The following is a 72,089-nucleotide window of genomic DNA, read 5'->3' as shown; positions in this document are numbered from 1 at the left end:
AGGAGTGCCAAAAACACTCTTTGGTCCATGATTTTGGAGTTCACAGTCCAAGATCATCTTGGGCCGTGAACTCCCAAATTTGGGTGGTTCTTTGATGTTTTCTTGTCCCTAATACACCCCTATACAAGTCCAAGGCAGTAGTATATCTCGGGGGAAAGGCTAGGCATTGTTTTCAGGAGTTTACTGCCCAAGAATACCTTGGGGAGTAAACTCCTAAATCTAGTGATTTAGCTATGTAATCTATGTTATGAACACATTTAAAGCTATATAACACTACTAGAGAGGGGTACTCACGATTTGGGATAAAAACCAGAAGATCCGTGAGAGAGAAAATGGCTTTTCTCTAGTTGGAAATGCGAATAATGAATGAATTTGGTTCAGAATTCTATTTATAGTCCTGAGATATTTTTGCCAGAAAATATTTTTATTCCTGAAATGATCTCTAATATAATAGAGTGTTGGAATAACAGTTTTGCACAAAACCCTAGTGCACCCACTCTCCTGATATTTCCTGAAGTGTAAACCCTGAATTACTCAAACTTACACGAAAAAGCCTGAAAATTAACTGTGACTGCTATAACTTCTATTGAAGTGATATAGTTTGTACAGAATGGAAATTTCGGGTTGTCACACAAGTTATCTCTTAATATAGTCATAATTTTCACACTTGTTGCTATACTCTTCCTGAAGTTTCCTAAAGTCCTTGGTTTTGCTTCTAATTCAGCCTTTAGGGGTTTTTCTCCTTTCCTGACTTGATATCCTTCATATCTCAGGTCCTCAACTTCTCTTTTAAATAAATCAATTTGTTCCTGAAGAAATTTAATCGTATCTTCACTAGATAGTGTACATGAAACTTCATATGATTGAGAACCTGAAACTTCATTGACCAAGATGTTTGCAGAACTCATTGTATTTCCACACTTCAAAGCGTTAAGCTCTTCAGTTACATCAGCAATACTAAGACGATTGAGATCTTTTGTCTTCTTGATGATAGCCACGTTCATATCCCACGATTTTGGAAGTGAATTCAATAGCTTTTTGTTTATCTCAGATTTGGACAAGAAGATCCCAGCTATATTCATCTCAGTAGTGAGTGTGGTAAATCGCTCCAACTGAGTTTCGAGGGTTTCTCCAGGGATATAATCAAAAATATTGAAATTTTGTGTTAACATATCCTGACGACTCTCTTTCATGTTTTCAACTCCCTCGTAGACCTTAAAATCGATTAAAAAACACAACTAGAAGCTAAAATAAAACTTAAAAGTCAAATTTAAAAAAATCAAACTCAAAAATCAAACATGAAAAAGTCAACCTTGAAAAAGTCAAACTTGAAAAAATCAAACTTGAAAGTCAAACCAAAAAGTTAAATTTGAAAATTTAAAAAATTAAACGAAAAGTCAAAGTTTAAAGTCAAAGGTCAAACTTGAAAGTCAAAGTCAAAATTTGAAATAAAAAGTCAAAAATAAAAACAATTTATTATTAATATTATTATTTTTTTTATTATTTTTATTATTATTAGTATTATTATTATTATTATTTTATTTTGGATGAAAATAGAATTTAAAACAAAAAAAGTGAATTTTGGGTTAAAAGTGTCAAAAATGCAAAATTAGAACCGCGAAAGAAGCTTTATGAATTAAATTCGGAATGGAAGTAACAAAGGGACTTCTAGCCGAGTTGGTAAGCCGCGAGGTTTAGTTGGCAAGAGACCTGGGTTCTATCCTCGGCGCCTCCGAAATTCCGATTTTTTTATCTGTGCGAAGCGAGGCTGGTTCTTGCGAGGCTGCTGCTTGCGAGGCCAAGGTGCGAGGCCGAGAACTCAGAAGCCGGAAACGTGTGAGACCGAGCCGCAAACTACTGAGCCGTATACTCCGAGCCGAGGCCGCAAACCTCGTGCCATGAACTCCTCGGAAACCCTAGCTGTTGGCCGCCACCCCCTCGCAGGTTACGACCAAAAACAGTGATTTTTGCCCTTTTTTGCTCCAAAACTCGATCAAAAACCTTTTTTTATGAAAAACACTAAGAACAAACCCCCCTTATTTTTCAGATATCTATCCAAAAACGCAAGTATATTTCGAAAATAAGATCAAATAATGCTCCAAATCTAAAAAAATTGACTAATACAACCAGGCTCTGATACCAATTGTAAGTCCCTAAATCTGTCTGTGTATCAATCAAATCCGTTTGATGGTGCGGAATCCCAATCAAACGGATGATGTCAGATCAAATAGAAGAGAATGAGAAGAATAATAATATGAATCTCTATATGAATTGATTAGAATTAAAGTTCCAGATACAAAAGATTCACACACAAAATGCTCTCTAGTTTCTCTCTTCACTCTGGCCGTAAACTCTCTTCGTGTTCATCAATCTATTCCTCACACCCTAATACCTATATTTATACTAGGGGAACATGGGCCGGAAACAAATGGGCCGTAAATGAGTTTACGGCCGTAAACTCAGCCGTAAACTAGACCATAAATTCATAAATATTACAGAAAAATACAATTGCCCAGAAAAGTAAAGTATAAACCATATTTTGACCCAACACTTTTCCCTCCTTGCAATTCCATCTTTAAGTGTCTCAAACACTCTTACTCTTTTCTTATTCCATATAATACTCATAGGTATTTTAAATTATTTTTCTTTTAAACTTTCTCCAATAACTCAGTAGTCATTTATCTCTATCATAATAGTAACCGAATTAAGTCATACCTCAACTTATCATGTCGATTACTCTGTACTCCTACAGTAGTCTCTGAAACTCTCACCATGTGTTGGAATGCATAATATTTACTTGTATCTCAAACATTTATAAATCACTAAACTTTGGTCATTAAACACCATTCTACAATTAAAATTAATATTGATTGTTAAAGTAATTGTTTATATCTCAAAGACAAATCTTAAAAGTAATTAACACTATACTATAGTTAAATTAGCTAACACATAATTCCAACAACTCTTATAATCAACTAATGTATATGTGGGTTTTGCATTATATTTTATATTATCATCAGGCATTCTCCATGTATTTTCTCTATCTGACTCTAACAATCCTTACTGATAGTATTTTACTTACTACCAATCACAACTTTTAACTCTTTTCAACTGGTAGTATTCCTTTTACTGGTATTCGTAATCGACTACAACATTTGGTTATTCTCAACAAAAAGTATTTCTCTTACTGTTAGTCATAACTTCAAGCTATGAAGACTCACTCCTATTAACTCATCATCTAATTCTCAGTAAATACATAATTCAAACTTTTACTTTAAAAGGACTCAATACAATCTTTCTTTATAATGCTCATAATAACCACAGAAGATATTAATCAAATAAACTCTCAACTTTGTATATACAAGGAATAACGTATTATATGATAATCGAGTAATTTTTCGATTCTTAATAATGATATCAATCCTACGATGATATCATAGAAATAGGGGATGGTCTATCATTTTTTCATTTCTTTAATTTTTTATCAGAAAATTAATTTTCTATTTTTCATTTGATTTAGTCATTTTTATGTTCCAAAAAGATTCTAATTTTTTTATATATTTTTTGATTTCTTACTTTAATGCTTTTATTTCATCATTTTGTTTTATTCTAATTGTATCTACATAGCCGTTATGAAATGTGAAATTCTTGAGTAGTCTACTTCCCCTCGAATGATGAATCTCGTAATGCTTAATGAAAGAGAGTGCCTTAGAATTCAGAAGGAATTTACTTGTCTATTGTACTGGTCCATTTGATCTTTTAGGTCCCGACTTCACCTCGACGGTTAGGCCATGATGCCCTTAAAATCTATATGTGATAGACAGGCTCTTGTAACCATGACATCTTTTCTATTTGCTTACTTAAACATAATATTCTCAACAATTAAATCACACAAGTTTTAACTTCTTTTTATTTATACTCAACCAAAAACTCGTCTTCTTCTTGTATCCATGGATCTCTCTTTAGACTTATTTTCTCTTGTCATTTTACCCCTTATATTTATACTCTACTTGTATTACTCACACTCTATCCTAATTACTCTATTTTAAAAATTCCTCATGTCTCCTTTCAGTTCAAACAACTCAAATATTTTTCCTATGTTTAGACACCTCTTGTGTCTTAATTTACTATTCCTTTAATATAACTTTTTGATAGTGATTGACTTTAATTTCTAGGGAAAATGGTCATGGAAATTACAAATCGATACTTTTCTTCTAGTGCTTCATCGCATCGCATCTTTGCTCATTCAATAACTCTAACTCTAACTTAAATATATCAATTTCTTCTTTTGGTAGCTTTAACTCCAACAATCAGAATTTCTCATCTTACCCCCAATTAAGCACATTTAATTTATGTTATTCAACCCTATTAAACACCATAAATTTATTAGTTATTGTTAGGTGCATTTCATTTACCCATTTTGTAGCTTTATTTCATAAAAGTACATTGCATATAGGCTTAAACTCATGCTTTTTGCATGTTTTTCGGGATTTTTCATGAGGCAATTTCATTCACATAATTTTGTGATATTTCAGGGACTTTTGGAGGTAGGATATTGTTGGAGGAGGTAAATAAGAGTTGCGGACAAAATTTCGGGACTTGCGGAGCACCGAGGAGCAAGATATCAAAGAAATGACATTTTGGCTTTACAGAGATTTACACGGCCGTGTAAATGCAAGCCTTGCGTTTATGCGGGCCGTGTAAATGTAGATTTATGTGCAGTATATTTTGCGTTTACGCGGTCCGTGTAAATGACAATGTTAATTTACGCGGGCCGTGTAAACGTAAATGCGGGTTTTAAAGCAGTTTTTCACCATTCTTAAAGGGGGGAACCGACTTTTTACTTAGGGGGTCGACTTTTGGAGTGGAGAAGGCGAATTTCTTGAGGATTTTGAAGTTGATTAACACTTGGGAACATTTGATTTCATTTTGTAAAAACTTTAATTTCATTTTCTAGATTTGTAATCTTGTTCTAGTCATGAGTGGCTAGAACCCTAGATTCTCCAACTTTATGTCTTGACTTCTAGTTGTGATTTCAATCATATAACTTGATGTTTTCTTTCAATTTTCTATCTAGTGAATTTGATTTTGTTTGATTCTAATTATGATTCTTATTGGCCATTTGAATTAGGGTTAGATCATTCAAGTTATCTAATTGCAAAATCCATAATTTTTTTGTAAATTGGACTAGGTAACAAGCACTAAATTGATTTCTATTGAATGAATTTAGTGTAAATCTTATTCACACATTCTTATGCTCCCGAGCTTATGAGGAGTATTGAGTGTTGTTGGGAACACTCACACAAAGTTTAATGCAATCTTTCAACCTAATTCTAAGAGCTTGTTTAGATTAGATTGGTAAGGTTAGGATTAATCAATCATCTTATTTTGGTTAATCAATGTAGTGAATGGGAGGTGCTAGATCTTTTTAGCATTTCCATGTACCAATTTAGATAGAATTGCACAAATATCATTTCATCCTTGGAATCACATTGCTAATTTGTCTTGCATGGAGTTGGAGTCCTTAAAAATATTGAATCTACTTCATTAAATCAATCATTTACTTATTCCTTTATTCTATAGTTTAAATCATTGCTTATAAATCCCCCCCCCCATTTTGTGACCATTTTTGTACCTTACGCAAAAAGGTATAAACACTTGTCCCATGTCTCTGTGGATCGACCCTACTTACCTTGTACTACATTATTAGTGCATAGTAATAGTGTTTAAGGAGTCATTTGTACCCTTTATTTGTTGGGTTTGACACGCTAAACAAATTGGCGCCGTTGCCAGGGACACGGTGTTACTAATTGTTTATGCCAAGCATTTTGTGAGCAGGTGCTTTAAAAAAAAAAGAAAAAAAAGTTATGTAGAAGATAAGTTTTCAATTGAAGGAAGTGGCGAGAAGGTTAATGTGTTGTAAAGGCCCACCTACTTAGAACAAAGCACATTCAGGGGCCAAGTCGAGCCAACGACTTTAAACAAGGGCGGATAACCGGGAGGCAACCCGGGGGTATTTTTGTCCTTTCTTTAAATGTTTTTAGTCTTTGGTAAATTTCCATTTTTTTATGTCCCAAATGGTGTTAACTTATTTTTTATGCCTAGAAAATGAATCCCCGGCTTGAAAAATACTTCACAGATAGCTTAGGGAGGATGAAGAGGAGGTTCATACCACAATTGCGAGGCTCCAAGAACGATTCGGTAAATTCTTTCCATATCTTTAAGCGTTCATATTTTACTTAAAATTCAATGAGTGTGCATTTGTGACTATTTTGGACTATTCCCAACCCAGCTACCATCCTCCACCATCCGACTCTTAATTGGCCGACTATGCCTCTCTCCAAGCATCAAGGATGATGCTATATTTTAAGCTTGGGGAGGGGCATCCATCCATGCATAAATCTCGTTGCATGTAGTTTTGTACATATTGCATAATGTTTTTTTTCTTTTTTTATTTTTCTGCATATAAAATTTTTCAAAAACCAAAAAGATTTTCTTTCTATTCTATTTTTATTATTTTTTGAATTTTGCATCTAAATTTTTGCATTACATTCATTAAAAAAAAATCGATCCAATCCCAAGCAGCCGAATCTTCTCAAAACAGTTGAGCTGGTAAGTGAATCATATGTCGTGAGATTGGCTTGCTCTTTTTATTGAAAAATCTAAAAGCAAGTTAATCGCACACGAACACACCTCCCGAAGCTACTTGTGCAAAACAGAAAGTGAGAAGATTGTCAACATTGGAGCATAACAGCATGTATGAGTCAATTCTTTGGAACGTATGACTGGTCTTATGAGTAGTAAATGCTCAATTGTACTCAAAATGCCAAATTCAAAAATTCATAAAAAGAATACAAAATTTCAATGTCCCGAGCCTTCCAGCGCTCTAAAAAATCCATTCTACACATTCCCTTTTATATACCCTGCTTGGGGACATAATTTCCGATTATACTTACGGGTCTTTGCATGTTAGCTTTAGTCCCCCGAAAAATGTCTAGAAGCCCCTCATGGCAATAAACCATGAGATGTCCCACCATAGAAAAAGTCGAGGACGAAAATATAAAGAAATAGGCCAAATAAATAAGTTAACTAGAGTGTTATGTGTTATCTTAGTTAGTGAATATGTCTTAATTAAAATAAAAATAATAATAATAATTGGTATTAAGTTAATCTGTGACCTTTGGAACTCGAACAAGTAAACTCTGAGGGGTGTTCTACACCTAATCACCTAAAACTAAATTGTTTAGGACTGATTGGGTTAAAAGTTCGCTACATGGGTTCCATAGAAAGTCATGAACTTAATAACAAATAAAGCTAAACTGTGGCCTTTGAGGTTCGGGCAAGTAAACCCGAGGGATCCTTTTAAATCTAGCACACTAAGGTCATTTGATATGGATGCGTTGGTTGGAAGCCCGATACACAGATTCCAAAGAAAGCCATGAACTTTATTTGTAGGCAATTGTAATTAGGAAGTTTGTATATATTTGTGTTTATATCTTTATTGAATAATATGTTTAGGAAAAATATTTGGCTGCCAAAAGATTCCCTTGGATTTGGATTTGAACTTATGACATTGGGACTGAATGTTAATTACTTTTACTGGAGTAAGTGGTTTGAAACTTGTATCCAATTTGGGTAAATATTAGGGAATTTTTAGAAAAGATTTTTTAGAAAAAGATTGTTGTTGATCAACAAATAGCTGGGGTCGATCATTGTTATAATTTGTGAAACAAAGATGATTGAGCATGTTTTGTCACATACAATTTCACGAGAGTAAGACCATAATTTGATCTATTAATTGACTTGCTGATATTGAGAGGGAACAAGTGTGGTGATCTTTGATTCTGTTGAGTTGTATTAGGGATTGGCTAAGGTCTTATTTCTATTGTTATATAATATTTTGAGACTAAAGCCAAGTTGATTCAAGGCACGACAGGTATATTCTCAACTATGGTACAAAACAGGGTTAATTAGGTTGGATACATTTTTTCATGTTTGTTTTGATTTCTTGCATCAAGTTTCAAAAAAAAAAGTTTAATTTTGATTTTCTTTTCTTATCTTTTATTTCATTTTCTCCGGTTTAAATTTTCTTGTTCTTTCTTGAGGACAAGAAAAGTTTAAGCTTGGGGAGATTTGTTAGGTGCATTTCATGTACCCATTTTGTAGCTTTATTTCATAAAAGTACATTGCATATAGGCTTAAACTCATGCATTTTGCATGTTTTTCGGGATTTTTCATGAGGCAATTTCATTCACATACTTTTGTGATATTTCAGAGACTTTTGGAGGTAGGATATTGTTGGAGGAGGTAAATAAGAGTTGCGGACAAAATTTCGGGACTTGCGGAGCACCAAGGAGCAAGATATCAAAGAAATGAACATTTTGGCTTTACAGAGATTTACACGCCCGTGTAAATGCAAGCCTTGCGTTTACACGGGCCGTGTAAACGTAGATTTCTGTGCGGTATATTTTTGCGTTTACGCAGGCCGTGTAAATGACAGTGTTAATTTACGCGGGCCGTGTAAACGTAAATACGGGTTTTAAAGCAGTTTTTCACCATTCTTAAATGGGGGAACCGACTTTTTACTTAGGGGGTCTACTTTTGGAGTGGAGAAGGCGAATTTCTTGAGGATTTTGAAGTTGATTAACACTTGGGAACATTTGATTTCATTTCGTAAGAACTTTAATTTCATTTTCTAGATTTGTGATCTTGTTCTAGTCATGAGTGGCTAGAACCCTAGATTCTCCAACTTTATGTCTTGACTTCTAGTTGTGATTTTAATCATATGACTTGATGTTCTCTTTCAATTTTCTATCTAGTGAATTTGATTTTGTTTCAATCGAATGTTTGATTCTAATTGTGATTCTTATTGGCCGTTTGAATTAGGGTTAGATCATTCAAGTTATCTAATTGCAAAATCCATAATTGTTTTGCAAATTGGACTAAGTAACAAGCACTAAATTGATTTCTATTGAATGAATTTAGTGTAAATCTTATTCACACATTCTTATGCTCCCGAGCTTATGAGGAGTATTGAGTGTTGTTGGGAACATTCACATAAATTTTAATGCAATCTTTCAACCTAATTCTAAGAGCTTGTTTAGATAAGATTGGTAAGCTTAGGATTAATCAAAGAGATTATTTTGGTTAATCAATGTGGTGAATGGGAGGTGTTAGATCTTGTTAGCATTTCCATGTACCAATTTAGATAGAATTGAACAAATATCATTTCATCCTTGGAATCACATTGCTAATTTTTCTTGCATGGAGTTGGAGTCCTTAAAAATCTTGAATCTACTTCATTAAATCAATCATTTACTTATTGCTTTATTCTATAGTTTAAATCATTACTTATAAATTCCCCCTATTTTGTGACCATTTTTGTACCTTACGCAAAAAGGTATAAACACTTGTCTTGTGTCTCTATGGATCGACCCTACTTATCTTGTACTACATTATTAGTGCATAGTAGTAGTATTTAAGTAGTAATTTGTACCCTTTATTTGTTGGGTTTGACATGCTTAACAGTTATACTGATCATAAATAAGTTTTCTCACATATAATTCAAATATACTGTAGTTACACAACACGTAGGAAATTTTGAAATGATAAGTCATTTCATTTACTCACACATACAAAAGTGTCATAAGCCAACTCTATTTACGCCACACTATATCAAAGTACATCGTTACTTTTAACTTTAATATTACAATTGTACTCCTTACAATTTAAATCTCGTTATTCAAGCAATTTCAAATATCTATAACATATTCTCACTAATGCTAATTTTAAAAGATATAAAAAATTACTCACATATTCACGGAAATGGCTATATCACAATTGTAGTCAAATAAATTTCTCAATGTATCTAAAACATAGATTTCACATATTATAGAAAACAACTCTATGAAGCCAAAAATTCCTTTATAATGATAATAGCTTTGCAGCTACTCAAGCGACAAATTTTTTAAACAATTCTCAAAAATGGATTTACAGCCACTCGTGCTACCATTATAATTTTCATAAGATACTCATTATGTGACCTCAGTTATCTCAGAACTCAATATCACAAGAAACTCAACATGTGATATATTTTATATAATTACTCTACACAACTATACATAATCTCGAATCTCTATTTTATATATATATATATATATATATATATATATATATATATATATATATATATAAGAGCTATACTCAAATCTTTACATTATATAGCTATAATATAGTTATGTCACACGTATTCAAAATATTTTTGCCACAAAATATTCATTATGTGATTTACTGTACTTATTCTCTCTACTTGTTGGATATTGTCACAAAAAGCTTGTCTTGTTACTCACCATACTCTATGATAAAAAATAGCTAAAACTCTTACTCTTATTACTCCACTCTTACATTCAATAAAATTTACTGTATAAAAGCCACAACATTCACTAGCTACATATAATAGTTAAATAAATTATACTCATATAGTTAAGTTAACTTATACTCCTCTTTTCTACTCTTTAGTTTAAGTTTAGGAAACTAACACTAGATACCTAACTCACACAAATCACAACTCTAATACCAATGTGTAACACCCGACTTTTTTAAACAAGGTACACCCAAAAAAGTTTACTTTTTATTTAATAAAACACATTCGTGTATGTTTACATTAAAATCCAGTACAAGTAGTTATCAACATGATCGGTTTCTGAAAACACCACATGTTCGTCTCCTTGCGATACGTGTCTCACCTGACTGTCATGTATCTCGGTCACTCTACTTACTACCACGTCATGGCATGTACACCACCATATCGTGGTGACCTATAATTCGACTGTTTGACTTTGCCTTTTGTTTACTTTCTCAAAATAGCAACATACTTTCATCTTAACATCAAACGGACATAACTTTCTCTTACGGACTTTGTTTCTGACAAACTTTATATCCACGAAAATGCCTCAAAGTGAATTATCAATTTCTTTTACAATTTTCAATTTTAACTCTACTTTTTCTGATACAACATGATAAGTACAAGAAAATATGTATTGCATCACCGAATTATCATCAGTTCACTGTTTTATGTTCATCCCAAATCATAGTTATACCAAATACATAATTTAACTCACCGTATGAAGTTTTTAGGTCATTACATGTCTTGCAATACTTCATGTCATGAAAACAAGTACCACAATCTGCTCAAGATTTGGATGTTAGAATTCTTGCTTAGGATGGATGCCTTTTTATACATGTTATATATTATTGGGCGCCTTAACAGCTTATACTTAAAATCATAGAGTATGGGTATCTATTTTGTTATCATTTCAGTTAGTAATTGTAAGAAAGTGACTTAGGAGTTTTGAGATGATCCTTGGGGCAGGTACTGATAGAAGTGGAAGCTAGTATGAGTCTGTACTACCGGTAGCACAGGATCAATTGTTGAATCGGGGATAATTACGGGAATTCTAAGGAGATTTTAGGGAAATAATAGTGTGGGAATACATTATGTTTATGCATTGACCATGTTGAATGTATTTGTAGTATGGTGATGACTCATCATGGTGATGGTTTTGGATCTGGTTTAGGCTTTGGTTCTGGATCAAGGGATGTTGAGATTTGCAATTTGGTTGCCATGGAGGTTTCAATGGTCATCTTGGAGGATTTGCAGGGTATGTTTGGCACGATCAAGGATGAGCTAGTAGTTATGATCGATGAGCGACTGAGAACCTTCCAAGCTGAGGTGGGCGTTGGTCATCCCAAGACTCGTGAGATCTCTTTTTGGGAGTTTCGTGTTTATGGGGCTACTGAGTTCTTTGGGAAGAAGGAGTCCATTATGAGTATGCATTGGATTGAGGACAAGGAGAGCATGTTCTTGGCGAGTTCTTGCCCTGATTTGGCAAAACTTAGGTTTACAACATGCATTTTGTGAGATGGGGCATGAGAATGATGGGGTGGAGTGGTCTAGGCTCTTGGACTAGAGGTGATTGAGACCATGACTTAGGCAGATTTCATTACCATCTTCAAGGCAGAGTATGTACTAGCAATCAAGATACAACAATTTGCTCAAGAGTTTCAAGCTCTTACACAAACAATGGAGAATATGACGGAGATCACCTCCAAGTTCAATAAGAGGGTACTACTGGTTCCACAATATGTTGTTGACGGGGAGATAAAGATAATGAGGTATCATGTTATGTTGAGGACTAAAATTAGAGAGTTTGTCAGTATGACGACCTGTAAGATACTTGATAAGATGATTGATTCTACCTAAAAACAGGAGCTTAAGTTTGAGCTTTGGTAAAAGAGGAAGGCTCCTCAAGTTAAGACTGCAATGATGTGAGCTAAGAAGTCCAATACCTCTAATTCATGTTTTGGGGTCATCACAGCTAGAGCCAATGTAAGAAGTGTAGTAGGTCACATGAGGGATCTTGTTATGTGACTAGATCGGGCCGCTTTAAGTGCGGCCAGAAGGGGCACTTTAGCAAGGAATGTAAGCAGTGGAAACAATTTGTTTCCACTATAGCCAAATCGGACATAAGAAAATCGATTATCCAAGTTTGTCTGATGGATAGGCGAGGGTACCTAGTCCATCCACCCTGAGGACCATTGATGGCTGTTTGGTCAAGACGGAGGCTCTTATAATGAAGATCCAAGCGTTATAGTTGAAAGTAAAGGAGGCTAGAGCAGCACCGGATGTTGTTATCGGTATGTATTTATCGCTTTATTTCATGGTTCTTTCCTTATTTATGCTTATTATTATGTTTGTGATTAGTTATGTTCCTAGTCAATGTTATGCATGCTTTTGTTCTATTTTTGTCGGACGCTACTAGATCATTTGTGTTGCTAGCAGTCTGTAAGAGTTTAGTTATCATTGTAGGAGTATTGGACCACCCTTTAGTGATGGATATTGAAGATGATCATACTGTTAGTGCATCAAGGGTTTATCGAAATTATGACTTAGAGATGTTCGGAATGAACTTTTTGATTGACCGTTTTCCTATTCCTCTTAGAGAAGCATGTGTTATTGTGGGTGTGGATTCTTTGAACCGGTTTAGGGATATGATTAACAACGATCATCACCTGGTGCGGGTTAGAACCCCAAGTGAGGGAGAATTGGTTATTCATGGCAAGGCGGCATGACCATCTGTTTAGCTGTGAGAGATAGGAGATACTTGCAGGATGGGTGTTTAGGATTTCTGGCTTATATTATGGATACTCGGGTTAAGGGAAAGAATACCATCATTGATGTACCTATAGTCTGACATTTTCTAGATATTTTTCCAGAGGATTTACCATGAGTGCCTCCTGGTAGGAAGGTTAAGTTCAAAACTGATCTAGTTCCAGGTGCGGATCTGATAGCCAAGGAACCTTATCGGCTAGCACCTCCCAATATACAATACATGTCCACATAGCTTTAGTAGCAGTTGGACAAGGATTTCATCTGACTAAGAAGTTCACCGTGGGGAGCACCTATCTTGTTCATAAAAAAGAATGATGTCTCGCACCAGAAGTGCATCGACTATAAAGAGATGAAGAAGCTCATAGTGAAGAACTATTATCTGCTTCTGACTGATGATATTTTGGTCTATTCTGAGACTAAGGATTAGCATGAGGTACATTAGTGGGAGGTTCTTGAGACTCCAAGGAGGGAGCGGCTTATGCCATATTCTCCAAGTGTGAGTTTTGGTTGTGCGATGTCCTGTTCTTGGGGCACCTTCTCAGCCAAAACAGTATGTTAGTCTATCAAGCTAAGATTGAGGAAGTGATGTGGCAAGGTTCTGAGGTGTCCATATGAGATTCCAAATTTCCTTGGGTTGGTTGGTTACTAGGAGGTTTATCCAAGATTTTTGAAGATTGTGATACCTTTGACCCCAATTGACAATAAAGAATGTGACTTTTCAGTAGGGGCCTGAACAGCAAAAACATTTGAGATCTTGAGGCAAAAATTATGTGAGGCATCGATTTTGACCATTCCCTAGAGTGTTGAGGATTTTGTAGTCTATTATGTTGCATCAATCATAGGACTGGGAGTTCTACACATGTAGCTAAGATTGAGGAAGTGATGTGGCAAGGTTCTGAGGTGTCCATCTGAGATTCCAAATTTCCTTGGGTTTGTTGGTTACTATAGGAGGTTTATCCAAGATTTTTGAAGATTATGATACCTTTGACCCTAATTGACAATGAAGAATGTGACTTTTCAGTAGGGGCCTGAACAGCAGAAACATTTGAGATCTTGAGGCAGAAATTATGTGAGGCATCGATTTTGACCATTCCCTGGAGTGTTGAGGATTTTGTAGTCTATTGTGTTGCATCAATCATAGGACTGGGAGTTCTACCCATGTAGTGGGGTCGATTTATTGCATATTCTTTGAGGTAGTTGAAGTCTCCCGAGGTTAACTATTCAACTCATGATTAGTAGTTGGGGGTAGTGTTTTTTAGCCTTAAAATTTGGTGACACTATGTTTATGAGGTTTAGTTTACCATTTACACGAACCACACGAGTTTGAGATACTTGATGGATCAACAAAATTTGAATATGAGGCAACGTATGTGGTTCGATGTAGTTAAGGGCTACAATTATGAGATATTATATCATCCAAGTAAGGCCAAGGAGGTGGTCGATGCCTTGATCTGCAGGGTGAATAGTGCTCCTATAAGAGATGTATGTTTGAGGACGACTATTGTTACCCCAATCATGGAGATGATCAGAGGAGCACATGTCGATGCAATGAAGGAGAACTATATTGTAAGAGTGAGTGAGTTGTTGGTCATGTTTAAGCTTTTGATATCAACATTCGTGGTCTGTTGATCATTCATGGAAGGGTTTGGGTTCTTTATTCGGTTGGGGATCGATAGACTTTGATGGAAGAGGCACATAAATCTAAGTTATCGATTCATCTAGGGGCGATGAAGATGTATAGGTATTTGAGGCACAGCTACTAGTGGCCCTGTATGAACTAGAATGTGGCTTCGTAGATCAAGAGATATTTGATGTGTATGAAGGTCAAGGTTGAGAATCAGATGATTCACAAAAAGATGTGACCTTTGGATATCCCTCTTTGGATGTGGCAACATATTACCATGGATTTTATTACTAAGCTACCTAAAATTGCTCGTGGTTTTGATACTAATTAGGTTATCATTGATCGATTGACTAAGAGTGCTCATCTCATTTACATCCATGAGATCTCTTCAACGGTGAAGCTAGATGACATCTATGTTCGTGAGATCATTTCTCACCGTGGCATGTCAACTTCTGTAGTTTTTGATTGAGATGTGAGGTTTACTTTCAGGTTTCGGAAGCGGATTCATGAGGATCTGGGTACATAACTTCACTTCAATATAAAATATCACCCTCAGATCTACAAACAGAGCATGAAGACCATTCTGACACTCGAGGATATGTTAATGGCTTATATCATAGACTTTGATAGGAGCTAGGACTCTTATCTTCCTTTCGCGGAGTTTTCTTTCAACAACATATATCATTCTCGTATTGGTGTACCTCCCTTCGAGCTTCTTTATGAGAGGAAGTGTCTAACCCTATATACTAGGAGAGGTTGGCTAAAGATTCATGGGGAGCATGGAGGTGGTGCTCAAGACTATAGAGCTCATTCAGCAGGTGAAGCAGACATGTCAAACCACAAGGTAACTATAAATATACCCTTTAGCTGCCAAAATAACTTAAATTTCCAAAAGCATAAAGCGGATAAGAGAAAATATGAAGTAAACTTTTTAAAGTCTAATGTTTAGATAATAAATTGAATTAGAATGTTATAATAAGCTTGGCATTATTTCTTCCATCAAGTTGCCATATATTTTGTAGTGCAAAACTTTCCTACATCTATGTTTTTATTAAAAAAATTATTACAACACACATCATTCGACAAAGTGAAAGAGATCGAGTTTTTATAAAGATCAACCATCAAGAATTTTGTTGCCTTTTGTCTAACCAACCTTGTTAAATGTGACTTGAGCATTTCGAGCATTCTCATTGTGAAATCGGAACTTAATGGAGCACTTGGGGTTCATGGAGCGTGTAACAAAGGAACATATCATCATAGAAGGGAATGGATCGTTTGATAAAGGAACAGATCAAGTACCTAAATAATTGATCTTATACAAGGGGGTATGGAGGACTTGGAAGAAGTATGGAGCACCTGGGAGTGAGATCGAGCACCTTAGTGCATATATGCGTCATTTGTGTCCTTTATGAGCCATGGTATCCCTTGATGACATATGGTATCCCTTGATGACACATGGTATCCCTTGATGAGCCATGATGCTATGAAGTTTTCTATGATGCTCAAGATTGTTCATGGATGCTCACTAGTTGAAGATACTCAAGGAATAGACCATGATGTGCCACCATGATGGATGATATGCCACATATGCATCGTAATGCTCCATTATGGCTCAAGGTGCTCCATCATGTGCGTTACTCATGCTCATGTGTTGCATGACATGGACAAATGTTCTAGAAGCTATTTCTTGGCAGATTGTGATTGTTTGGCACCACTAATGGGCCAATGGGCTTGGCGCATTAGGGTTTTAGGTCTAATCCCTTCATTATAAATAGGCTAAGTGCATCCTTCACAAAGTTTAAACACTCAACACATAATAGAAGTTTAGCGTGTCCAACTCCCAATGAGCAGAAAAAGGCTTATGGCACTCCTAATAGAAGCTTAGTGCTAGATGCACCCCACAAGGCTGAATATGCCCTATATGAAGTTAGGATGCCTCCCACAATACGACACATTGCATCCCCAGGAGAGAAAAACACAATTAATCAAGGGAAGATGCCGACCAAGCAGGTCAATAGCAAAGACACATAGTTATGCATATACAAACAAAGGAATGCAGGCATTCAATAATATGTCAAATAAAATACAAAAAGATAAAGTAATATCCATTTAGACATTGGGGATACACCCAACTAACTATTACATCTAAGACCACACATGGTACAAGTACCTCAAACTCCACCAACTGTTGGATTAATGTCTAAGTCCATAACTATATTTGGTATGTACTTGACCCGACCTGGCATGGTCCATTTGGGTTGCACTTCACCGACACAATTAATATGGATAGTCTTTTGAGAATAGTATATTTATGATTAATATTAATATACTATAAGTTCTAATATATTAATATGGAATCATATTATTTAATTAGTATTGATCAAGAATTAATTTATAATTAATTAAGTGATCAAAATGAACTAATTAAATATGGACTCTTATATATATGGAATGGGCCAAGTTCATTTAGGTTGGGCTAAGCTTTCATGGATAGTCCATGGAGCGTTTAACCCATGGATCATATGAAATGAAAGGTCATGGGTTTAACCCTAGTATCCATTCTATATAAAGATGTCCTTGGTTGGTGAAATTGGCACTAGTGTGGTACACTAAGAAGGGCTAGCCGATTTCACTAGAGAGAACCAAGTATTCATATTCTCTAAAGTCTTCCAAGGTGTTTTGGTGATTTGTGATTCCACTTGAGGCTTCCACACTATTGGGGCTAAGCTCTTAAAGCTTGAAGACATCAAGCTACATCAAAAGGTATGTCATCTAACTAGTACTTTGTAGTATAAGAACCTCATAATATGCTAGTTAGGATTAAAGCCTTGGAAAGTTCTTATTTGCATGTATAATAGAGAAAACATAGATCCAAGGTTTATAGGATTGCATGTACACCATAGGAGTGTTAGAATGCTCAAAACCCAACAGTGGTATCAGAGACTAGGCTTGTTTTCTTGTTATACTTGCAATAGAAGCTGAAAAATCGAGTTTTGTTGTTGTCTGCCCAGCAGACTCGCCGAGTCCAAGGCAAAATGCATCCAACTCGCCGAGTTGGTTCGTGCACTCGACGTGTTGGACCCCCAGACAGCATAAATTTGACTTTTTTGGTTGGAATTGGACTAGGAACATTACCCTAAGATGTTTTTGGACTTATAAACTTGTTCTTGATGTGGTAATGTTCATGCTAATCCAATTTCAAAGAGATAATTGTCAATAGATTCATGTTTTGTATTAGTTTAAGGTTTAGACTAATTACATGAAAAAGTTTGATTTGAATTATCTTGTTCTTATGAGTTGCTTAGATTAATAGAAAAGTTGAGTGAAATAGTTGTTTTCAATCCAAATTAATCTAAGAGTTGATTCTAAAATGTGTTTTTGTAACTTGTCCTCAAGTTATATGAAAAGTCACATTTAAGTTTCATAAAACTCATAAAAGTTGGCAAAGGTTACAAAATGAAGAGTCTAGTTCTAATTAAATGGTTTTATGACTCCATAACTTGTACTCAAGTTATGGAGAACCAAGAGTCTCTTCATTAAATAATAAATAAATAAAAAGTGTAACCTTAATTAATTCCATAAGTTATAAAATAAAGAAAGTTAACTCTTTTATTAGTTTACAGTCTTCCATAACTTGTCCTCAAGTTATGGAACTTGAAGAGTTTTTGGATTAAAACTACTTTAAACACATAAGTTATGAAATTAATTAGTTTTGAATAGTTTCAAAACTTGCCCTCAAGTTTTGGAATTTGAAAAGTTTTCACTTATGAATACTTTAATTCCAAGTTATCCCTTAGAATTTTAAAAGTTAAAATTCAACCCTTATACTTTATAATATTATAAGTTAATAATATATATATGTATAAGAGTAAAGTCAGTCTTACTGCTAGTATGCCTCATTCACGAAGCCGGTCTATAAGGTGTGTATAAGGTTGTTGCCTATAAAATGGCAACTTAATGGGTGTCCACTCTCACCCACCGCTTGCTTGACTGGTGGAGGGTCGTTAGCCGAACGGGTTTGACAGGACTATAATTCTCCCTTCATTAAAAGTATTAATGATAAATACTAAGTAACTAAACTCTTAATAATACCCAATCTTAGTTACTTAGGAAAATGTGAATAAGGTGCTAATCCATGAGATTACACTTTGCACTTTGTTTAAGTCGGTTAGTGGAGCGTGTGTGGTTAACCGACACACTAACTCGTATTAACAAGGTAGGCAAAGGGTAACTTAATGTTTATCATAGTATTGATGGAGCGTGTGTGGTTAACCGGCACATTGATTGAGGGCTAAACACTTAAGGGTACCAAGTAATTTGCATCGTTACTTCACACCTTGTTTTGTGATCCTCGGCATCCCAGTCACAAAACCTGAAGGGCACACTCGAGCTTGAAACATGCCATTGAACAGTTCAATGAATCTCAAAGATCTAGGAATTTCAAATCCAATTAAAACCTAATTAATTATTTCGTTTTTCATGGTGGAAATTGGTGAATCGTCATTCACCTACCTTCAAATATTTTATAGCTTGGATTACGGCATCCCTCTTCTAAGTTATAAAATAGTTTGTTGGATCCTAGCCTTAATATTTCATATTGGGTATCATATTAAGGACTTTAAATCAACTATCTTGAATATCTCCCAAAAGATGTCTGATTTAGACATTTATGATCTTCCCAAATCTCTTGAAACAAGCTTTCCTAATGAAGATGATGTCCCATGGATATCATACTTCTTTCACCTCTTCAAATTATTCTCCCCAACCCACAAGTTCTTGAAAAGTTTAAGGTCACTCAAGCCCTATTGGCAAGGCAAGGTCTAGGTGTGGTCACATCTTGGAGATGTAGTCACATATTGACAAGCCGGGAGAGTTGGGTGTCAAAGTCTTGAAAAAATTAGTGGTTCAATCACTTTCTAAGTCACATAGTGAGTTCCTTTGGGACACCTATGAAACAGACTATGACAAGACCCTTAATGATCTTATCTATTTGTTAAGATCAAATTCCTTAAAACTTGATGGACATTGACAATAGTGACACAGGAAATCAAGAAAAACATTCTATTCCCAATGGAAAGGGATCGGCCATTGTCAACTCGGTTAACCATATGGTAAAGAGAAAAGCTAAGTCTGTGATAGTCCCGTGTACCATTATCAAAGGGTCCATATGTTTATATTGCCAAAGGAAGGGGCAATGGTTGCGAAGCTGCCAAATTTACCTAAGGATGTTAAAGTCAATAAGTTTGACTCTACTTCAGGTAAAGTCCACTGTCTAACTCTGTTAAGTTTCTATTCTGAGATTCTTGATAAATGATGTGACTAGGTCACATGGTGATGTTTTAAGAATCAAAGAAAAGTGAAGAAACTTATAGAAACAATATGCTGAATCTGACCGCATAGATGGATTTCTATCGCGTAGTTTGAAGATCGGATTCTTGAGCTACTTCTTAGGAGTTATGAGATATTGCTTAGGAATAGATAACAACAAGTTTTCATATGGATTGTAAGGATAAGTTTTTCCGCAAAGTTTTAAAATAAAAGAAATTTTTGATTTTATTTATTTTAAAATATCCTTACAATGACATTTGAGGAAAAATTGTTGCTTATAAAGATTCCATTAATAGCAAGATTGGAAATATGAAATTGATTCTTTCATTTCTGGTAATGTCTAAATTTACCAAATAAGGAAAGATTCTCATCACCCAAGTTTCAATTGGACCGGAACTTGGAATCATGCAAGTTGTATAGCATGATGAATGAGAACTTTCAAGTATTGGAAAATTAAGACGAATTGCTTTTCACATGGATGTGTGAGTCATGTGAAGGACTAAGGGATCGAGTACACATTTTTGTGCACTGGTCAAGTCCACCACAAAAGATTGATAAGATTATTCGTCATAATTTACTAAAGCTTAGTAAATATGGTTATACTTACAGGCTAAAGTATAATTCTGAAACATTGGAAAATTTTCAATGTAAGGTAGAGCGAATAAGAAGAATTAAATTTGGCAGAAGGATAAAAGTTTCTCAAATCTGAAAAGATGGGAGAGTACTTTAGTATCAGTTTTGTGATCATCTTAATGATTAAGAAACCATAGCACAATTAGTTCTCTAAGGAAATCTTAGTGCATTCTTATGACTAAGAAGAGGGATCTTGAACTGTTAAAATGGTTAAATCAAGAAGATGAGTCATACTTCGTTCCAATACAAGTCTTAGAGTCATACTCCAAGATTGTAACTTGGGTGACATGTCTTAAAGAAGGTTTAAAACACTTGTCAAATGTAAGAGTAAAAGTTTTCTACTCTTGTACATTTGAAATTGATAAGTTGTGATGCTTTGGATAAAACAAAGACCAACTAAGGCTAATTATGTTAAGTGTTTGTATTGATTAGAATCCACACACTATCTCCTGAATATTTGGCAAGAAAGTCTTATAGGTCAAGGAAACAGTGGGAGTCTAAAAGATCCTGAAAGGGTTCAAGAAGTAATCAAGAACAAAAACCTCTATTTCATCACTAGCACACAACTTGAGGTTTATAACCTATCATGTTGACATATTCTGTGCCCATTCCAGTTAAAGTTGGCTTTGCATATGAGTTCTTAGAGTTCTCAATTTGTTGCACAACAACTTGGAAGTAATGGCAGGCCCTTGAGCTGCCAGGTGGCAAGAAATTAAGATTGAGTTCAATCCATATGAGTTTGGATTTATCATTATCCTTGTCTTGTGACTATGGTTACGACAATTCACATGGATAAGAACACATACACCATTAAATCTAAGTGTCATAAGGTTTCTCTCCGATTCATGAAAATAATGGTGAGGAAACACTTTCACCAAGTAGATTTTAGCTAAGATAGCAATTGTGATATTTGCATTCTCAAAGTTGTTAGTGAACCGTGTGTGGTTAACCGGCACACTAACCTGGACTTGTGAGAAGTGGCAAAAAGGTCTAACCATTATGATTACGGCATCCCTCTTCATAATTGTTTAGACACACCTATGAGCTATCTAAGGGAAGGTGTATGATTTTGACAAAGTTTTATCAAAACAATCTAGTATTAAAAATCTGAACTTTGGTAAGAAAGTCAGCTGATTTCTGAGTACATGTCAAAGCTAGTGGGAGCATAATTGTTATGCTAATAATCATCATGTTAGTGGGAGCATGATAATTATGATAAGTATTGCAAGTTAGCAATGTTAATTATAGAAAACAAAAGTTTCAATTGGGGAAGAGTTGTTTAGCTATAATTAAGGGAGAGGAAATTATACTTCATCTCAAATCTAAAAGCTTAGATTGAGGTTTTAATCGTATTTAGTCAAGAATATATATACGAATCTCATGTTGGAATGGCTCAACATAAGGAAATTCTATATATGGGTTCATTATTTGCGTTCTAAAATTCAATTATGATTACGGCATCCCTTTTCATAATTTGAATTATGAGAACTTGGAAAATAGAAATGGAAATGTTATAGCAAAAGACTGGTTTAGTCTTTATGTGAGACATCATGAATCGTGTCCCATATGCTTCGGATATAGGATCGATTACATGTGCTATATTCATCCTATCTAAAATTTTCCAAATGCTTGGGGCATTAAGAAGGGAAAAGGTTTAGAACTGGATATGACTAAAAGGATTAAGCAATTGTCGAGGAATCTAAGGTTTACCAAAGATTGGTTTCTCAAGGACAGTTGGAAGTATAGTGATAATTCTAGAAGGACCATATTGACATAATCTGTAAGGAAGCAACTCTTGTTCAGAAGTGATAGTCAAAATGGAATCTGGAAATGTTTCAAAGTTAGAAATTATTTAATCTATGTAAGATTAGGAAACATAATGTAAGAAGGATGTTTCTAAGGAGCTTATCTCCTTTGGAATGCTCTTAATGGTTGTTGTCAAGTCTTTCTGACTTCGTGCATAATCATTACAAGATTATCAATGCATTTAAGTTTAGAATCTAACAGATTTCAGTAAATCGCATGAATTTGGAATTCTTGCATTTGCAGTAAGGATTTGGGTCTGTGAAAAGAGAATCATTGAAGTTATGTTCAATTGATCTAGTTCACAAAGTAAAGATCATAGACAAACATAGTATGCATACTTGGTGTGTGGCATGACTAGTGTTTAGAAAACATAGTGTACATGCTTGGAGCATGGAATAACTATTGTTTTAAATTCAAGAATAAAGTTGATAGCTGAAACAGTATACAATGAATAATGTGTAATCATATGGTGATAAATAAAAGGTGTTTTATTTATATTCATAAGTTCTGAGACCATATTGGATTCAATTATTATTGTGTTTCACTTTGCATGTTTTGACTTCCCGAATAAACTAGGTTATTCTTCCGGAATGACTAAGTTATTCAAACCATCCACAGTCGGTCATATGTTGGAAGTAGATATGAATTAAGACTGTCATGGATTGGCTTGTAGAGGTCTAAGGTGTTGGACAAAGGGCTACAACACTCATGAGTGCTCATAAGTTCTAAGTATTGGATTCAACCCGCGCTCATTGGAATCACTTCATGGATTTTATCACGAGTGATCATGAGACGATAATATCTTATATTCTTCAAACCTAGAGATATGAGTTGTTACTATGAGTTGGTTGTACATTGATTGCACGAAAACGCATTCGGTAACTCGGTGTTATAAAACATGCCTTTGTGTATGATTCAACAAGTAGTAGAACAATCCATATGAGTCGAAGTTTATCCATTCCTTTTACCTTCGGGATAAAAGCGATATATGTGGGCCCCTCGATGATTTAATGATGACACATGTGAGTGCTTGGCCAAGCTAGGACTAATTTGATTTGTTCAATCAGTCAGTCTTCATGAATTGGAAATCGGGAAACAACAAATGGACAGAGAGAATGATTATAATCCATGTCTCAGTCCATATGATATCTAGAATGGAGGAATATATGATTCCTTATCTAATGGACAAGTTCGTTGACAAGATCAGAGTTTGACAGCGGCTTTAAGAGCTACGATTGCCAGTTAGGTTTTGAAGTCATACTCAATAATAGTTTTAGACTTATCCAAGTGGGAGACTATTGGATTAATGTCTAAGTCCATAACTATATTTGGTATGTACTTGACCCGACCTGGCATGGTCCATTTGGGTTGCACTTCACCGACACAATTAATATGGATAGTCTTTTGAGAATAGTATATTTATAATTAATATTAATATATTATAAGTTCTAATATATTAATATGGAATCATATTATTTAATTAGTATTGATCAAGAATTAATTTATAATTAATTAAGTGATCAAAATGAACTAATTAAATATGGACTCTTATATATATGGAATGGGCCAAGTTCATTTAGGTTGGGCTAAGCTTTCATGGATAGTCCATGGAGCGTTTAACCCATGGATCATATGAAATGAAAGGTCATGGGTTTAACCCTAGTATCCATACTATATAAAGATGTCCTTCGTTGGTGAAATTGGCACTAGTGTGGTACACTAAGAAGGGCTAGCCGATTTCACTAGAGAGAACCAAGTATTCATATTCTCTAAAGTCTTCCAAGGTGTTTTGGTGATTTGTGATTCCACTTGAGGCTTCCACACTATTGGGGCTAAGCTCTTAAAGATTGAAGACATCAAGCTACATCAAAAGGTATGTCATCTAACTAGTACTTTGTAGTATAAGAACTTCATAATATGCTAGTTAGGATTAAAGCCTTGGAAAGTTCTTATTTGCATGTATAATAGAGAAAACATAGATACAAGGTTTATAGGGTTGCATGTACACCATAGGAGTGTTAGAATGCTCAAAACCCAACACCAACAACCTCATCCTCACCACCAACACTTTCCCTAGCAGTCAGCTCAGCAACACCACCAACACCCACCCTATCACCATCAGCGTCATCCCCACCTGCAGCATCACCCATGGGCGCGTCAACATCCTCAAGCACACAGAGTTGCCTTATCCCGACCATATCAAGTTGGCCCAAACCAAGCAGAGCAGCGTAATCAAGGGTTACAAAGCTAACCAGTGCATCATCCATCCTTATGGTATGGCTAGATCGGTAATCACTCGCTTTAGGATCATAAGTCCCAGAGTCAATCTCCACCTTCAATTTTGCACGACCTAATTCCTCCCTAGCCACACAGACAACATGAAAAATTCGGCTAACCCCGTCAATAAAATCTGGGTGCTCAATTAGCTTATCCATAAAGTGCACAACCCTTACCTGAACAAGCTAATTCCAGTCCCGATGCAATGCCCCAGCTTCAACCGATGCCTCTTCAATAAGCTTGTGTTGGTCGATGACATTGCGTTCCAAGTTTTCATTATGTATCATCAATCCTTCATTAGACCGAGTGAGAGAATTATTGAAAAATATTTGTATGTGATTGTCACTTGAAAATAATTTGAGTCTATGTCTATATGTTTCAGGTTGGAAAGATCCTGAAGATTCAACAAGTGTTTGAAGAATCAAATGTTGGAGCACTTGAAGTTGACATGGAGAACTTGCTGGACATGGAGCACTTGCTGAAAGAAAGTTGGACCATCATGATCTCACATGGCACATCTAGATCATATGTGAAGCATCAAAACATTGATGGCTCAACATGAATAATGGTGGCTCGTCTCAAGTCAATGGATCAACATGATCACGTTGATGGCTCAACATGATTGCAAATGATGCATCATGTATAATGATTGCACGTCCAAATTCTCAATGGCACATTCTGTTCATTCATGGTCCATCATGAACACATGGTTGTACATCTTCAAGTTCAAGACACATTCCAACATTCAAGAAACAACTCAACTTGATCAATGACACTGCTGGAAGTTGACAACATACTAGAAGACAATGGATCAACATGATGTTCATGATGTTCATCATACTTTCAATGTTGATCAAGAAGGCTCAAGAGATATGAAGACTCAAAACTTTGATGGAACCTTAACGGAATAGTAACTGAATTGGAATATTCCATCAATGCTCTGTTAAGTAGGGCAAAGGTGTCACTAATGACTAAGCCATGACAACATGTCAACACCTGGTCAATCTATGTAATAGGCTTTTCCAAAACCTATAAATAGGCCCCTTTGGGCTCCATTATAAAGTTGCTCTTCCTGCTCATCCTTACTCATTTCTGCTCATTTTCTGTTTAGAATAGTTTTCGGCATGTTTTAGTGTGTTTATCATTAACCTCTTGTAACTGAATCTTTATGAATATTAGACACTTTTGAATAATTGATCTTGAACATACAAAAAACTTTTTCATCATTAACTTGGTTGATTCATAATTCTTCACTTCCGCATTACTTGCCACTTGATGATTCTAAAACTTTGTTTCAGTATTTTCAACACTTGGACTCTTCAAGTCTAGGTTCACTGAATTTCTTCACTTCATCAAGAATCCACTTTTTCTTCTAAGGTCGATCGCATATCCTCTATAACCATTTTGATGATATCAGGAGGTTATAATTTTGGCCAAACTTGTGGTTTTCTTTCTCAAGCTATGCAATCTAATGCTTGTATTTTGCCTCACTTGCAACGAGACCGGCATGAGCCTGCTCCATCTTATTAAAGTTTTGAATGCGTCGGGAGACAACGACCAAGTAAGATATGGCTTGAGCATCAGAATACACCATATTATGAAAAAGGGTAGGATTGCCCATAGCATCCATGTCCGTAACAACAGCCGGAGAAATAGCATAACGGGTAAACTCCAAAGCATTGGTACGAACGGACAACTTGGAGTCATTACAAAGATTCCAACCTGGAATGAAGGTGGCTGCACCAGGACCAGCAAGGCCTTATAGAACCTCCTTTGAAGGAGTTTCATGGTGCACACCCCCCGCATAACCCTGTGAAGAGGAAGGGATAAGGGTAGGTATTTAGACAACTTTCACTGGAATTATCGGCTACTTGAAATCCCCTTGATGCCCCTAAAAATGGTGTATGTCATCATCGGGGATCAATACAACTCCCTTGGTCCCGAAGGAGATAAAAATCAATGGACAGGTGAGACCTAACCTCTGCTGAACACGTCGTCAGATGTTGGTAAGGATAACAACGGAGGAAGCCTCCCCTAGTTGTTGCACCACTGGAGATGGAAGCACAGCCAGAAGTCGCTCACCACCCGTCGTGAATGAGCCCTCCGGTGGCTGCACCAATGGAGATGGAAGCACAGCCAAACGATCAGCACGACATAGTGTTAGGAGAGCATCATGGAGATCAACCTCATGGTGCTCTATCTTCCCTTGATACCGTTTCCTCATAACATAGTCCATCGATATTGGAGACTCAACACCTGCCAGAATAATAAAAGTTCTTACATGTTGGTAAGCTTGTAAAGAAAATGGGGGAGAAGGAGAAGAGAAAAAGATTAGAAATGCTTACCGCCAACAATGGTATAGAAGATAGGCATCTTCCTTCGTGCACGCCAGACATGACTCATTCCAACACTGGCAAGGAGGACATCTGAATCCTTATCGGGAACGACTTGTATTGTCTTCAGAAAGTCAGCAATAGCCTAATTGTGCAGAAATAGTTTAGAAGTAACATTTTTCTTGCCAGTTCTTGGGAGTTTTACCATTCGGAACCAGGACATGACCACTAAGACGGGCGGAGAATGTGAACGTGTCACCAGTGGCGCTAAATTAGAAGAAGAACTTGAAGACAAAAAAGTCGGGGTGGATATTATTAGCCTGACAAAATATCTTAAATGCCACCATCTTGTTGACGGCGTTTGGGATGAGCATCTAAATGTTGCAGACATTTTTCTGAAGTAGCTCCTCTTAGAAATCGGTTAAGGGGAGGAGAAGCCATGCATCAAATATTTTCAGATAAATACCAATTTTCCCAAGAGTATGTGACAAGATCATCGAATCAGAAACTGAAAACTGCACTCCGTCCGCCGGAGAAAAACCATAAGTGTCTTGCAAAAGCTCAAACTCTATAGGAGATGGAACGGTGTCGAGTTGGTTCTCCATGAAAACAAAAAAGAGAAAGCAGAAAAGAAAGGTCAAGAAGAGAGAAAGAAGGAACAAGATAAAAGGTGTAAGCAAAATAAGGGAAAGATCTTCGCTTATAAGGAATACGGAATGAGGGATATTCAAAATCCCTGGCAAATGACGTAACTGACTGGCATAACGACCAGTCACACCACTGGAAAAATCAAAGCGTCTCTCGAACCCCATCTTGTTGTGTGTACAAGCAGTTAAGTCCAGAACATTATAGCTAGCCTAGTAAACGCTATAGCTAATGGACTGGGAGACTTGATAACGTTCCCCCTAGCACGAGACAGGAGTTGCGCTCAACCATGCTGAAGGTGCTTCAAGGCAGACTTTAAACCAAGCTACTCCCAGTGTAGCCGCCCTGACAGAGTCTCGCGCCCACGTGGAGGGCACAACACTGTAGCGGGTGCCTTCCACTTTGTGAGAAACCAACGACTCCAAGAGACAAGGAGTATGCTTAGAGCATTACCACCTAAACCAATCCTTAGCTTTGGCACAATGAGGAGTATGATTTTCCAATTAAGACGTCGGATCCTGTCATACCTGACGACCTTGTCTCACATACGGACTGGAAGGAGATCTTAATATAAAATCTCTCATCTGCCACCTTGAAAAGTAAATTGTTCCCTCTCAATTCAAACCCTACACTCTAAGTTTAGTAGCTGACTTGACCGTCAAAGCGTTTTCCCGGGACCTCCTCCTGGAAAACAGTTGATGGCTTTCCATTGTTGTAACCACACAAGTCTTCCCAGAGCAATCAGAGCCACGGCATTAGACAACCGAAGAACCATGTTGTATCATATATATATATATATATATATATATATATATATATATATATATATATATATATATATTGTCCCTGTGGTTAGCTCAAAATTACAACTTTTGTCCAAAAAGGTTGGACTAGCACCAGAGGTCCAAACTTTTTATTTTGTTGCGAGTTTGGTCCAATTTACTTTAAACTTTTTTCAAATGATAGATTTGCTCCTATTAATATGATTTTCAATATTTTCTTATTTATTTTTCTAATTTTAGATTTAAAAGGAACAAAACAAAAAAATCTACCCATTACAAAATCAAATGTTCATATTTACACCTACTCTCCAAATAAACCATCTCAATTCTCATATCAAATTTTCAAGAAACAGATGAAGCTATGAACACCGTCACCTGCCAGAACCGCCACCACAACCACCGTTCTTGCCGTAAACCACCTCCAAAACCCCTTCGAATCCCCAAAACCTGTAGATTACAACCTTTAAGATCCAAGAACACACCCGACAACAAAGGTTTCGGGTCAACACACTCTGTTCTGGAAAACCATTCACGAAGATCCTTTGATTTGAAAGTCGTCGTCGCCTTGAGCTCACCACTACGACCGGAGATGAAGAATCGACAGAGAAAAAAGGGGGCGGGGGCGGGGTCGCTCTAGCACTGACGCCGGAGGAGAAAATATAGCACTCGATCTGTCGATTAACAACCAGAGGGGGTGAGACCACCATTGCAGATCCTACTCCGATTAGGGTTATCGTCTTTAATCCCAATCGTCTCCGCCACCACCAACCACTGGAACATGCAAACAACCGCCGCCGACGATGATGAAGCTATGAACATCCAACTTCGGATCTACAACATCCCCAACATCCAAATCTGTCTCTTTGTCGTTTGGCTTTCTAGCGCCACCATCGTATCATTGACCATCTCTGTGTTAACGTCGGCGAATCCTTGACAGTCTACTCCTTGACAAAGCTGGCGTGCAGATCTATATGTCACCGCCTCTCATTCCCTGAAGATCCTAATGGTGTCTCTCTTGTACCCCCAACGTTTAAAGCCACCACTACCGTCTGGAAACCCAAAACTAGTGTCGTCGATCTTGTACCCCATCATTTTTCCTGCAAAAACCTCGGATTTGAAAACAAACCTGGGAAAATCTCAGACCTGAAAAGTTTTTCCGGTGAAAACAAACCCCTAGTTCTTCATCACTGGATTCGACTTTAGGAGGCGGTGGTGTTGAGCTGTAGCGACGATAGCGTTTATATTTTCCGGCGGTGGTGGTTATATTGCAATGGTAGTTTTTATATTTTGAGTATTTGAGTGTGTTTAATGTACAAAGAGATAGAAGGGGGAGGTAATATCATAATTTTTCTTTCTTTTCTTTTTTTAGTTATTGAAACATAGAAAAATAGAAAAAGAAATTAATAGGGACAAATCTGTCATTTGAAAAAAGTTTAAAGTAAATTGGACCAAACATTTTTGGACCAAAGTGACAATTTTGAGCTAACCATAGAGACCATTTATGCAGTTTAGTGTGTGTGTGTATGTGTGTGTGTGTGTATATATATATATATATATATATATATATATATATATATATATATATATATATATATATATACACACTAAAATAATTGAAGATAAATATGTCAATCTCGAATAATTTTGACACTTGTCATTTTGTGATATTTTTAAATAAATAATAGACACATGTCAATTTATGGTTTTTTCCAATTTTTAAAATTAAAAGGCCACATAATACTTATACTTATATATGTAAACTATATATATATATATATATATATATATATATATATATATATATATATATATATATATATATATATATATATATATTAAAAGAGTTAGCATTTGAATTAACCTAATTACTTTTTTATTTGAGAAAAAAAAAAGTGGTGCCACTAGCATATAATACAAAATTGTAGCTTTTTTTGTTTAATCATCTCTAATAAATAAATGTTTTTTTGCCACTTGTCACACTCTCATTCAATTGGTTTGAATTATTTTTTTTTCAGATGTCATTTTATATTTTTCTATTTTATTAAATTCCACATAATTATTTAATATAATAATTGTAATAAATTTAGCAATAAATAGATTTCAATTTTATCAATGAATTTACCTTTTAATTTTAAATTTCCCAAAATTAAAGCTCATAAGCTTCTTTTATTTATTTAAATTTAAAAGATAAAAAACATTTACATTATAATAATTCATATTTTTCTTATTTTTTTATAAATACGAAGTTGTTAAATATTTTGATATATATATATATATATATATATATATATATATATATATATATATATATATATATATATATATATATTAACTCATGTAATAAATGAGTCTCACAACTAATATGTATATAACAAAACTATTTGAATTTAATTATTATAAGTTTGAGGTTTACGGCCACGATAAAAAAATGTAGTTGTATGCCACGACTAGATAAAATTTGGTAAACATTTCTTAATCTCTTTAATCGGTAAACATTTGCCAAAAACATACCTTTGAAATCCTTAAAAACCAAGACTCTATACGTTGTGGATATTAACTTGCATGTAAAGCCCCTTTGGTGACACACCAAGACAAAGAATCTCTAACCTTTAAGCAACCTTTCACCCAAGCAATTCTAAAATGCCAAAACTTCAAACTCATATGCCTTTTTATCTGCCCTCATCTCATATTTCAACATTATACTAAGCACATGACACACTATCACATTCCCTCAAAGGCTCAAACACACACATCACCTAAACACACAGACTAGCCTTGACCCTTTAATGGCGGTGACACATGCAGATCTTGCACCAAGTCGTCGAGGAACTGATATCGGGAGTAAAACTGGCGTGGCGTTGATGGTCGTCTCCATACTGCTTGGCTTGCTTTGCTTCGTTCTTTGTCTTATTGCTGAGGCGACACGCTCGCAGGTTTTACATCTCTTTTTTTGATCGTGCTATTTGATTGTAGTTTGTTTGCTATAAGTAAAAAATATATATTATTCTATTCAGATAGATATTTTAGCTTGTCAATATGATGATTATCTTATAAAATAGATTAAAATTTGTGTTCATCGATTTTAATTGTGAAACAGGATATATTGTTTTTAAAATAAACTAACCAATTCCTCTAAGTTGACAAAATGACACATTGGTCCATTTAACTAAAATAAATTTATAATTTGCTACATATGAAATTCCGAACATAAAGTGACACATTTTCCCACTTCAAGATTACTAACTACATAATTGAGTTATTAGATTTTCAATTTATAATATTTTAGAGTATGTTTTGTATATATGGTGATAATGAAGAAAATCCATAAAAAGGCCAAAATATATCATAAACTCGTCTGTCAATTCATAAAAAGATCATTATAACACAAGGGTTTAACCATAAGGGTTCTGGCATATTGGCCTACTGGGAAGGCACATGAAAGATGATGGATAACCTATTAATCCATTTTCAAATCCTGACCCAATCATTTTTCTTATGGTTATGGAGGTTTGTTCACAATGACTCTACATTATGAGGCATACTCTCATGTTTGCACGGAGATTAGTTGAGGTACATGTAAATTGAAAAGTCGGAACCAAAAAAATACTAAATATAAATGAAATTTAGGCATGTTTATTTTCTTTCTTCGTCTATTTCATTAACTTTCTCTGTTAACTTATTATTATACATCAAGTCAAAAAGAAACATCATATGTAACATACCCGATTAAGCAGTATTCCAATTTAGCTTATCAAATAAAAAAATAATCATGTTAGTTATTATGAATTTTTGATAAAACGTTATCGTTTGCTCATTTTTACACAGGTAATACGAGAGGCAAGTGGAAGTGGTGGAGGGGAAGCGCATAAGAGCGATTGTAGATATAGTGGCAATGGTGAAACACCACTAATTTGTGCGGCAGGTGCATTTGTAGCCCTTGTGATCGCTATGGTGGTGCAACATACACATTTGTTGTTATCTGTTAGTAAATCGGACCCTGATCCTAGTTTACTTTTGACTTGGGATCCTCTCTCAAATGATCATCTCAACACTCTCACTTGGCAAGCTGCATTTTTCTTCGTTACCACTTGGTACATCTGAAAAAACCTTATTAAAGTATATTCGTTTATTTGTTTCACATAAATTGTAATACTTGAACACATATAGTTTATAGAAAACTATGGAACAATAACTACGTATGTTGTTTGCTTCAATTTGCGCTATACTTTAAACTTGTGTATTTTATGGGGACATACAATGCTAACTATGAAATGTCTATTCTCTTAAATTACAGGATTTGCTTTTCGGTGGGAGAAATTTTATTGTTGATTGGCTTAAGTGTCGAATCAGGACACTTGAAAGGGTGGTCAACCCCAAGGTCTAGTTGCTTCACTGCACGAGAAGGCTTGTTCTCTTCGGCTGGGGTGTTTGGGATCACAACAGTCTTTCTTGCATCTGGGTTGTCTATGACGGCTTTACGAGCACAATGGTTATTACAAGATCAAGAAAATGTTCGTCAAGAGGTTATGCAATCATCAATCCTTTATGCATCCCCGCCAAGACCATCAGAGGATCGAATCATGGCTGTTGGTGGTGAAGCACCAATTGTTAGACATGATCTATACCAAGAGTCGGGGCTAATTGAATATTTAAGGGCTTTTGATAAAATTCTTTAACTTATTTTTCATGATTGGATGGACAATAAACTTGTTCATTAGTATATACTTTTTGTGCCGGTATGCCATTTCGGCTTTCATTATAAGTTATGACATTGTACATTTTGAGCTTACTCGGAATTTAAAGTGATAAAACACACCATTCAACTAATAAGACGATAGTAAAAGAAGTTTAAAAAAAGATATTATTTAAGTTTTCATTTATATTAAAATACATATTTAAACAAAAAAAAATCTTAGTCATATCTTTGTATTTTTGTAAGCATCCGGCAGCTATATCATTTTGGTGTATTTTAATCACATTATCTAATTTAGATTATCAAATTATATGATTATATAAATATGAACTAGATATGTTGCCCATGCTCCGTGTAGGTCGTGTGCGTCTGATTTGAGTGTCGTTTTTTTTATACATTAATAGGCGTCGTTGTTGATTCTTTTAGTTGACTTTGGATTATTTTCATACGGATAAACAGTCGGAGACGGATACATAAAGGGCATGAAAAAAACAAAAAAGTTAAATATGATAACCAATATACAAAAAATATACAAAAAGAAGAAAATGATAGACACAGAAAATGCAAGGATGAAAACAGTCAAAAAAACGTGAGTTTCACAAAATATGGCCCAATTTCGAATTGGGCCCAATCTCTTCACATGGGCCTTACTCCAAGGCCCAATAATGCTCTCCTTAACCCAAAGGTTCAATTTCAGATGGCCCACTAAGGACCAAAATAACAATGTCCATGGAAGTATCCCAAACGAGGCCCAAAAGACGCAAAGCCCAAATCATTGAGTACACGGGGCATACTCAAATGTACACTAAGTGCATAGGCTGCATGGCTTGTACACTGTGCGTACGAGCTTGTACGCCCAACGTACCCACTCATTAAGCCATATTTCCAAAAAGATCTTAAATCCTTAAGACTAAGGGTCCTAATTACATATCTGAGTCATATGAAGTATCTTAAACCATAAATTCGTGAACTTGGTGGCTTTGCATGCCCCAAGTGAACCCAATATCGAAATATCACACATTACTTCCATAAAATGAACTTAAACTCATGCATGGGTGGTTTAAAGCTCCAAAGATGGCTACTTTATGACTCTAGGACCAAAAGAACACATAGAGTAGCAACTATAAGCTTCAAAAATGACAATAATCCACAAGATCTCATCCATGGGGCCAAAAAGGTCCAAAAAATCAAACAAAGGAGATCTAAGCATTAACAAAGCATGTTCTGAGCTTTATACCTCAAATGAATGCCAAATGATGATGATAACCCTTATCTTCAAGCTCAAACTCCAACAACTCTCCTTCACCAACTTCTTCTTCTTCCTTCCAAGGCATCAAACTACCAAAAATGCACTCCACAAGGTCAAGAACACACTAAGATGATAAAGGGTTCGATATTAGGGTTTCTAGACAATAGAGGTTGATAAGGAGGCTAACACATGGGACTTAATGACATTATATAGGGCTTGAACCCTAGAAATTAATGTTTTGAGTCTGGCCACGTACGCTGTACGTACAATCAACCAATTAGAATTTTGATTTTTGTGCCCGCACTACTATGCTGAAACTTCAAAAAATCATAACTTCATCTTACGAAGTCAAATTTGGACGTTCTCTATATGTGCACTCTCAGTTTAACAACTACTATGAATTTCGTTTAGATCACTTAGGTTAAAAAGTAATTTATCAAAAATCCACTTTTTACGATACATAGGGTTGTGCCAGTTTAAAAGCGAAACATCGTAGAAGCATAACTTCTTTATACAAAGTCGAATTTCAACATTCTTTATATATATGAAATCCTTGTCACATATACTATGACTTCGGTTAAGATTATTTATCCTAAACAATCTTCTATTAAAAAATAATTTTTAACGCTTATTATCTTTAAATTGACTAGCCTGAATCTGCAGGCGTTATAGATAGCTAGAAAAAAAATCTTGAGCATGTGGTGCACGTAAACACTGGAAAACTGCTTTCTGCCTAGCTATCATGTCAAAATGTACTTCCATATCTTGGACAATTTTACTAAAAATGGCACTCGCCAGTGTGTTCTGGGATTTGGGGGGCAGTGTCCTTAGTAGTAAAGTTGCTAAGGTCAATGTACAAAGTTTGTTATAAAGAGAAGCTAAGGCACAAGAGGGGAGGTTGTCACCTCGCCAATGGCCTTCAAGAATTTCTCTACGAATACATTTTGCACCACCTGAAAGAATTTTTCCGACAATTGTTGCAATCCCATGAAGATTTCATGACATAATAGTCGACGGTGGTGTCTGCAAGCACCAGGGCCGTCCCAAATCGATTTGAGGCCCGAAGCGAAATCGACGCTTTAATATTATCAAATAATTAATATATATATATATATATATATATATATATATATATATATATATATATATATATATATATATATATATATATACATATATATATATATATATATATATATATCCCTATTCTAATAAAAGAATAGTTTTATTCTCCTTTTGACATGTGTCATCTTATTAGACCTCTTAATTAATGTATATTTTATTCTTCTTTTTCCATGTGTCACCCTATTATGTCTCATAATTAATAATTAATATTTGCCACTTGTCAACCTATTGATTATTTATTTTAAATTTTAAATTTTAAATTTTAAATTTCCACTCTATCTACATTAAAGTAATAACATTAAAATAAAATTAATACAAATTATAAAGTGATATAATTTCACATATTTATTTAACTCAATGATTATAATTTTATATAACTAAAAAAATCTCTTAATTAATAATTTATTTAAAATAATTGATTAATAACTTTTATATATATATATATATATATATATATATATATATATATATATATATATATATATATAGGGTAAAGTGAATATACCTAACAACTTTATATAAGCTTAGGTACCTAACTCCATAATACTACATCGGTTTGTATCATATTTACATTGTAATTGTCTAAGGTTCTTAAACTTCAACCCCATAACTTGATTACTTCCAAAATCTTTGGACTTTCAACAATATCTTTCTTTTACATCACGTCTTTCTATCAAATACCATCTGATGGGCTTCATATCCTACCGCTACAAATGAAAGGATGTAGGAGAAATATAATGATGAATTTCCAAAATTTTTTGAAGTAGATCAATTTTAGGGATGAAGTTTAAGAACCTTGGATGATTGCATTGAAAATTTAATGCAAAATGACGTAGTTTGATGAGGTTAGGTACCTAAGCTTATATAAGGTTGTTAGGTATATTCACTTTACCCATATATATATATATACCTTGATAAGTATTTAGCTTCAAATGCTGAATTTTAATAGGTACAAGTCTTAATGTGATTTGTACAATACATTTATGCATAGAAAACTGATTCTATTGGTCAACCATTGAAAATATCTTAGGAAAATTTCAAAGTTCCTTAATTACGGATCGATAGGAAGAATCATTCAACAGTTTACAAAATTTTTGTTGCCTTCTTCTCTTATCCCCTATCCTCGGGCCTATATTTATGCATAATAATCTTATCTTATAAACTTATAAACAACAAGACACTAGTGGCATACCAAAACAACTTCACCTCCCTTGCACACTTCTACTACCTCAAACAATTGTGAAATCTTCCAACAACTACCTTTGTCGTTGCGACCGCACCACCAACCAGTCGAAACCCTCCAGAAATACTACCTTTGTCGTCACTACCGCACCACCACCCAGTCGAAACCCTCAAAAAATGTGACCATAAATTAATCTTGATCGATAATCACCGAGTTTCATAGCAATTCTTTGCATTCATCCTTGCTCCGACATCACTGTCTCACGTTCTCCCCAAGGATCAAAAAGGTAAAAATGGATAAAAAAAAAATACAGTCGATTGTTTCTTCTTCTGTTGGTTAGTTTCCTTTTTTTTCAAAAACATACTGCTTAAGCCTTTAATCATATGTTACCCTGTATGTGTATGTGTCCGCGCCTGTTCTTGAGGAGAAAAAGTAATGCTTAATAATTGTCCACCAACTGTTCAATGAAATTCCTCTAATACATACACATAATTACATTGTCTTTTAACCGGGTGATGGAAGATCAATATTTGTTGAATCTGCAGAAACACTTGTAAATGATGTAAATGGTCATTCATTTATCAAGAAGTGGATGAAAAAGACATCGAGATCACCATTTATGCGGAAGAAGTAAGCCATCTAGATTCAAATCAAATTTAGTCACTAATACCGGATATAAAATCTCTTTTGATTACCAGGTATCATAATTATTTCTCAGATAATATTGGGTATAAAACCTTTTTTGATTGTTGGTTAATACTAAATGCTAACATATCTTTTATCTTTATACAATGTCATTCTTATAAAAGTTAGTGATTATTTGTCTTCAAATCACGAAATATCCTCTGGGTGTTTTGGTAAATGGTAATGATTTTTTTTCTTGTAGTTAATTGGTATTGATGTTTTAACATATTCGGTTTCAAGATGGAAGTGGATATGTGATTTGGGTTTAGTAAGTTATTACAATTTTTACAATTTTTTTCTTTAGGGGCTGATCTAGGATTTTCTTTTCCCCTGGTATCATTTCTCTCTTCCCAAAGTTATTATATGCTACACTGTTTGTATCAGAACGTAAATTGTTCTTTTTCAGTTCTAGAAATGCAAAAATTTTCTTTATATGGGTTAGAATACAATGTATCTTCCAAATCAAGAAACGTCTAATGTTCTTGGAATCTAACTTGAAAAAATGTAAAGTAGTTTATGTTTATAGGTTGCAGAATTGGACCAGAAGAATTTTGAGGCCACTCGGGCACATACAATGCAAAAAAGACATTCTGGAGAAAAAGCTTGCTGAAATTCAGAAGGTTCTATCGGTAATGCAGGTTGGTGCTTCCTTTATTAAGATTCTTTGTTGCCTGATGAATCTATCAATATTTATTTGTAGATTTGTAAAATAGTTATATTGAAGATTTGTGTGATAACGAGCCTTCATCCAAGTTAAAGGTTTATTTTTTGGTTCATTGAGAAAGGTATTGAACATTGGTTTTGTTGGGGTTTACTCATTACTCCATTTTTGTTGGATAGTCTTTGTTTTTTCAAAAGTACATAAAATAGAGGATCAGATGTTGAGTAAAAAAACAGATTTAAAGATATGGAAATTGCACTCTGTTTTAGGATTTGGATTAAAGTTCTTCAAGTGGTTAAATGGTAACTGTCCAGATTTATCTTTCAATTTTATTTAAATAAATTTCCTAATTTATCTCTTATTTTTGTACTACTTTAGATATTCAAGTGATGGAAATATGGAGTAGTTGCAGTGATTGTTTTGTCATGGATGATTTTGGTTCATACTCAACTTCTAAAATGGTTACCTTGAGTAAGTTTATCTTTGTGTTTCATTTATATTTAATTAGATGTTTGGCTTCAAACATTTGTATTTAGTTTGATATTGGTTGCCCAATTATGGAAGCATATGTGACTTCTTGTGTCCAGAAAATTCGGTTGTTGTTAAAAGGAAATAAAATGAAACTTAGCACACTGGAGTACTCATTAGATTTGGCTGGTGTATTCTTGAAAAAACAAAATTCTTTTGACTATTGATAAAATGATAAAATGAGTGTAAATGTTGTTAATTTATTGTGCAATGGTTTTTTTTCGATTTGTATATAAAAAGAACACCAAGGTTGATTTAGATTTTGTAATCCTTTTGTTTAACTGAAAAATGGATGATGTTTTGGAGCAACAGTTAGAAAAAGGAAAAGAACAATGTTTACATTGAATAAATTTTTGTGTTACAAAGAGTTATTGACTATGGTATAACCACCAAGTGACTAATTTTTTGTATCTTGAGATATCACTATACCATATTACAATTTTTCTCTCTATATCTTCAAATTTAATTATGTTGATTTTCTTTTATTATATTATTTTGATATCTATCTATACATTTATGATTAACAAAATTTATGATATAATTTTACTTAGATGTTTTGCTTTGATTATTTGTTTCCAATAACTAATAGTAACGATTAAAACAATTATATAGGAAAATTTATTTTAAAATAAATGATAAATAAATGCATTTAAAATGGTTTGTTAGTTGATCTACGGATTTAAAAATATTAATGGACAACATCAATAAACACCATGAAACAATTGATAAATAAGTGCATTCAAAATGGTCAATTAGTTTGTGTATGGGTTTAAAATACTAATGGACAAAGTTAATAAGCATCTAATATGTTTCAACTTATAAAAATATGCAATCATGGAGTATATTCAATCATTCCCTCAAACTACCCCTGGAATTCCTGAATTCCCTACCCTAACAAATTTCATGGCATCATCAATGCAAAAGTGCTTAAGAACTTATTGAATCAAACACTACACACGATTAATCCGAAAAGAACAACATATTAGACCCAAAAAAGTTCATCAAAAAAATTAATCGCCATCTAAAAACAATTATATATATAATGAATTATACTCCTTCGCTGCATCATGAGGCTCCAATCGGTTCTGACGTTGATTCCAAAGTTTAAACGATTGTTGTAACCGGTTTTGGTACTAAGCATTTATAATTACATCTCCAAACACTTAGACAAAGTGTATGTGTATGTAATGATGGTTCTCAGTAAAATAAGGGTGGAGGAGGTGGGTCATGGTACAAACCATGAAGGGAAAGTTGGATGACCAAAAGAAAACTAATATTCGGTTCTGACACTCCTCGGTACAACCCAAAAACAGAATACTCGAACCTAAAGGGAACAAACCACAAAAAGAAAACTATCTTTGGTTTTTGACACGTCTCATTACCTACGACTACGACTGAAACATGAATGTCTGATAAACCATTTGTAAAAAAGACCTAATCTCCTCTAGAAACTGAATTATGAGAAAAGTATTTGCACCCATCGCTTGGTGCAGGCAAACGACTAGTATGTACATATATATATATATATATATATATATATATATATATATATATATATATATATATATATATATATATATATATATATTATATGTGTGTGTGTACTCGTGCAAAGCGGCAACAATAAATAGCTCTTTTGAGAATAGTGTTCTTACGGGGAAATATTTATTAAATTTTATTATTAGTTATTATGTAAAAATAGTTACCACTTTTAAATAAAATGATTGTGTTTAAACCTTATATTTATATTGCATGTTTATACATTTAATGTAGTTAATTAATACAAGTGTCTTTTTTTTTGTAAACAACATAGAGAATAGTGTAGTGGTGTTGGTTGAGGGATGTTGTGTTGATATGGCTAACTCTTATGTATATACCTGATAGCCTAAAAATGTAGGTGAAGTTTCATAGCTAATCAGTTTTCAGTTTAACAAATTTAAATTAATTTATATATATACATGAATTTAATACTTTAAAATTATCATTTTGCTCCAAATTAATTTTCTTAATAACTTTCCTTAATTCTAGTCTGCAAATTTTTGGTAAGTATTAATGATAATTACACAAAATTGATTTGTACAAAAAAAACTTTGTAACTTATATCTTTTAAATTCAAGATATGATTAATATGCTTTATAATATAGTATAAGATATATATATATACACCTTAATAAGCATTTAACATGTTTTGCTGAATTTTAAGAGGTACAACCTACTATACAGTATGTACAATAACTTTATGTTATGCGGTCAACATAAATTTTATTGACTCAATCCCTCATCCCCTATCCGGTCTAACAAACTCCCCCAACCTTTCTTATCTGGTCAAACATGTGAATTAGTCAAACTTAAAGCATCGTTCCTCAATTTTAGCCAATTGAATTTATCAAAACCATCAATTACATCGGTTAGACTGACATTATATAGCTCTTTCATATTGCAGATTCAATTGGCATCTCCGATTTCTCCATTCTCTTCCCATGTTCATCCCTATCTCCCTTCCTGGTTCATCGAAACAGCCATTGGTGACCTAACCCCAAATTGGTGATCTTAACCTCGCGCAGTAATCAAATCCTGAAGTAATCACATATACACTTGAAAGAGGTATCTCGGCCCCTATCTCCTTATATGATGACCAAAAATTCTCATTTTTTTTTCTCCCCTACCTCCCATTTTCTCCATTTCAGTAACCTCTAACATGTTTACTCTCTACACAACAACCGATGACCACAACAATCGTGTCGCTATATCTGCATGCTACACGTAGCAGCCGCCGCCACCACAATCAGCTGCCACTTGCCTCTTCTAGGATCTAAGGAGAATTTTTGGAGGATCACCATTCAATATGTACTATTGTAAGTTCTTCAGATTAATTGATATTTTGTTTATTTAATTTTACTTTGGTATGAAAATAGATCAAAACAGGCAAAACCTAAGGATCTCAGAGTCGATTGTGACAACCCAAAATTTTCCATCCAGTTCAGTCTAACAATTCATTGAAATTCAAACTCATTTCTGTTATCTTTTAGCATAATTAGGAGTTTATTTGAGCATTCTGAGCCTTGTACACTTAAGGAATAAGTGTCGGGGTTTATCGGTTGAAGTTATAGCTCAAGGAAATGACCTTAAACATCATTGCAAGGAGTTCATGGCCAACACATGGGAGTTTACGGCCGTAAACTCCATGTGGGCTGTAACTCTTGCCTATATGGTGAAAGAGTGGCCATTTGTTCATTCTTTCCTTCCATTTGGCCCAAATCCTCTCAAGTATCATCCCGATCTTCAAATCTCGTAAGCTTATTGTCTTAACTAGTTGATATCTTGCATGAACTAGTAATCTTACATGATTTCATCCATGAAATCATTCCATTTTGTAGATTTTCAGTTTCACCAAGAACACACACTCGTGTTCTTGGCCAGAAACGACCATTCAAGCTCCTAGATCGTAAGTACTCTTGACCCAACTCATTGTACACTAGGTTTATCATGTTTAGGACTTGGAAAACATAAGAAATCAAGAGAATCAAGGAGTTTACATCCAAGACATGTTCTTGGGCCGTAAACCCCTTTTAAGGGGGCAAATGACACCCTAACACTCTAGTAAGCCTTGATTTTTAGCATAGAACATTACACCATGGACCTAAGTACCAAGATTCACGAAATGGTACTCCTTACCATGAGTTTACGGCCGTAAACTCATGGGGGAGTGGTCCCAGGGCCGTGAACATTAAGCAAGGCCATTTTAGGGCCTTAAACCCACCCAAACACTTGTTTAAGCTTTGAAGCACTTAACCACTTAAGTTGTAATAGCTTTGAGCATCATTTAGTGACCCAATTGAGAGTTTACGACTAGGAGTTTACTCCCCTAGGCCGTAAACTCCAACACACATGGTCTTTGGACCATAAACTCCCGTATGAGGCTTTGCACTCCTTTGTTGCAACCCGATAGCCTCCTAGCACTTGACCAAAGTGTTTTCCTCGCAATAAGATATTTATACATGATTAATTAGTGTTAAAATCACTAATTGTTTATATACATATGTCTTCATATGTTATTAGGATCATTGTGTCTGTCTAAGTCTTCACTTGACACCAAGCACTTGTCTGATACTTCCTTCCGATCTATTCACTGCAGGTGAGTTCATACCCCTTGAATTAACCTTTTAAATGTTTCTAAATGTTTTTAAATGCTTTATGGTGGGATACAAGTTGAAACATGCTAGTTATTATATCAATCACATGTGATTAATAACTAACATGCAAATGGATTTACTATACGTTACCCGTTTTACCAAACGGATTTCTTCAAATGATTTTCATAGACGTTATATATGTTTAAAACTCTTTATTAAACTTTTTATTATACACTGTATGTTTCATTTCAAACTCTTTACAATTGTGTTTCAAACAAAGTTTTCTTTATACTTAAACTGTTTTATCAAACAAATACTTTCAAACGTTTTATAAACTGACATCAAGTCGATCTTTCCTTAGATATTAATCTTTTCAAAGGTTTTACAAAACTTATGTTATGCTTTTATATTATCAATTGCATGTCTATGTATGTATAGTTATATAAGCAATGTTTAAAAGGCTTAGGAGGGCCTGCTCGCCCTATTTCCTTTTTGCCGTTGAGATGTGGTCTGGTGGGGTATCGGGTATCCGTCCGAAGGTCGTTTAAATATTAGTTATATATCATGTGTACATATATAGTCATAAAGGTTCTTCCAGTTCATTCAATACCCTTGGGTAGCAAGGGTATACTTCCATGTTCATACGTACCAGTTACATTACTAGTAAGCTACCATATGGGTAGTTTAGGAAGATATTAGAACTATTACTAGAACGCGATATCATACAATGAGTCAGTTCATTCATGAGTCAATACTTGCTAGATAGAGAGAGAACACACATTACAGCTAGTACACACAGTACATTACTATACATGCTAGATAGAGAGAGAACACATGTTACAGCTAGCACACGCAGAACATTACAGTACATTACTATACTATTACATAGATATGTTTACATGGTTACATTTACATGAATACGTTTACATATATACGCTTACATGAGTACGTTTACATACATACTTTTACATGGATACTATAACAAAAAATTCTCCTTCTTATCCTTATTTTGTGATACATTCACATAATCGACGAGATAGATTGGATTTATTATCCTAGTACCAAAGGATACTTTGCGGGATTAACCATTCTTGGAATCTCTGCTAGCTACAGAGGTAAAAGCACATCCAAGGATGTCAACGGTTGATACCATTACAGGTATACTTTAAGGGACTAACTATTCCTACACCCAGTTGTTAGCAACAGAGGTAAATGTACATCTACGGATGTCTTCAGTTAACACTGTTAGTTATCTTAGTACAAAAGGATAATACTTAGGTTATTTCTATTATTACCTTTATCTTGTGACTCATTCACATAACCGATGAGGTGAATTATATTTGAGTATCCTAGTACCAAAGGATACAAATTCTTATAATAATAATAATAATAATAATAATAATAATAGTAGCACAGTCGGGTCTTGGTAGAAGGCTACATTTAGAACAGTTAGGTCTTGGTAGAAGGCTACATTCATAACAGTTAGGTCTTGGTAGAAGACTCCCTTTTATACTAGTAGGAATCATAGGGATTTCTAGGGTTTTTCAAACATTTACAATTGTTTTACAAACATTTTCATACTTATACGAACTTTCTTTCAAAACAATTTCAAGTCTTTCATTACAAGTTTTACAAATTAAAGACACATTAATACTTATGAATTCACCAGCTTTTTGGCTGATACTCGCTTTCAAAATAACTTGTAATCTCAGGTCACAAATAGACAGGTACGACGACCAGGTTTTATGAAGACGGAGTAGTTCAGACTCGTCTTTTATTTTGATTGCTCATATTATTTTTGTATACTATGAAAAAACACACTTATAATTAAAATTATACTATTAATGCAATGGATGATGTTGTTGCCTGTTTACTACTTTGCATTGTTGTGATACTTTACATGACGTCCTCCGCCCCAGAACGTTTCCGCCGTTCTTGGTTTTGGGGTGTGACAGATTGGTAACAGAGCATTGTTTATAGTGAATTAAGTATATCAACCCATAAAAGATATACTAACTATAAATACATATGGATTAAAAATACTCTGGCCAAGAGTTTATACTTTAAATAATAAAATATTTGATTTAGTATACGTTTCTGCATTCATACTAAAATCCGTGTCACAATGACAAGAACAAAAGTATTACGATTGTTGAATATCACAGGTAAGCTCGGGGATGTATGGTCAGTCTTGGGAGTGGCATAGCCTGATCAACTATGCTGGTCCGAGGAGTGATTAGCATATGCCCGAGAATGGTTGTGATATTGCGACAAGTCTAAAAGCTTACCAACACCACCACAATGAAATACCATAGGGGTATTTGGTCTTACTGTAAGTACTTTATACTTGAGAACTAAAGGAAAAGAGGATCTTCAGTGCTAGTTCAATAGTTGCTAAGTGGATACATTAAGTTATATGTAACTAGGATGATATAGACTCAGAATCTGTGAAATTTTGCTTTACCCCTGTTCCTCGTGATTTTGGAGTTAAGGTCACTTATTCGAAGGCCTATCCTGTTGATTACATATAATTGGTATGCACTTTACAAATAGTGACGTAACTAATAAATATCTTCTTATAATTATCTAGATAGTTCGTCTAAGGAAATACTTCTTGACCCCAAATCTCGCGTAATAACATGGTTGGACTCCATCCCCACAACTAGGGGTGTTCAAAAATATCCGCATCCGAAATATCCGATCCGAAAATCCGAAAATCTGATCCGAAATTATCCGAAATTTCGGATATCCGGATTTTCGGATATCCGAATTTCGGATATCCAAATTTTCGGATTCGGATACGGATAGTGAATTTATAAAGTTTCGGATATTTCGGATATCCGATATCCGAAAAAAATAATTTTTCTTTATTTTTTAGTATTTTAAAATGAGAAATTAGAAACATTGACATGCTTAATGGACTAATGTTCCCCACCATTTTCAATTTTTTCGTGACCATTCTTTCCAAACTTTTATTGCAAACCTTTCCTTTTACAATCGTTATACATTTGTTTGTTATAATCCAGGTTCGTTGGCTTATAATCAAAAACTATTTAGTAAATGCTACATATATTTATTTGTTGCTATCGATATCCATCTATGTCGCAAGATTTAACATAGTTGCTATTATTAATTTTAAGAGTTGCGGTGATTTTACGGATCGGATGTTCGGATGCGGTTTAAAATTAATGAAATTCGGATATCCGATTTAATATCCGAATCCGTATCCGAAATTTCGGATATCCGAAATTTCGGATACGGATTCGGATATCAAAAATCAACTATCCGAATTTTCGGATATCCGAAATTCGGATATCCGGTTTTGAACACCCCTACCCACAGCAACCCGTACCTTCCGAACGAAGTCAATGCTGGATGGTTTGGAGAAAAACCAGAGAATGATCATCCTATCCCTTTGAATGATCACATGATGAAGACCTTTCGGATAGTGTTAAATCCGAACCCGAAGTTGATAACCTGCCCCAGGTAGCTCCCTTTTCCAAATCCTAACCCTCGTCCGGCTTTTCATGGCCCGACGCCTCCTTTGGTAGAATGCTTGGAAACATGGAGCGAAGAGCAAGATCAATCTACGCCGTTTAATGGGGACCGAAGCTTCTACAACGTACATGAAGGGAGCTCAGTAAACAGAGTTCTACCAATCCTAATCCGTAGAGTTGCCCGAAGTGAAATTCAGGGCAGGACGACTCTCCAACATATCACAGAGGTTGATTCCAATGCGCAAATGCATACCCTCCGTACCAATCGCCTTGAACACACTCACGAGAGATCTGAGAGAAACCATGAAACCCTGCTGCAAGCCCTGGCTGAAACTCGAGCCGAAGTCATAGAGCTCTGAGTACGTCAGAGGATGTACGAAAGATACCTACTCGATATGAAACATCAACTAACTGAACTAAGGGTTCACCATAGGGGTGACCGTCGCCGTTAAGAGATACTTTACTTTACTTCCTTGTTTTAAAGAACTATACTCCTTCCTATATTCTGTGTAGCACTTTCCTATGTGACTACTTTGTACTGTAAGTACTGTTAGTTAGACCTTTATGCTGTCAGGGACTTTTTCTACTTCAGATGTGATGTAAGACCCTCTGCAAGGTCAATCTTCCCGATCTTATTACATCTTAAACATCAACGATAGTGGCAGCCGACTAACTTATGTGTCACTCTTTTGGTTCAAATACTTTCATCATACCTTCATTTGACTCTATCTGAAACATGATTTAGTCAAGTCATTGGACTACAGTAATTTAACTCCGGAGACATTTCCAATTCTCTTTCAGTGGTTGGATCATGTTATTCACCAACCAACGATACCTCGGCTTGAATGACAAACGTCTTGAGACCATTCTACGAACTTACTTCTAGTCCTTCTAAGGACTGAATCATAGGGATGTAGGTCGGACCTTTGCAAACATACTTCCATTCCGAACTAGGACTGCATCATAGGGATGTAGGTCAAACCTTTGTGAACATATTTCCATTCCGTACAAGGACTGCATCATAGGGATGTAGGTCAAACCTTCGAGATCATACGCTTAATTCTTCATTGAACAATCAACGTACATCCAGAATCAATAGTAGCCTTTAGTAGGAAATCTTAGTTCATCGAAAGAGATTCGTAAGAAGATTATTATTATTATGACTTTCCATCGCTCATACATTCCCGAGTTATATATAACGAAGACCTGGTAGACAATAGAATGTAAGATTTCTAACTTAGTTTCTTTTCCCCGTTGGGATATGGGACTAGAGTAGAATCACACATTTTATTATCCGCCCATTCTTGATTATATCATAACGTGTATAAGCTAAGTTTTCATGTATAATAACCCAGTTCTTATCCAGAATCAAAATGATACAAGAACCGTTCGGACAGTTTAACGACTACTCAGCAACAGAATGAAAAGACCAAGTCTCTCCCCTTTGGGAGCTCTGGTCTTATTCTTCAAGAAGACAGAATTCAGGGGTGCAATCATACCAGCACTAATGCACCGGATCCCATCAGAACTCCATAGTTAAGCGTGCATGGGCGAGAGTAGTACTAGTATGGGAAACATTTAGGAAGTCCTCGTGGTACAGATCTCAACATGACTTCCATTAGATATAGATGAGTCGGTTGACCAACTGCAAAGAATTATTTACCTTTCAGAGATAGACCTGAGATCCGAATATCACCAGTTGCGAGTGTTAGTGAAGGATGTTCTTAGGACAATCTTCCAAACTCGATACGGACACTACGAGCCGTAGTGATACCCCTCGGATAGGACCAATACGCTCGTAGTATTCATGAACTTAATGAATAGGGTAAGCCATTCTTACTTGGACCAGTTCGTCATTGTCCTTGTAAATGACCTACTTATCTACCCTCGTAGTAAGAAGGAAATCATAAAGAGCATCTACGACAAACCATGGAAACATTACGATCAGAGAAGCTTTATGTGAAGTTCTCTAAATACGAGTTTTAGAATGGAAGAGTCGAATTCCTAAGACACACTATTGGTGATGTGGGAATTCTTGAAGACCCTTCCAAAGATCAAAACCGTTGAGAATTTTTCAGCACCGAAGACACCGACGAGGATTCGCCAAATTCTGGGTCTAGCTGACCTACTGTCGAGAGTTCATCCAGAACTCCTCGCAAATCACGCAACCTCTTATGACTTTGACTCAGAAGGGAGTGGCCCTTGACTGGGAAGACAAGCAAGAGGAAGAAAACCTTGGAATTCCATGTGAAAGGCCAAATCCTTTTTGAAGTCTCACTCTGGGAAGGCTTTATATGCTTTGGAAAGCGTGGTAAGCTAAATCCAAAATAATAGGACCTCCGAGATTCTTGCCAGAATCGGTCTTGTAACTCACAAACCCAACCTACACCGCGAGCTCAGTAACGTACATCTTACCCTTCACGTCTCAAACTTTGAAAACGTACCTTTCCGTCAGGACTCTCGTAATCCCACTCGAAGAGATCGAGATCAACGAGATCCTCGCCTTCGTGGAAGAACCGTAGTGACCATCGACCAAGTGGTCAAGCGAACGAAGCAACGCCGCCTCCCATTAGTGAAGGTTCGTTAGGATACCAACCGAGAACCCGGATTCACTTATGAGCGCGAGAACCAGTCGATTAGGAAGTTTCCCCACCTCTTGACTCGATCATTCATACCTACTTCCTTACCTAAATTCTAATTTCGGGACGAAATTCCCTCTAACAGGGGGATGATGTGACAACCTAAAATTTTCCATCCAGTTCAGTCTAACAATTCATTGAAAGTCAAACTCATTGCTGTTATATTTTAGCACAATTAGGAGTTTATTTGAGCATTCTGAGCCTTGTACACTTAAGGAATAAGTGTCAAGGTTTATCGGCTGAAGTTATAGCTCAAGGAAATGACCTTAAACACCATTGCAAGGAGTTCATGGCCAACACATGGGAGTTTATGGCCGTAAACTCCATGTGGGCCGTAAACTCTTGCCTATATGGTGAAAGAGTGGCCATTTGTTCATTACTTCCTTCCATTTGGCCCAAATCCTCTCAAGTATCATCCCGATCTTCAAATCTCGTAAGCTTATTGTCTTAACTAGTTGATATCTTGCATGAACTAGTAATGGTGTTAGGTCTTCATTATGTATGCAGAAGGCTTCTTTATGTATGCAGAAGGCTTCTTGTTGAAGCTGCCCTAGGATGTCTAGAATCTTGAAAAGAAGTCGCGTAAACCATAGTGTTGGTCATTGAAGATAATGGATTGAAAATTCGGTATCAGAACTTCTGAAGGGGTTGGGACATCTTCACAGGTTTTTATTTTAATTCTTACTTGTAATTGATTTGATTATTTTTATCTTTTTGTATTTTTATCTTATAAATATCTTGGGTTAAGGCTTTATCATATTAGGTTTGTTCCTAAAAAGGTTTTTAATATGTTTCTCTATTGTGTTTTCTTTGTAGGTTCAAAGAACTCAACCAAGAGGGCTAATGAGAAAGTGGAATCTGATTTCTGATTGTCATTTTTGAACTTGGAAGAAAGGCTTTTGAGTAGGTAGAATCATAAACCATAGGCGGTCATCACAGTCCTCAAACACCTACATCTCTAGCAACAAACCACCATCATGAAGATCTTTAGTAATCTTGGTCCTCTCTCTCTCTCTCTCTCTCTCTCTCTCTCTCTCTCTCTCTGGTTTTAGATCATAGATCCACTAACAAAATTCCAAACTAATAACAAGGGTAAACTTGATTTTTTTGAAAATTGGTTGTAATATATGTATTTTTTGTCAATATGGGTTCATGTGTTCGACTTATGCATTTGTTATGGTTTACTGAACCTTTTTTTTTTTGCTGTTGCAATTTCTTCCTATATTGAATCAGTAACATTTACAGTCACATTTCTTATAACCTCTTATTTGTAAATTATAATTACAATATTACCATTCAGTCTTTGGCAGATTTAAACCAATTTTTCTTTCATATTCTCTATAATGAACCTACTAAAACTCACAATCCGTAAAAGACAACAACTTTTGTTTCTTTATTGATGTTTTTAGTGTTCTAATCATCAAATCACCACCATTAACTAGGATTGAAATAGTTGATTTCTTTTTTTAATTAATGTTGCCACTAAAATTTTCAATGTAATACGGTTCAAGAAGATACTTGGGTAGCTGCTTTTGGGAAAAATGGTATGCATCATGGTTAGGTGATTCATGATGATGTGATTTACCAGATTTTAGTTTTTTATAGATCTGAATTGGTCCAAGTTTGTATACATGTGTGTAGATATGAGTTTATAAATATGTGTTTGTATAGATATGGTAAATATTAATCATTTTTTTCATCTGTTTTTTTAGATAAATGATTTTGCAGCAAATGGATGATACTAAAAGAATTCATAAAGGTCTATGAACTAACAAGTTTACAATGGTACATATATTAGATGGGATTTGAAGGTTGGTACTTCTATTAATTTGTTTATTATAACAACCTACTTTCATTTCTTCATATTAAAGCTTTTCATTTGATAGGAACAAGTTGAAAAGAAATATGTTTACCTTAATATGTCATCATATTATGAATTTGTCAAACCGTCATGTGTGCTCAAGTTCTCTCTCATCCATGGATAAACAGAGGGGAACACCTTTTATACCTTTTCAATCTGGTGCTATATTAAAAAAAAAACAATTCTTCCCTCGCTTATATGGAATTCCCCAAGAAAGCTTATCCCTACTTTTCTGTTTCTTGCTGTAAGGTTTGTTGATATTCCCAAATTATGTGAAGTGTGAACCAAGAAATACATTTGCTGATAATATGAGGATTGTTTGCTATACATGTGAGTTATTCCAATGTGAATTATTTTTTGATAGATAGTGGAATTAGTTTCTTAGAATGTATTTTGTTGAGCCATGTAAATGGTTTGCTATACAGGTGAATAGCTGAAGTTGAAATAAAAAAGGAAAAACACAAGGAGCAGTGTGCAGTCCGATGGATTTTTCTCTACAAGTTGACGGTAGATTTTGCAACGATAATTTGTGCCACATGCCCGAGATATAGAAGGAAGAACGTTCTATTTTTAGTGGATTTTTATTCGAGCAAGTAACTTTGTCTCTGGTTGGAAGGATGAATATGTAACTTTGTTTCTGAGTAACTTTATCCATTTTTATATTTTAAAAAGTTAAAGAGGTCAATAAAGTTTAATTGTCCAATGAAATGTTAAAGATGATTATTAAATGAATGAAAAAGGTGAGTCGTTTTATAATCTTTCTTCGATAAAGTTGAACTTATACCTATTCCATGTTTCTTAAAGAAAGTTGAACATATATGAATTGAAGTGTTATATGACTCTTATTGGAATAAATTTTAAAGAATGCTTAAGAGAAACAATAAAAACAAAATTTCATAAAGAACACAAGAGAACACTATCAAAATATGGATTTTTTGTTAAAAGTAAAAATTTTATTAAACAAAATTGAACTTATATTGTATTCAACTTTATACGACCCTTATTGAAATAAATATTAAGAAGGCTTGAGAAACCCTAGAAATTGAAAATCTAAAAGTGAAAAAGTGAATATTATCTTAACTAAGAATTTTTTGTTCAAAATAAGAATTTACTCGCACCCGTCGCTTGGCGGGGGTAAACGGCTAGTTGTTTAAAATGTATGAGTTAACAACTAACCACTACAACTATTAGGTTCTGCAAAAGAAAAAATAACAATAATAGATTAATATCAAAAACCAAACATCTAAAACATTTTGGAAACCGTAGGTTTGGTTTTGCGTTTAAAAAAGACTAACTTTTTAGGTTTGGTTTGATAATTTGATTATATAAAACCCAAAAAACATAACCAAATAGGGATGGACATATGGACCGGGGAACCGGCCGGAACCAGAACCGACACCGGAACCCGATGGAACCGGTCGAGTTGAGACCGGGACGTTATTTTTGTGGATATTTGAAACCGGGAACCGGTAGGAACCGGAGCCGACATAACCGGAACCGGTAGAACCGGCAAAAACCGGAACCGTATAAAGCTATTTTTCGAGGACCGGTTCCAACATTTGAAGACACGACAAGAACCAGTAGGAACTGGGAACCGGTATAACCGCCGGACCGGTTAGGTTCTTGATTTTGGCCGAAGCCGGTTCCTGGGTCCGGTTCGGTTCCGGCCAGTTCGGTCCTTTTGCTCATCCCTATAACCAAACAACATCCTTATATATGTACAAATTTAAATGATGAATATATTATAAATTAAAATTAGTATATATCTTAAAATGTTCCATGAGAATTGATAATTATATATCTTAAAATGTTCCAAGAGAATTGATAATTATGATAATGAAAATATGTTTAAATCTTGTATATAAACACTAATATATGGGACCTGAAATTAATAGAATTATTAAATACTACTATAATAAAGTTTATCAAGTAAATAATAAAGAAAATGTATGTATATAATGATTTTCGTAGAATTAACCAGAATCATAAAGGCTTTTTTTATTTTTTATTTTGAAGCAAATGGCATGCCTAATAAAAGATTGAAAGGAAGAAACAAAGCTTATATAGAAATTCTACATATTAAAACTTTTCTATATTAGTTTGAAAAGAAGATATAACGAGATTCAAACCTGCCTTGGTAAAGTAAAGAGATTTCCTAGCCAGCCAACCAACTCAATGTAAGATAATTTTTTTTTTAAATTTTAAATGCATTTAAAATATATACAAGTGAAATTTAATTTAAGAGCCCCAACCCTACTGAGGCCATGGGTCATCGTCCAACTTGTCCATTCTATTGGGCCGGGCCTGACAAGCACAAACAAAGGCTTGTCAATGACCATTGTTGCAACCTTATGAAGTGATGAGGAGATCCCCGGAGGTTGTCGCCCCTTCTTCTATGATCCGATTGCCTCGTCTCTTCTTCTTTGACCCGATTATGGATAGACTCGCGATTTTCAATTGAATGGAAGATTTGCTTTTGAATAATTAATTATAAGGACTATTGGCACAGCTTACTGTCCATTTGTTTTCTGTCGATGTGTATTGACTTTTTTATATCTTATTTGAATTAATACAAATGCATAACTGTCCTCTTACCTTAAAAATTCATGGTTGTATAAAAATGTTGTGAATATATATCACCTCTGTTTACGAAAACCTCAACTACTTTTCAGTGTTTGTTTACTTCCATATTACATATTGCAACAAAAACAATACTTAAATTAACTAAACTTATTTTAGAAGAGTAAATTACACGAGTAGTCCCTATGGTTTGGGGTAATTTGTATATTTGGTCCCTAACTTATATTTTTAACTCGAAAAGTCCCTATTGCATGTTTTTGTTGCGCGTTTGCTCATTGTCTTACATAAAAAGACTATTTTGCCATTGATTTTTAAATTTATTTAAAAAAAACACAACCCCAACCTCACTTCCACTTCACCTTTTCTTATTTTACATATCCCATCTTATTTAAATAAATTAAAACAATCAATGGCAAAATAGTCTTTTTAGGTAAGACATGGACCAAACACGCAACAAAAGCAAGTAATAGAGACTTTCCGAGTTAAAAAAATAAGTTATGGATCAAACGTGCAAATTACCACAAACTATAGGGACCATTTGTGTAATTTACTCATTTTAGAAAGATAAGAAACTAGTAAATTTAATTTAAAGCTAAACTAAAAAAAATAATAATAATTAAAGAGCTGTAAGTCTAAGATTTACAAGTAGAGATTACATTTTTTTACGTTACGATCTTTTATAAAAAAATGATGATAACTAAAAATGAACGAATTCAATCTTACTTGTTGGTGCCATTAAAATTCGACCACATGTATTATCGAAGTAGCTTTTTAGCAAAAAAGGCCACATGGGGAATTTTTGACGTTGACGTTGACCATGACTTTCCTACAAAATCATGTGTAAAACTCATTACTCTCCTTTCATAAAAAGAAGAAGGTTGCTTCAACTTTGAGCATCAGACATTCACACTTCAAGAATCTCATGTATTTTTATTCTTCAAATCCATCGATTGGTGACTTCATGTTTTTGTGATTCCATTGAAGGGAAGTAAGCAGCCGGAGAGATGAATATCGCAACTACAAGCTCAGGTCCTGGAGTAAACAACCACCACCACCAACAGAACCAAATCGTCATTCCGATGCCACCACCAATGCCGCCACCACCGAATCTACCTCGATCAGATCTACTTGAAGGTAGGACAAGTATAAGTTGAACTGAACACACGCCATTTAGCGAAAATTTACAAAACGCTACTCTATCTCTATGCAACGTGAAAATTAAATTCAGATAAAGTAAAGTGAAATCTGTCAGTTTCTTGGAATTTAGGATGGATTTTGGGTGGTCGTGGTCGTTTTCATTGATCGATTTGAATTTTGTGGTTTTGTTTTGTTTTCCCACGCATTTGATTATAATATTCAACTACTATCAATTCCGTTGCTTCATATCTTCTTCACTATCGTGAGTACCCTAATGATTGGGTGGATGTAATTCTAACCTGCTTTTTGAAAACGCTTAATTTGAAGGAAGTAGAGAAGACTACATCAAGATTGGTGTTCCACTTTATGAAGCATCAATCATAGGCAATTGGAAAGCTGCAAAACCCATCCTTGACAAACAACCAGAACTGATACGTTTTGCTATAACTGAAAATTACGAAACACCCCTTCACATTGCAGCATCAGCAGAAAGCACCAAAGCCGTGGAAGAGTTTGTGGAAAATTTAGTGAATTTGATGGAAAAGAATGATTTGGAACTACAAAATAAAAGTTACAATACTGCACTTGGTTTAGCAGCTGCAGCAGGAAACGTGAAAATAGCCATGGTAATGGTGAAAAAGAACAGAGCTGTGATGGAAATCCCTGGTAGTAATAGAACAATGCCACTCTATGTGGCTGCTTTATTTGCAAAACCAGATATGGTGAGATATCTCTATCATAATTCTAATAAGTTATCGGGCGATTTTTGGAGTCATGAGAATCGGGGTTGGCTTCTACAAAAATGTGTTGAATCTGATATATTTGGTAAGTTGTTATTTCTTGCATTTACCATTCTCTTTTTTTCTTACAATTTTAGGGTCATAGGTATAGTGCTCCATAGCTAGAAAAATATTTTTGGATAACATTGTGTTTTTCCTTTGAATGCTTCATATTTTTTTAATCTTTACGATTTGATGATTAATTATTCTGCATATGCTAATAAAATTTCTCTCATTAAATGAAACAAAATCTTTTGTAGATGTTGCCACAAAAATAGTGAATGATCGCCCCGAACTCTATGCCAAAAAGGGACTACTCACAAATGTACTCTTTGTTTTGGCTCAAAAGACTCGTGCATTTAAACAGAAAAAACCACATATTTTCGTTAGAATCATCAACTCAAGTAAGTATGCTCGCTAGTCATATGCCATTTTGATATTACAAGAAAAATAACCCTTTCTTTGTTATTATATCAAATAATGGAGTGACATACTTTTCATATCCCTCTAATGCTTTAATATTATTGATTTAAGAAGTTCATGTATGTTCTTTAACTAACAGAAGGATATCAGAGCATGTTTTTTTTTCAAGAATAATTACTTTTAATATCATTACTTTTTGCTCATTTTTCTAATTTTTTTTTTCCTTTTGACCCGTTAAAAATAAAGTATAACCGAAACCGACTAATTACTACAAAGAATCTTCTTGGTTGTTGCTTTCAGTTTTTGCAGTCTTTCATGTGAAGGTAGGGTTTACAGAAAAGGAAAGTGAAGCCCTGCAATTATTAAGAATACTTTGGGAAAAAATCGCAATAATGCCCAAGAGTGAGATTGATGACATAATTCGAGGGCCACCTTTGGAAGTTCAAAAGCAAGGGGGTATAACGAGAAGCTATCCTTCTCGAGTACTTTTCACTGCTGCAAAAATGGGTAACATAAGGTTTATAATTGAGCTCATTCAGTCATATCCCGACCTAATTTGGAAGGTTGATGACAAAGGGCAAACTATATTTCACATTGCTATCAAACGTCGTCAAGCAAAGATCTATAATTTGCTATATGAGATTGGCTCAATGAAAGATTTAATTACTCCTATTAAGGACAAAAATGGGAATAACATGTTGCATTTAGTTGCCAAGAGTGCTAAGCCGAAACGATTTCAGAATGTGTCAGGAGTCGCTCTACAAATGCAACGTGAGTTATTATGGTTCAAGGTATGAGTTTCTTTTTGACTTAATACGACATCCTTGCACTTTTTTTACCAATAATAGCAATATTTACATTTTCTTACACATAATTGCAAATCATTATCCATAATAGCAACACAGTTACATTTCTTTACTAATAATAACAATATGTAACAAATTAAGTACATTGGTCATGTTGTTGATAAAATGCAAGTAGGTTGCTATTGTGAGTAAAAAACTAGTATGTTTCTATTATGTGTAAAAAATAAAATACATTGCTATTATTGAAAAAAAAATAAGTGTAAGTACACTGTTGTTAAGGGTAACAATAGCAACATGCTTATATTTCTTTGCCAATAAAACTATGTATTATATGTTTTCACTAATAGTAGCAACATACATATATTTTTTTACCCATAATAGCAATTTACTCACACTTCACCGTACTGGATATTGGCAACGTACATTTTCTTTAAATGTTACTATTATCGGTAAAAAAAAAAAAAGAGGATGTACTTTGCTATTATGTTAAGTAATTGCAACTACATTGCTGTTATGCGTACATATTGTTAGTGTTTCCATCGTTAAATACATTTTGCTATTATGGTTAAACAAAGTTAGATATATTGCTTATATTGGTTAAAAGAATAAAGCAGGTAGCTATTTGATATTATTTCCTCTAATTTTTTCTAATAAAAAGTGACTTGATATCATGATATGTATGTGTTGTAGGAGGTCGAGCGGATGATCCCACCTAATTACAGACAAAGAAAGAACGCTCAGGGCGAGACACCACACGACTTATTCACCAAAAAACATGAAACACTCGTTACCAAAGGCGAAGATTGGATGAAGAACACCGCCGCTCAGTGTATGGTGGTGGCAACTCTCATCGCCACCATCGTATTCGCCGCTGCTTTTACACTCCCCGGTGGTTACAACCAAAACAGCGGGATTCCCTTTTTCCGCCACAAACCAACACTCATTATATTTGTGATCGCAGATGCGGTTTCTTTAATATTCTCTTCCACCTCGGTGCTCATATTCTTATCCATCCTCACGTCTCGTTATGCTGAACGTGATTTCTTGGAATCGTTACCCAAAAAGCTGATGTTGGGTCTTGCAGCGCTTTTTCTTTCGATTGTGACTATGATGATTGCTTTTGGTGCGAGTTTTTTTCTGCTTTATAATAAGCATTTGAAATGGGTGCCCATCATTGTGGCGGGTTTGGCTTCTATTCCGGTGATTTTATTTGCGATATTGCAGTTTAGGCTTCTAGGGGATGTGTATCATTCCACTTATCAGTCTAGGTATCTATTTAAGCCCAAGAAACGTATGCTTTACTATTGAAAACATTGTAATGTTTGTTTGCTAAGTAATACAGTAAGTTATTTATTTAATCCCGTTGTAGATGAGATAGAACCGATGAGACAGGTTAAAGACCAACTGGATTGCGCTGTTTCTTATATTTATAATTTTAGCACTCTAAGTTATAATTCATGTAAATTTTATGACTTTTGTATTTTGGATGCTGTCATTTTTTTAGTGTTTGAAATTTTGTTTATTTCTACAAAACATCAAATAATAATCTTGTAATACTTAATATCACAAGAAATCAATAACATTTATAAGCTTTATAATGTATCCAATTAGTAATGTTTGTTTTACAAGAAAGGACCAAAAGGGACCGAAACATGACAATATAAACAAGACACATTGACTAACTTTTCATTTGAATGATGCTAGGCCACTTTGGACATTCGACCCTTTCGATCTAATAATAAGTTATTGTAATACCGAATTTGAACAAACCAAATTTTTTGCTAGTGATTCATGTGCCTCTCGTATTTAAATTGATTGTTTTGTTGGTAAGTGTAGGTTGTGACAAAACCTTTGATTGAAGCTTAATGTATCGACATGCTTATTTGTATAGTAAGTTTACATAAGCATTATATGGCAATAATTATTGAGATCAATAAGAGAAAATCAAATCATGATATCTTACGTATGAAATTATTTTATTACATAAATTGATGAAAAAATAAAATGTAATTAGTTGATTATATATTAACCCAAAGTTACCTTCATTAAGATGATATAATGATCATTTAAAGTATAAACAATTCAAATAGAGTTTTGCCATTAGGGTAAAATGTTTCAAAGTTGAAGGACCAGTATATGAAATTAGAACACTCTAGAGTCCAGAGTGTAGTCATCCAAATTGATCATAATCAGTTCGATCGCTCCTACTTTTTCATATAACATATTCATCAATTATTTTGCTTATGTATTTGTAACCATAGGGTTTCGATTTTGAGTTGAATTCGATCACCGGTTAATCATGTCTCTGAGGCCAAACGCCAGGACTGAGGTTCGCCGGAACCGGTACAAGGTGGCCGTAGATGCGGAGGAAGGAAGGCGGAGGAGGGAGGACAATATGGTTGAGATCCGTAAAAACAAGAGAGAGGAGAACTTGCTTAAGAAGCGTCAAGTTCAGCCGTCGTCACAGCCGCTGTCTACTGGTGCTCCTATTCAAACCGCCACAATCGAGAAAAAGGTCTCATTTCCCTTCCGTACAATTGAATTTCCAACTAACATGGTTTGATTTAGTTCGATGATGATTGGATTGATGTGTCTTGTTTAATCAGAAGGATCAGTCGAAACTTGTTAATTTTCTAGGTTTACACTGAGTACATAAAATTATTCAACACCTGCATCTCAAAATACGAATATGATTATACTGTAAATGAGTTGACAATATGAATTATTGTTTATTAAGTAGGCTTGAAGTATTGAACTTTTATCACGTATACACAGATGCATATGATCATCTTATTATACCATCAATGCTTGTGATTCTTCCTTGCTTATCTAATTTCATGGAATTCATGTTCACAAAAGCGTGGAATGACCTTCTTGTTTTTATTCCCTTGGGTTTTACCTTTTTATTTTTGCTTTTTGGGAGGGTTTGTAACTATTTGCTTATCTTTTGGGTGAAACACTTGTTTTTGTTCAACTGTTAAAATGATGTCGATCAACTTGCAGTTAGAAAGTCTTCCTTCAATGGTTGCTGGAGTCTATTCAAATGATGGCAATATGCAGCTAGAGGCAACTACCCAGTTTCGTAAATTGCTCTCTATAGGTATAAACAATGTTTTACATATCATTTTTGGATGTATTAATTATTATTCCTTTATGCATTCAAATCATCATATCTTTTTATCACAGAAAGGAGTCCACCAATTGAAGAAGTTATACAATCTGGAGTTGTGCCTAGGTTTGTAGAGTTCCTAATGAGGGAGGATTTTCCACAGCTTCAGGTATGAGTCCTATACAATTTGCATCTTTTCTGGTTGTTTAGTTGACTTTTATCTTGATTTGACTTTGAACAGTTTGAGGCTGCTTGGGCACTCACAAATATAGCTTCTGGCACTTCTGAGAATACCAAAGTGGTAATTGATCATGGAGCAGTTCCAATTTTTGTAAAGCTTCTTGCTTCTCCAAGTGATGATGTTCGTGAACAGGTAACATGTCGAATTGAAAATTGAAATCATCATTTAGGATATGTTTGATTGGATGGAATGGAATAAAGTCATAAAGCATTCCATTCCTTAGATATGGTGGAATCAGTTTCTCACTTATAAGTTATAACCACCTTTTTTTTGTTGTTGTTGTTGTAGGCTGTTTGGGCATTGGGGAATATTGCTGGAGATTCACCAAAATGTCGTGATCTTGTCTTAGGTCAAGGTGCATTAATGCCTTTATTGGCTCAATTGAATGAACATGCTAAACTTTCAATGCTGAGAAATGCCACATGGACATTATCAAACTTTTGTCGTGGAAAACCACAACCTCCATTTGAGCTGGTTTTTTCTTACTCTCTGATCTTTCTTCTTATTTCTATGGGCTACATGCAAGAAATAGCAACCTGCTTTCATTTATTTGTTGTACAAGAATAGAATAAAGCCTATAATAAATAAACAAAATGAACGTATGTTGCTATTTCTTGCATTTAACCCTATTTTGGGAGGTGGGATTACTAAAAGTGTATATAATTTGCAGACAAAACCAGCACTTCCTGCATTGGAAAGACTTGTTCATTCAAATGATGAAGAGGTGTTGACGGATGCATGTTGGGCTCTCTCTTATTTGTCTGATGGAACAAATGACAAAATTCAAGCTGTAATTGAGGCTGGTGTCTGTCAACGTCTTGTTGAGCTCCTCCTGTGAGTCCAACTAACTTTAATCTTCTTCTTATACTTTATCAAAATTACATTTTTACCCCTATCCCTCTTCCAGTATCCTTTCATTTTATACATTTTTTCTATTTTGGTTAATTCGTATAATCTATTAGACGTTAATAGTGATGGAAAATATCGTGTATAACAAAGTAAAAGATTTTTTTTATATCCTTGTTATAACAGCTGTTTTTGAGGGCTGTTGTAGGTTTTTTTTTGTTTGAATAAGTTGGTGGAATGCTGACGTGGCAATATCAACAAGTCATTATAAAACGTTTTTCATTTAAGAAGATCCTTTTGGTGTCTTTTTTGCTTGAAATTTCTTGACTGAAATGCTTGAAAGTTTGACTAATTTTATTTTCATTTTATTCTTCAGACATCCTTCTCCTTCAGTAATCATTCCTGCACTTCGAACTGTTGGGAATATTGTTACAGGCGATGATCACCAAACTCAGGTACAGATTTTACATTCTTTCCCCATTAAGTCCCAACTTTTTACAAATTTACCCTCAACCTTTTATTTTCCTTCCACTTCCCCACCAAATCTGCTGTCATTTTCACAAATATCTTTTAAACATCCTTTGTTGAATATTTATAACATCTTTTTAGCATTAGACAATAGTGAGAAAAACCTCAGCTACTTGAAATGATTTTTATTTATTTGCTTAAGAAACAAGTTGAAGACAACAATAAATGGTTAATGAATCTTTTTTTTTTTTTGTTTTTTTGTTTTTGTGTAGTGTATTATTGAGCATGGTGCACTTCCATATCTGTTGAGCTTGTTGACACATAACCATAAAAAGAGCATCAAGAAAGAAGCCTGTTGGACTATCTCAAACATAACTGCTGGAAACAAAGAACAGATACAGGTAAACTTCTAAGCATAATTTGTGTTAGTTGCATAAATTGGTTAAAAAGTAAAAAACAATGTTGCATAATCTGGTAAAAAAAAGTGAAACATTGCTGTATAAATAAGAGACATATAATCGATTCCCTATTCCAATGTTGCATATTTTGGTACTAGAATGAAATGTGATTGTAATGTATATTTCATTTAAAAAAACCATGAATTGGGAAAAAGGTGAAAGTTTTTTTCATTAAATTTATATGTTGATTCCATATTTTTTTTTATAAATTACAGGCTGTAATTGAAGCTGGGTTAATTGGTCCTTTAGTGAATCTGCTTCAGACAGCTGAATTCGACATAAAGAAAGAAGCTGCTTGGGCAATATCAAACGCCACTTCTGGTGGAAACAATGAACAGATCAAGTACCCTCTCAATTCACATTATTATTATTATTATTATTCCAGAAGTTTTAAATAATAATTTAATAAATATTATACAGGTATTTGGTGAGTCAGGGATGTATCAAACCCTTATGCGATCTGCTTGCATGTCCGGACCCACGGATCGTGACTGTTTGTTTAGAAGGACTTGAAAACATTCTGAAAGTAGGTGAAGTGGAGAAGAATTTGGGTCAAAGTGGAGATGTTAATTTCTATGCCCAGTTGATAGATGAAGCAGAAGGTCTAGAAAAGATTGAAAATTTACAAAGTCATGACAACAATGAAATTTATGAAAAAGCAGTTAAGATTCTCGAGACGTATTGGTTGGAAGAAGAAGATGAACATGAAGGAGTAGGAGGAGATGTTGCTCTTCCTCAACCCGGGTTTAATTTTGGTGGAAACAATAATATTCAACTTCCTTCTGGTGGATTCAATTTCAACAATTGAAGGTAATTATTATATTGTTAGTTGTTACAACTTGCAATCTTAAAAAAGTAACAGTTGTAGGTTTTTGGAGGAAGTATAGTATGTTGGTGTGGTCAATGGTCAAGAGTCAAGTCCAAGTCCGGTCAGGTCGGGTTTTGTCAGTTGAGTGCATCTCGGGCAGTCTGGTTACCCGTTACAATATAAGCCCATTCAGATGTGAAGGTTGGTGAGTTGAGCATTGGTTGTGATGTTTTGTATATCAGCTTTGATATTGTGTGAGGAAACAGATGAGCTTTATATAAATATATGTTTTAAAATGGTTGTTGGGTTGGATTGTTTTAGCAAAACACGAGTTATAATGGGCTGGATTGACAAGAAAATGATATTGAGAAAAAAAAAAAAAAAATCCAACGTAATTGGCCACAAAATATATTAAAAAATGGCCAAATGGCCACATGGGCTGGCTTTGGGCCTGTTGACTATCCATCAAGAATTTTTTGTACCCAAAAGGAATCAAGGAAGGAGCTTGATGTTTTTAATCAAATTCATACATATAAAAATTATTATTAAAAGTAAATTTCACCATTTTGCAAACATCACTCCCCTTCGTTATCTTGAAAATCATCCGGCCCTACCAAAACCACCACCAACCCTCTTACATACATTTCCCTGTTGCAGCTTTTTGTTGTGTTGCTACATTTCATCTAGCAATCTCCTCTTCAGCTGCAACAATATCCATTCTAAGTCCCTACAAAACACAATAATAAATCGGTGCCTGATAAGAAGACTAGAGAGTATGACTAAGTTAGCTGAAAACAGGCAAATATAATTATAAAAAGTGAAAATCATAAAGAGTGAAAATATGCTCAATGTCATTATAAAAGTGAATAACATAAATAGTGTAAGTGTTGATTGACTGATCTATAGAGTACAAAACACACATCAGTGTTTATAAAAAATTAACATGAGCATCATGCATAGATTGTCTATAAAAAAATTAACATAATCCACATTAGTAATTACTAAAATACAATCCAAAACATTTACACCAATCTAGTAATATACAACTATAGTTTTGTTCAAATTTTAATTGTACCATTTATAAGAAATTAACACGATTTGTAGTGTACAAAATACACAACAATGTAAGTGGTAGTTGACTAATATGGTATACAACCCTAATTTAGAATGAACTATTGACGAGGGAAGATCGAATTGAGATAGTCTCGCATGAGTTCCACATCTGATGGATGTAACCTAAACTTAGGAGCAAGTGCAGAAGCTGGTGGGGTGGAATTAATCAAATCTAATAACCAGTGATATAAACAAAAGAAATTTGGAGGGACGAACTTACATATCCCACAATTGAGTGGATCCCAGCCTAATTTGAGAGAAAATTATAGAAGGGGGCTACATTGGTAGGGTGGAGGTGTTGGGGATCATGTATAAGAAAAAAAGAAAGGGTGGGGGGATGGTCTTAGTTTTGGTGGGAGACAGACACATATAGAAAGATGGGATTAGGTCTAATTTTAAAATATATATATATATATATATATATATATATATATATATATATATATATATATATATATATATATATATATATATATATATATATATTTGATTTAGGGAAATAGCGTTGTAATTCTAGTAAAGAGAGAAAATTTAAAATTTTTAGAAGACGAAAAAAAATTAAACTACCTCGAAATTTTGTTTTCATTTTTCAACATTCAACTGTCACCATAAAACAATTATAGTCATATGTTTTACTTATCTTTTATTGGTGCGATTTTATACATTTAGATAAACATATTTGTGACATGATTTGTTTTATTAAATGTCATAGTAAAATACTTATATTCACATGCTATTATTCTTTTGTATTCAAAATCATTAATTTTAGTCATACATATGAAATCAAACTATTATAATAAAACACTTATAGTCACATGTTTTTTTAAATGTCATAATAAAATATTTATCATAATGATATACCGTGAGCATTGGCTAGTATTTGTTAGATTTTTTTATGTAAGATAGTGACAAAATGTATGAAAATAGTTTGCAACGGTGACGTCTTTTAGCTAATTCATGACTAAAACATTCATGAAATTTGATTAATGATCTTAAGTGATGCAATTAACCAAATTAGTGACAACCTTGTTTTAAAAAATAGTGACTGTAGGTTATTTTTGTACTAGTGATAAACAATAAGTAGAGCTACATAAAAATGGATTAATAAAAGTTTTGCATACTCACAAAGGTTGTGAGTATTATGATCTAGTTTATTTTGAATCTACTAGATAGTATACTAAACCACATCTCCTTACACACCATAGCAAAATGGTGTAGCTGAAAGAATGAATAAGACTTTGAAAGAAATAGTTAATTCCATGTTATCTTATTCTGGTCTGAGTGAAGGATTTTTTTGGTGAGGCTATGTTGACCGTTTTCTATATATTGAATAAAACTCCAAACAAAAGGAGTAAGAATATCCCTTATGAGCTTTGGTATAAAACGTACCAAGTTTGAGTTATCTCAGAGTTTAGGTTGTAGAGTAGTTCTAAGGCTCATAGAACCCAAAAGGAAAACCTTGGGAGAGAAAGGAATGAAAGTGTGTCTGTGAACACTCTTATAGAGTCAAGAGATGCTACTTTTGATGAAGAGGGATTTACATCTATACCTATACCAAGGTACATGATTCAACATTCTTGTAGCAAGACTAAAATTCAACCTGAAGATGTTTCTGGTGGCATAAGTTGTGTACATGAACATATGAAGAGCACTAGAGCTAAAAAAGCTAAGTCTTTTGGATCTAACTTTCAACTTTATATAGTTGAAGGAACAAGGAATGAGACTGTGTCTCAACATCAATATTGCATATAGAGATGTATATTTTTGGAAAGAGGTAATTCATGATGAAATTAATTCTATCATACATAACAATATTTGGGTATTATCTGATTTACCTACTGGTTACAAAGCATTAGGATGTAAATGGATCCTAAAATAAAGTTGAAAGTGGATGGCACCATAGATAAGTACAAAGCCAGATTGGTTATCCAAGGCTTTAGGCAAAAAAAGGTATTGACTTCTTTGATACTTATGCTCTTGTTTCTAGGATTTCCATTATTAGATTATAGTTAGCTCTTGCAGCTATACATAATCGTGTGATTCACCAAATGGATGTGAAAACTGCATTCTTGAATGGCGAATTGGATGAGGAGATTTACATAAAACAACCTGATGAGTTTGTGATGTCTGGAAATGAAAACAATGTGTGCAAGTTGAATAAATCATCATATAGTTTGAAACAAGCACCAAAACAATAGAATCAAAAGTTTGATGATGTGGTCTTGTCTAATGGGTTTGCATTAAACCATGCTGACAAGTGTGTATATAGAAAATTTGATCATTCAAGTTAAGGGTTATAATTTGTGTATATGTAGATGATATGTTAATTTTTGGTACCGAGTAAGATGAAGTTGATTAAACCAAGAAAGTCTTATCATTTAGTTTTTACATGAAAGACATGGGGAAGGCTAAGGTAATTCTTGGTATAAGAATTAAACAAGGAAACAATGGATTTCAATTTCTTAATCTTATTACATTGAGAAGATATTGAAGAAGTTTAACCTTGAAAATTGTACTACTGTTAGCACTGCTATAGATCATAATCTTAAGCTCCTACCTAATAATGGATCTCCAATGTCTCAACTTGAATACTCAAGAGATATTGGTCGTCTTATGTATATAGTGACTAGCATTAGGCCGTATACAACATATGTTGTAGGAAAGCTTAGTAAGTATACTAGCAATCCTAGTTCACATCATTGGCAAGTTATAAATAGAGTATTCAGTTGGATTCTCTTCTATTTTGGAAGTTTATTTAGATGACAACTGGATTACCAACTTATAGGATCACTCCTATATAAGTGGTTGGGTATTCCTTCTTGGAGGTGGTTCTATTTCTTGGGCATCCAATAAACAAACTTGTATTACAAACTTAACCATGAATTCTGAATTTATTATAATTGTTGCTTCCTGTAGAAAAGCTGAGTGGCTAAGGGATTTGATTTATGAAATTCCAATATGCCCCAAACTGATATCTACCATTTCTGTCAGGTGTGATAGTGTTGTAACTTTGGCTAAGGATTATAGTTAACTGTATAATGGGAAGTCTAGAAAATTAGGTGTTAGACACAGCACGATTCGTGATCTCCTCATGAATGATGTGATATGTATGGAGTTTGTGAGAACTCAGTTGAATTTATCCGGTCATCTAACCAAAGGGTTAGTTAGAGATCTTGTGCACAAAGCAACTGTAAGCATTGGTTAAAAGTCCACCTGAAATATTTCATAATAAAATACCCAATTCTTATCTAATGTAATATCAAATGTTGAATTTAATGTGGAAATCTTGATATTGGAATATTGGAACACACTATTGACATCATCCCAAGGTATGTGTTTAGTACTACAAGTAAATGAGGTTGAAATTTTATTTCTTAATAATTATTTAAAAAAATTACCTTTGTTGGTGCAAGAATAAAAAGACTACCTATATAAGCATGAAGTTTTGCTGCTTCAAGTTTGGGACTTAGCTTTGATATGCTTATAGAAGGATATGACACATACTAGTAAAATATAGTGTCAAGTTAGAACTTATGAGTATGTAAATTGTTGTGTATTATCTTCATGTATTCACTATGAATAGAAAGGGTTTATTCCTTAGTGACACCCTAATATTCGAATATTTTGAATGGGTAATATACTAATATGAAATTAAATTGTCACAACATTTCATTTATGCATTTGTTTGTTATTGTTATGTTTTATTTTTAAATTAATCTAGATTACCCTTAAATGGGGGAGATTTGTTGGTGATTTTTATCACTAATATTATTTAAGTGTAACGAAATTAACTTGTTGATCGATGTTTCCTTGATAGATATAAAACAAGTTAGAGTGGGGTGGAGTGTATATTTGTTTGCGTTTATCTTGGTTAAAAGTACATTGTTATTTAGAGACGATGCCCCTGAACTGATAGGGGTTCTAGGGCAACGCCCTTAGCAATGGAGTCCATGGGAGTGGCAATCCCTAGCTGGGGTCGAGCTTGTAAATGTTCTATTTGGGTTAATATTTCTTTGATTAAAATGCATAAAATCCAAATTTGAGAAATTCAACTTGGTTTTTATGATCCTAACTCTAGACCCGATTTTATGGTACTTAATGATAGTTTTGTGACATGAAGTTATTTTCCTGTAACTATCATTTAACAATTTTTGGACATGAACTTATTTCTATTTGATTAAGGTGTTTAAATTCATAACTAAATTGGTATAATGTTAGTGAATAAAAGTAACGTCCTTTGCCCTCATAACCAACAAATAGCTAAAATTTATGTTATATATATATATATATATATATATATATATATATATATATATATATATATATATATAGGGGATAATTCAAATAAAAACAACAAATAGTGTGAGAACGTAAAAACATTATTTTTATGTTAATATTCTGCAATGAATTTTGTATCCATAACTTTATGTCATTATTCAACAATGAATAAAGAAATAACCACATGTTAAAACTAAAATTAGAATTTACTATAAAAATACACATATATAAATTTATAATAGAATAATAACATTCTAATGAATATATGAGTAATCAAACGTTAATATTCATATTAAAATTATTTCAACAATACACATATATACCATTCAATACAGAATAATAACATAGATATAGTGTTTTTACGTTCTCATACTATTTACTGTTTTTATTTGAACTTACTTCTATATATATACAGTGTTCTAAAAGGCGCGCCATGGCGTGAGGCGTGGCTTCGCCATTACGAAAAGCTTCATAACGTTGCTGTTAGTCGTAACGCGTTGCAAGGCGTGATATGGCGCGCCATGGCGCGTTATGGCGTTGTTATGGCGCCTTTTTCTCTTTGTTATGTCTTTTCAAACCGGAGATACAAGTATTGTGGTTTTTGTTAACTTTTTGTTGTTAGTTATTGATTTAACACTTCTAAAAAGTAGTTATATTTAATATAAATTTATATTTATGTGGTAATATAATTTTAAATTAATACAAAATCGCCGCCTTACATCACGCCTTGAAAAACGCCGTGGCTCGCCATGGCTCGTTAAGCTTGAGGCTTGGCCTTGCCGCCATGCCACGCCTCACGCCATTTAGAACCTTGTATATATATATATATATATATATATATATATATATATATATATATATATATATATATAGAGAGAGAGAGAGAGAGAGAGGGAGAGATAGATAGATAGAGAGAAAGAGAGAGAGAGAGAGAGAGAGAGAGATAAAATGATATGTTAATATATTGTATTCTTAATATATTAATGATAAGTAGTTAATAATTAATTATAATTAATTGGAAATTAATTTTAGATTAACTAGAATTAATTGAGGGTACACAGGTTGAATTGCAATTGGTCAATAGTTGAACAAGGGTGGCAATTGTATAGCCTCCCTTAGTATAGATAGTTTTGACAGGTTCCGGATTTATTTTGGAAGCCTCCAATAGCAGATAAGGAAATAGATTTGAATTGGCTTAAATTATTATTATTTTAATATACAAATCAGGGTTTTAGTAGTTATAAATAGGGACATACCCTAGCAAAAAACGACCTACACATATCTCATAAGAGAATTCTATTTTCTTTTCCTCCTTTCTCCTAAATTTCAATCCTAGGGTTAATCTAGGGTTTGGGTGTGAACTATTAGAGGCAATCACATTATTGGTGCTTGCTTTCCAAGGTATATTTGAAGAGGATTATTTGTCTTATTCGAATTTTGCAAAAATTATGTATTATAACTATATAATTCTCGATTTTCATAGATTAGAAGTTTCTTTCATAAGTATGTTGCCATAACTTGAGAAAAAACCTTAGTGTTCTGGTTGCATGTACCCATAATTTGATTATGTTTTTGATGTGCAATTATTCTTGTTTGTAACCTAGGTATTTGAGCTTATAATTTTATGGTATTTGTGCATATATGAAACCGGAAATTGATACCTAAAGAAACAAAAGAAAAAAACAGACAGTTGCAAAGTGCAACGCGCTTGGTCCTAACGCGGCGTGCTTCTGGCTGCAGTAGGGTTTCAGGATTTACTTGCCATTTTTGAAATATAGGATAATTCTTAGATCTTAAATTTTATTTTATATGATTAAAATCTGAAACTTTAGACTAGATAATTATTAAACTCTAATTCGAAAATTAAGGAACTAAGGAAGATTTGAAGAGGGTTATTTGCATTATTCGAATTTTGCAAAGGGCGTGTATTCTAACTAAGTAGTTTTCGATTATCATAAGTTAGAAGTGTGTTTCTTTAGTATGTTGGTATAACTTAAGAAAAAACATAATGTTCTAGGTTGCATGTATTTATAATTTGAATATATATCCAATGTGCAATTATTCTTGCTTGTAACCAAGGTAACCCATCAATTTCCTGTTAATTGATCATTTTCGGGATAGACTGGTACACAACACAAGACATAAACATCTTCTTCATTTTCTTGAATATTGAGTTTTATCCGATTATAGTTTTTCGAATGTTCCTCGAAATGCGTTAAGCTGAAAATATTTTCACAACTATCACTAATCCAAGCATTCTAATACCGCAATTCTCTAACATGATAGAAGTTTGAATGATCTGAGCTCAATTGACATTATGTGGTAGATTAAGAATGGAACAATTACATTCATCATATTCACAATGATAATCACCTCTTATGGTATTGTCGAAGCTTGCAAATCCTTTCCCTTTTTCAGTAATCAACCACACAATTTGTTAAGAGCAAACTCACACTACTTTAAATTGAAAGAGATAAGGAAAGTGACATCAAATCGTTAAAAACAAGCAATAACTAGAATTCTAATCCGCCGACATAAATAATTTTGCGAGCATCACCCATGAGTACACATTTATAGTAGTTAGTAAAATAATATCGTGAGCATCACATGTGAGTATACAGTTAGGGTAGGTAGTAGAATAGGTAGGATAGTTAGTAATTAAAATAATCTTGCGAGCTAATTTGCGATAGAAATTCGCGGTTTGATGATCAGTTGTCTTTATTTTCCAAATTTATGGTGCCGGGGTAATATAAAACACTTAAAAATAGTGTTTTTGGTAAATAACTCTTCAAAAGCCTCATGAGATGATGTAGAAAAAAAAAAAGTTGATGGAGAAGCTCCAAGGGTTGAATGCATAAACCTTTTAATTTTTTGTCAGATTATAATAAAATGGTTTTTGAAATTAAATTAATTAATTTTTAACTAACAAATTACGAATAAGATTTTGCATATCACTTAAAAAGTAAATATTGGTTTTAGATTATTTGTGTAAAAATGTGAAAAAAAAATAATAATAATATATGAGATGTTATTATATAAATAATCATTTAACACAAAAAAGAAAATTATGAGTTGTGATATGGTAAGACGAAGGTGTTGAGTCATTGTCTGGTCGCAGTGACAAACAAAATACTCTCACGAGGCATCTATTTCAGCCACTGCCCTCCATAATATTTGTCTCGTTATCCTTCGCATATTCTTTCTTAATATTTTATTATATTTTAATTTTAATATAAATAAAAACTAATTCATTTATTGTATAAAATAGAGGATATGTCTTTTGTTTGATTTCTTTATATGTTATCAAATTCATTTATGAATTACTCATGCTCAGTTTCTTAGTGGGAAAGATCCTCATATAGTTCGAATATTACATACGAAGAGCTCAGATCAATTAATATCATACAAAGAATATTCTAAAATCTTGTCTTTTATTTCATGATGAAAATTCTGAAATTGTTGTTGATAAAATCATCCCTAGAAAGTTTTTTTTTCATTATTTTATGGTCACTTTATTTTGTCCATTCATGTTTTCGTATGCTGATAAACTAGGTAGATCTAAAAGATATATGATATCATGTTTCAGAAAAGAAAAAATAATGTTCCCCACTAGTCACCTCAATGTTCTTCGAAAAAAGGTTTTTGGAATATCTTTAAAATCCAAAAAAATGGTAGCAATCTGTGATTGATTCAAAAATTGTGGTTTTTGAAGAAGCTACTTGGTGTCACTTGTAACCACCACCTAATCATCACTTCTTATCAATTCTAATCCGTTCATCCAAAGCTTTTTCTTAAAACAAATTTCATACAAAGATTAACGAGCGGATATTTAGCAACGAGTTTTTGAGAGCATTTAAAAAGTTTTAAGATTTAAATTTTTAAATAAACTAGAAGTAAAGAAAAAAAACATTTGCCAATAATAGCTTAAAGCTTTTATATTTTAGAGTAAAAAGTCCATGTTCCAAACACTGTTGTAGTTAAATCCTAATGTTTTGAAAAGTTTTAAAACTTGCCGTCAAGTTTGTAATTTAAATTTTTGATTAAAAGTTTAATTTTGAAATATTTAAATTTTAAACCCTAATGTTTTGAAATGTTTCAAAACGTGCCCTCAAGTTTTGGAATTTAAAATTTTTATTAATAGTTTAATTATGTAATATTTAAATTCTAAAACTCTAGTATTTTGAAAAGTCC

The 72,089-nt window shown here is 34.1% G+C and overlaps 3 protein-coding genes and 1 pseudogene across 4 annotated transcripts; all 4 read left to right on the top strand.

Moving 5' to 3' along the window:
- The first annotated feature begins 31,287 nt into the window (after positions 1-31,287).
- On the top strand, positions 31,288-33,388 carry LOC111914146 (uncharacterized). Its single transcript, XM_023909892.3, has 3 exons — positions 31,288-31,532; positions 32,425-32,690; positions 32,894-33,388. Exons 1-3 carry the CDS (start codon positions 31,386-31,388, stop codon positions 33,273-33,275), a joined length of 795 nt encoding a protein of 264 aa, XP_023765660.1. The 5' UTR covers positions 31,288-31,385; the 3' UTR covers positions 33,276-33,388.
- Positions 33,389-47,837: 14,449 nt separating this feature from the next.
- On the top strand, positions 47,838-47,955 carry LOC111914220 (5S ribosomal RNA; annotated as a pseudogene).
- Positions 47,956-54,280: 6,325 nt separating this feature from the next.
- LOC111914144 (uncharacterized) lies at positions 54,281-58,057 on the top strand. Of its 2 annotated transcripts, none has more exons than XM_042896005.2 (5): positions 54,281-54,566; positions 54,897-55,394; positions 55,609-55,752; positions 56,081-56,562; positions 57,268-58,057. In XM_042896005.2, exons 1-5 carry the CDS (start codon positions 54,437-54,439, stop codon positions 57,883-57,885), a joined length of 1,872 nt encoding a protein of 623 aa, XP_042751939.1. In that variant the 5' UTR covers positions 54,281-54,436; the 3' UTR covers positions 57,886-58,057. The 2 variants fall into 2 exon arrangements, with proteins under 2 accessions (XP_042751939.1, XP_023765659.1); XM_023909891.3 differs by having other exon boundaries at positions 54,282-54,566; positions 56,072-56,562.
- Positions 58,058-58,755: 698 nt separating this feature from the next.
- On the top strand, positions 58,756-62,803 carry LOC111914143 (importin subunit alpha-1a). The gene is made up of 10 exons (XM_023909890.3): positions 58,756-59,092; positions 59,581-59,677; positions 59,764-59,855; positions 59,928-60,059; positions 60,216-60,401; positions 60,598-60,761; positions 61,150-61,228; positions 61,514-61,642; positions 61,915-62,042; positions 62,120-62,803. The coding sequence occupies exons 1-10, from the start codon at positions 58,877-58,879 to the stop codon at positions 62,505-62,507; spliced, it is 1,611 nt and encodes a 536-aa protein (XP_023765658.1). The 5' UTR covers positions 58,756-58,876; the 3' UTR covers positions 62,508-62,803.
- The last annotated feature ends 9,286 nt before the right edge of the window (positions 62,804-72,089 follow it).

Source organism: Lactuca sativa, chromosome 6 (assembly GCF_002870075.4).
Source record: "Lactuca sativa cultivar Salinas chromosome 6, Lsat_Salinas_v11, whole genome shotgun sequence".
Classification (NCBI taxonomy): Eukaryota; Viridiplantae; Streptophyta; class Magnoliopsida; order Asterales; family Asteraceae; genus Lactuca; species Lactuca sativa.
This window is presented reverse-complemented; position numbering and strand designations above follow the sequence as displayed.

Coding starts and splice junctions, on each gene's coding strand:
- LOC111914146 (XM_023909892.3), top strand. CDS start 31,386: ATGGCGGTGACACATGCAGATCTTGCACCAAGTCGTCGAGGAACTGAT. Junction 31,533..32,424: donor CTGAGGCGACACGCTCGCAG/GTTTTACATCTC, acceptor ATTTTTACACAG/GTAATACGAGAGGCAAGTGG. Junction 32,691..32,893: donor TTTTTCTTCGTTACCACTTG/GTACATCTGAAA, acceptor CTTAAATTACAG/GATTTGCTTTTCGGTGGGAG.
- LOC111914144 (XM_023909891.3), top strand. CDS start 54,437: ATGAATATCGCAACTACAAGCTCAGGTCCTGGAGTAAACAACCACCAC. Junction 54,567..54,896: donor TCGATCAGATCTACTTGAAG/GTAGGACAAGTA, acceptor CTTAATTTGAAG/GAAGTAGAGAAGACTACATC. Junction 56,563..57,267: donor GTGAGTTATTATGGTTCAAG/GTATGAGTTTCT, acceptor TATGTGTTGTAG/GAGGTCGAGCGGATGATCCC.
- LOC111914143 (XM_023909890.3), top strand. CDS start 58,877: ATGTCTCTGAGGCCAAACGCCAGGACTGAGGTTCGCCGGAACCGGTAC. Junction 59,856..59,927: donor AGGATTTTCCACAGCTTCAG/GTATGAGTCCTA, acceptor GACTTTGAACAG/TTTGAGGCTGCTTGGGCACT. Junction 62,043..62,119: donor GGAAACAATGAACAGATCAA/GTACCCTCTCAA, acceptor AATATTATACAG/GTATTTGGTGAGTCAGGGAT.